Below are 72,089 nucleotides of genomic sequence, written 5' to 3'. Positions count from 1 at the left end.
TATCACCTAGCCCTGCGGATGTAGTGTATGGCTCCAGCTGTAGAGTATCCAGACATGCCAACCCTCCCGATTCAGGTGTGAGACTACTGATTTCAGTGCTAGTCTTTCGTTTCCCGATTCCTGCAAGGAAAAACCCGGGGGCATATTTCCAACAACTAGCGGTAATTTTTGTCTCTAACTTGTTTAGAGACAATAATTATCGCCGCACTTCGGCGAATTTTATCGCACATAAACCTTGCTATTAGCAAGGTTTATCGCAAATGCGATAAAAAACGGCCGCAATGCATGAATATCGCTGAAAAGTCAGCGATATTCATGCATTAGTCAGCAAATGCTCTTAGCCATGTTATCCACTTCCCATTGAACAAGCGCATGGTCTTTTAAAGATTTGTGAAGTACTCGGGGCGGCGGTGTGTGTGTGTCCTCTTTCAGGAGCGGGCGGGGGGGCACTGGCAGCAATTTGCAGGCCAGGCAGTGTTCAACACGTGCATCACCCTTTCTCTGCCTGCTATTGCGCTCCATGCTTCGGAAAGGTAAGAAAAAGAACGTGCATTTGAGTTTGAAATGTCCGATCTTGTAGCAGTACACTTGCAAAGCCCACACATGACAATAACCCGATTCAAGGCCCCATTCACCCGATTTTTAAAAAAATATAGTACTCCAAGACAGTTACATTTTAAAACTTTATTAATATTTAAATATAACGAACGCAACAAAAACTGTAAATATATTTAACCATTTTTTGAAATTAACCAGAACTATAACGATAACAACAACAACAACAATAATATAACTTTTATGCCTAAATTACGCAAACATTTAGCTAATCTGCTAAAGGGGGGAGTCGCCATTTCTTTACAATAATCAATAATGAAAAATCCACATCAATAGGGTTGCCCGTTTTGTCGATGCAGCACTATAGTGCAATATACACAGCACCTGGGGTGTCAAGAGTGAACAGGTGTTTCTTTGTTCCTTAAGATGTTATCTCCGAGAATGCTGATGCATTGGTGTCTGTACACTTCTTTGTCAATTCTGTCAAGATGATAACTGCTTTATAAACAGACGATATCTTTGTTTCATCATTAGTGTTAAGTGTGTCTGAAACTACAGTGCCCTTCTGTTTTTTTTTCTTCAGGCTCTACAGAGTTTTGTGTGTTGTTCTTTTGAGCGACAATTATTCCAGAGGTTTCAGGTTCACTTGTTTTGTTCTGCAGTGAGTTAACAGCTTTAGAGAGTTCATGTTTATTTGCTATGTCCTGCTGTTCGTGAACTGCTTCAGAGACGTCAGCCTCATTTTTTATGTTTCAGTAGATCCTGGACCTGCCCGGCCGCGCCCAAAATGGCGCCGGTGTAAATGGGACTCGTAACTGCTTGTTCTGTACTGGTTGCCCAACTTTGATATCACGAGATACATATGCAGTTTTGAAGCACATGGTGGAGGCTTGTCTGCTGTAGTGGGGCGCCCCTTTATCGTTTCAGTCGCCATTCCGCCCGCTTTTGCTACACTGTGCCTCATCCGCCATTCAGCTGTTTACCGCCCGCTCTTACGGCTACAGCGTCTCGCTCACCATGTAGTTGAGTTGCTCCCACTCTTGCGGTGCAGCGGTAGGTGGCTTCCACAGGACTCTTAAAATGGCGGCCGGCTCTTCGGATTTGGGCCTGGTCCAGTAAAATGGCCCTGGGACACCTTGGAACTCGGACGCTTGTCTGCCAGGGCTTGGGTTCCATTCTCGAAAGCGTCCCCTCAGCCTTGAAGATTGTACAAAAGTCTTGGGCGCCCTCGACTCCCGCAGGCTTCCGGTGGGGAGCGGCTGCCATGATTGCTTGCGGAATGGCCACGACGGAGCTACGAGATGGTGGTGCTCTCATGGTGACGCCAGCTTCAGTCTGAAACATCCAGAAACAAGGTGGGGCTTTCATCGTTTGGGAAAAAAAAAGTTTTAATCCAATGAAAAGTGTTATTTTTAGGTCACATGACCTAGTCTTACATAATTAGGAAAAGAAAAGTAAAATGAACCAATGAAAAGTTTTATTAACAAGTCACATGACCTGTTATGCTTACGTTACGCGCTGCGCGGCGCGCTCTGGATCGTTTCCGGGAAGCTGCGCCTTGCGCACCGGAGCACATCCGGGTGCGCTAACGCGTCGCGTCATATGACGCATTACGCGACAATGCAGGTGCAGAATATAGTCAAAATGTCTCCACCAACCAGCGGTCGGAATTCCACCGCTTTCAGCAGTCCAAAAAGTTCGGTCAAATCTTAAGAGCGGGAGCAACTCAACTACATGGTGAGCGAGACGTTGTAGTCGCAAGAGCGAGCGGTAAACAGCTGAATGGCGGAAGAGGCACAGAGTACCAAAAGCGGGCGGAATGGCAACTAAAACGGTAAAGGGGCGCCCTACGACAGCGTGTCTTCAGGTGAAACGGATTGTGGGACAAGGTCCAGAATGAAAGATTCTTCAAAAGGGAAAAAATTCCGCCGGACCCCGGGAGCCGGCCACCTATGCCGGGGGCGATCTCAGGCCTCACCAGGGCAACACGACTTGGGGAGGGGGCAGGAGCCAAGCGCCCCCCTCTCAGTCCGCGCCATCTCACCGCTCCTCGGGAGCCTCCGTCAAGCGGTTTAGGGAGGCACCGTATCACATTGTTTTCCAATGCAGTCAGGTCCACAAATGGACCCCACTACTTTGAATAGTGAAGCTGCAGCAGGTGCAAATAAGGTTTAAACAGTGTTACAAGAACTGCTTAGAACTCTGAAGTATGGCACTCAATAACCAGGACTTATGCCATTTATGTAAGGCAGTGACATGGAAGCAACTCAGGGACAAAAAGCATGAACGAACATTCACGTATGAAAATCTTATTTGGAGAAGGGGTAGAATCCAAACGCCCCCTGCCAGTTCGCGCCACTACACTGTATGTGGAAAATCTGAAGCCATCATTCTACAAACTCTCAACGCTTGTTATCAGTGCATGACTTTCATGCTCGATCGATTGAGCTAGCCGGATCGGGCAATAAAAAGTATAAAATAGTTATGTAAATAGTTATTTAATAAAATGTTTTATTCTGTTTCTTTGGTGGTGTGTTGTGTATATTTATAATATTTGCATAGGGTTTGCCGTTATTTTGGGCGGTGTGGGTGGCGGAGTCGAGCTGTTTTGCAGCCCTCATGGTGTGGAGCTCAATTCATTTCACTATTTTCGTATTTCTCATGAAGGGTTATTCCTAATGTTTGTATTTTACCGAGGTTAAAAAGAGATCGAATTAGTGGTCTACTGATTTTGCTCGATTACTTTTATTTTTTTTGCACGATTTTTCACTATCTGCAAAGACTAAACAGAGTATTGCGACTTTGTGCTTGTTTGTAAATAGAGAATGATCCAAAGAGAACCAATTGTAAAACAGTAAATGCTTGGATAATAATCAATCAAATGGAGAGACAAGCAGGTACGACGGATTACAACAGGGGTAAAGGTCTGCGTTAACTACCCTTCACTATCTGCAAGGAGAGAGTACTACTAAGAGAAAAGAGGGGAGGGGGGGGCAGCGTTCAAAGCACATCAGCGTGCATAAACACGAAAACGTTTTTACCTATCACGTACTTGACATTTGACAGCTTTTGATGTTTGCTATTAAAAAACCATTGAAATTCACAGAAAAAACCATAGGTTATACTCCATATATAGTTAGGAATTTGCATTTACAAAACCTTGAAAATTCAATGAAAAAACCATTGGTTTTAGGCCATATATAGTTAGGGATTTGCATTTACAAAACCTTATTTTACTCACACAAAACCATTGAAATTCCATATATAGTTATAAGCGCTAACTATATATCGCGCACCCGCAATCCACTGCTGATGATGTCACATATTACATCATTCATGACATGGTTAGTGACATCACTGATGACATCACTGATGACATCTCAAATGACATCACTGATGACATCACTGATAACATCTCATTTGACATGACTGATCACATCACTGATGATATCATTCATGTGATAATACCATGAACCTCTTCAGACTCTAATATAACCTTAGATACAATCAGTGTAAACAGACAGTCACTCATCCATGGAGTTACTCACACACCTAGTCAGTTATGCCAAAAATTAATCACACCTCCATTTTCTCAACTATACAGTTATACACACCTTACTTATTCAAACATATACTAACACATATTTACTTTACTCTCTTATACAATCTCTGATACATGTTCACAATGATCCATACAGCCACTCACACATTCACTAGCTCTTATGCACAGTTATTTATAGATGTCAACTCTCACATGTACTGTGTTTTACATATGTACTTAATTTGACATGTAGCACTGAGATATCCATTCACTCACTAATACACTCATGCACAGTCAACCGCCCATACAGCTGTTTCCACATGCAGTTTTGAATCTATACATATAGTGAATCAACTACTCACACATCTATGTACAGAGTCACACACCTCCCAGCCACCCATACACACACACTCAGTTTCCCATACAAATACTTGGACAACCAATCAATAACCCATACAGTTACTCATATAGCTACTGATCAACATATGCAGCAGTTTGTAGAACAACAGATATAATGATGCACAAATTAAAACAGTTTAGTCACTAACCCATGCACTCAGTGAGACACATTTAATCACTCACTCAATCAGTCAGTCATGCACCTAGTAAATCCTTCATCCAGACACTTATACATGCACTCATTCTTCAATATGTAAAACATGTTTTAACTTTACAGAAACATACAGTCACTGGATGTTGTAATCAGTGATGTCATCAGTGATGTCATTTGAGATGTCATCAGTGATGTCATCAGTGATGTCACTAACCATGTCATGAATGATGTAATATGTGACATCATCAGCAGTGGATTGCGGGTGCGCGATATATAGTTAGCGCTTATAACTATATATGGAATTTCAATGGTTTTGTGTGAGTAAAATAAGGTTTTGTAAATGCAAATCCCTAACTATATATGGCCTAAAACCAATGGTTTTTTCATTGAATATAGTTAGAATTTTTTCTCTATGGGACTTTTGAAAATTCTATGTCTAATAACTTTGGCGTTTGTGGACGGAATCGGCTGAAATTTTCAGGAAAATGGCACATTTTGATTCTGAGCAGCCCCTGAAAATTTGGGGGGGTTTCGTCAAGGGGGGGCCGAGAAAAAAGGGGGGTCCCAAAACGCGTTTTTTGCATTGAGTTTTCCATAGGGCGGTTGGACTCACTTTTAGCTCGAACGGCTGAATGGATTTGCACGAAACTTGGCAAAATTGTAGGGACTGTTAGCCCGATGTGCCTTTGCTAGGTCTCAATATATGTGCTCCAGTAGTTTTTGAGAAATTAACGTTCAAACCAAGATATATATCTGTAACAGCGCTCTGGGCAGCGATCCGGTCCGCTTACTTTTCGCTTATCGGAACTTTGCGCGCAGAAAGCTGATTGGCTCTCCGGTGTCTGTCAACATTCTAAACAGTCCGGAGCGGACGCCATCTTGTCTCTCGGTAGGATCGAGAGAGAAGAAGAGGTGGAAAACGAAAGGGGAATTTAATGAAAGGGGGCAAGGTATCCCCCTCTTGACCCCCTAGGAATGTTGTTGGGGTTATTAAAGGGTCCCGTGGGGAAAATTAAAAAAAAAATGATTTTTCACGGTAGAAGCGCTTCACGGGCCTCGAACTGGGCCGCAAACTGGTAGCGAAACGGGAATTCGCCATTTTGTGCTTCGTTAATTAAATTACTAGGTATAAGGGGGTGCGGGAGACGTATCCTAATCCCCTTACTAGTTATAAGTGGGTGCGGGAGACGTATCCTAATCTCCTATGTTTCCTGAGGGTGGCTGAGGAGGCTGATATATGTTGATACATCTCTTCCAGCGGCTGTGCGTGAGCTTTTTTTTTTTTTTTGCTGCGTGACAGTCCGGAGCGGCCGCCATCTTGTCTCTCGGTAGGATCGAGAGAGAAGAAAAGGTGAAAAACTAAGGGGGAATTTAATGAAAGGGGGCAAGGTATCCCCCTCTTCACCCCCTAGGAATGTTGTTGGGGTTATTAAAGGGTCCCGTGGGGAACATAAAAAAAAAAATGATTTTTCACGGTAGAAGCGCTTCACGGGCCGCGAACTGGGCCGCAAACTGGTAGTGAAACGGGAATTCGACATTTTGTGCTTCGTTAATTAAATTACTAGGTATAAGGGGGTGCGGGAGACGTATCCTAATCCCCTATGTTTCCTGAGGGTGGCTGAGGAGGCTGATATATGTTGATACATCTCTTCCAGCGGCTGCGCCATCTTGCCTTTTTTTCGAATGGCACAATTTTGTCGTGCACGGCAGCCATTTTAGATGCCAGGCTGGTCCCAGGATATCACCTAACCCTGCGGATGTAGTTTATGGCCCCAGCTGTAGAGAATTCAGACATGCCAATCCTCCTGATTTAGGCGTGTGACTACTGATTTCAGTGCTAGTCTCCCGCCTCCCGATTTCTGCAAGCAAAAACCCGGGGGCATATTACGAACAACTAGCGATAATTTTTGTCTCTAACTTGTTTAGAGACAAAAATTATCGCCGCACATCGGCGATTTTTATCGCAGATAAACCTTGCTATTATCGCAGAAAAGTCAGCGATATTCATGTATTATTGACCTAATGCTCTTAGCCATGTTATCCACCTCCCATTGGATAACATGGCTAAGAACTGCTCAGGGCAGGTGTTAGATTTTGGAGATATTCGCGCTTAGCGCGAATTTTTCCAAAAGTTGATAATAGAAGGTAGCGATGTTAGGGACTGTTTCCAGTCGCTAACATCTTGGCACGCCACTTTGCATGTCATTAGTGATAAATATCACTGACATGCAAAGCGGGGCCCAAGATGGTCGCTATCTCCTTTTAGCTGTCACTAACTGGTGTTAGCGACAGCTTGGTAATAGGGAGATAATTTTATCTCCGCTTTCATGGCTTTTAAAGCCAAAAAAAGCGGAGATAAACCCCCTTGATAATATGCCCCACGATTCCTTGGGGGTTTCAGCCGACAGGGCTTGCTATTGTGTTACATGGTAATTTTTCCATGAAACGTCAGAGGGTCGATGCAGGGGTTGTAGAAGAGGTGATAAACCATTTAAGCCTCATGAACAAGCGCATGGTCTTTTAAAGATTTGTGAAGTACTTGGGGCGGCGGTGTGTGTGTGCCCTCTTTCAGGAGCGGGCGGGGGGGCACTGCCAGCAACTTGCCAGGTCAGGTAGTGTTCAACACGTGCATCACCCTTTCTCTGCCTGCTATTGCGCTCCATGCTTCGGAAAGGTAAGAAAAAGAACGTGCATTTGAGTTTGAAATGTCCGATCCTGCAGCAGCACACTTCCAAAGCCCACACATGACAATAACCCGATTCAAGGCCCCATTCACCCGTTTTTCAAAAAATAGATAACACTCCAACAAATTAAGGTTATAAAACTTTATTAACTACTAACTTTAACAAACGGAACAAAAACTAAAAACATTTAAACATTTCTTAACACAAAAAGCAACAATGGTTAGAAGCGGTCTTTTGTGCGAATAGTCCCAAGGCAGCACAACGTGCAGAGTTCTGGACGGCACCCAGGTGATGTCGCCTGGGTGCCGCACTGGTTTAGGGATCCTACAATGCTGCTCCGAAAATTGGCGTGGGGCGTCCCGGGTGGGGCGGGGGGAGGCCTCGTCAGTAGCGGTCTGTTGTGCGAATAGTCCCAAGGCAGCACAACGTGCAGAGTTCTGGACGGCACCCAGGTGATGTCGCCTGGGTGCCGCACTGGTTTAGGGATCCTACAATGCAGCACAGAAAAACAGCGTGGGGCGTCCCGGGTGGTGCGGGGGGAGGCCTCGTCAGTAGCGGTCTGTGTCCAGTGTCACATGGCTGACACAACATGTACGACAGGCACCCAGGTGATGTCCAGTAAACTGCCGCACTGGTTTTGGTATCCTACAATGCTGCTCCGAAAATTGGCGTGCGGCGGCCCGGGGGGGGGGGGGGAGGCGGCGTGAACGGGCCTCCCCAGGTGGCGGCCATCTAGCTGAGTTGCGCTCGCTCTTGCGGCCACAGCGTCTCGCTCACCATGTTGTGGAGTTGCTCCCACTCTTGCAGTGCAGCGATAGGCGGCTGCCACATGGCTGTCAAAATGGCGGACGGCTCCTCGGTTTTGGGCCTGGTCCACTGAAATGGCCCTGGGACACCTTGGAACTCGGACGCTTGCCTGCTAGGGCTTGGGCTCCATTCTCGAAAAGCGTCCCCTCAGCCGTGAAGATTGTATAAAAGTCTTGGGGGCCCCCGACTCCCGCAGTCTTCCGGTGGGGAGCGGCTGCCATGATTGCTCGCGGAATGACCACGACGGAGCCACGAGATGGTGGTGCTCTCATGCTGACGCCAGCTTCAGTCTGAATGATCCAGAAACAAGGTGGGGCTTTCATCGTTTGGGAAAAAAAATGTTCTAAACCAATGAAAAGTGTTATTTTTAGGTCATATGACCAAGCCTTCCATCTTTAGGAAACCAAAAGTAAAATGAACCAATGAAAAGTTTTATAAACAAGTCACATGACCTGTTCTGCGGCATAGGGCTACAAAAAGCGTAGAAAATCCGTTGGCACGTGAGGCGGCGTCAGTAGCGGACCGATGTGCGAATAGGCCGAAGGCAGCACAACGCGTCGAGATCCGGATGGCACCGAGGTGGTGTCCAGCAAATTGCCGCACTGGTGTGGCCATCCTACAATGCTGCGCCGAAAGACGGCGTGTCCAGCTGAGTTGCGGTCACTGTTGCGGTACAGTGACTCGAACGCGCCGAGATCCGGATGGCACCGAGGTGGTGTCCAGCAAATTGCCGCACTGGTGTGGCCATCCTACAATGCTGCGCCGAAAGACGGCGTGTCCAGCTGAGTTGCGGTCACTGTTGCGGTACAGTGACTCGAACGCGCCGAGATCCGGATGGCACCGAGGTGGTGTCCAGCAAATTGCCGCACTGGTGTGGCCATCCTACAATGCTGCGCCGAAAGACGGCGTGTCCAGCTGAGTTGCGGTCACTGTTGCGGTACAGTGACTCGAACGCGCCGAGATCCGGATGGCACCGAGGTGGTGTCCAGCAAATTGCCGCACTGGTGTGGCCATCCTACAATGCTGCGCCGAAAGACGGCGTGTCCAGCTGAATTGCGGTCACTGTTGCGGTACAGTGACTCGAACGCGCCGAGATCCGGATGGCACCGAGGTGGTGTCTAGCAAATTGCCGCACTGGTGTGGCCATCCTACAATGCTGCGCCGAAAGACGGCGTGTCCAGCTGAGTTGCGGTCACTGTTGCGGTACAGTGAGTCGAACGCGCCGAGATCTGGATGGCCAAGTTTCAAGTTTCATCTGGCAGTTTTTCTCCATCCCTCCTGGATCAAAGAAGGTGAATGCTATGCTGTCCTATGGCAACATGAGCATCAACCTGATGAATACGGCATTCGAAAATCATAAATGCCCTAATGCACCCAAGAAGTAATTTTTTTTTTGCTCCAGTTGAGCCGTTTTCAATGCCTGTTTTTTGTTGTTTCCCCTCCATCAAGAACAAAACAAAAATACAAGGCGCTAAGATCCGAATGGCAAGTCCTGGATGTTGAGTGCCTCAGTTGAGAGTTCTGAGCAGTGCTTGTAAGACTATCTGAAGTTTATTATAAGAATCAGAGTAAGTTGAAGACTGTCTGAAGCTTATTTGCACCTGCTGCAGCTTCACTAGGTCCGGCGGAACTTTTTGCCTTTTCTTTTCTGCTTCTTTTCCTACAATGCGTTTCATCTGAAGACACGACCAGGTCCCTGAATGTGTGCAGGGGGACGCTATTGATTGAATGAAAATGGCGGCTTGACACAAAGCTGACTCAAGCGTTACTGTTGGTGCTATACAGACAAAAATTGGTTTTCAGTTTGTACATTCTTCAGGTTTTTTTTTTCCATTCAAGTCTGATTGAGAGTTTGTAGAAAAGTGGCTTCAGATTTACCACATATTACTCTTCAACATTCTTCCTAAATGTAACAATGTGAAACTCGAGAACGGCTGTTTCTGTTTCCTTTCAAAATGCTGCCACCAATATTTTCTGAATGGAAGACACCATCTTGTAGCATAAAGGGCCGAAAGGGGTTCTGGTCTGGCCGATGGTTGGTGGAGACATTTTGACTATATCTTGGACCTGCCCGGCCTCGCCCAAAATGGCGCCGGTATAAATGGGACTCGTAACTCTTTGCCCGCAAATGTATATCTAGAAAATGTTATTGTAAGTGGCCCTGTCGTATTTTAATTACAAAATGTACGTCCACCGATTCCGCAACTGTTAGACACCTTTGTTCTTGTCACCTAATGGCCCGCTCGTTACGTTCTTCTACAGTGTAAATGTCTCCTCATCATATACGATTTCAGTTTGCTCCGTGGCCGGCCCACGTGGTTGTAGGCCCGTATTTGTATACTGACATTTTTACAATAAAGGTTTTTAAAACAAAACACGGTAGTAGTATTTACATTGGTAAAGTTTTTACTTTTAGTGACTGTTTTCGAATCAGTAAAAGGCAAGTGAAATAAAGCAGTCCAATTACATGACGGATAAAAGGTATAATATGTAGGAACGCAGTAAAGATAAATGGTCAAGGGCAGTTGTGTTTTCCACTCCTGCAACATAAAGTGATCGATAAGAATCTGATAATCAGGCGTATCGGCGACTAAGACAGCAGGCCGAATCTCTTTTACTCAACGGCTCCGTCATGGAAGGAAGAAACGCCCTTTTTCTCGAAAAAGGAATATATTTTACTTGCAAGACAGTTGTAAATTTTCCGGGAAAGTACATTAGCCTGGAATATTATAACATATGTTTGAAAAAAAAATATTGTTCGAAAATAATAAAAAGCGTAATTTTTAGGTCATATGACCAAGCTTTTCATCATTAAATTAACAAAAGTAAAATGAACCAATGAAAAGTTTTATTAACAAGTCACATGACCTGTTATGATTACGTTACGCGCTGCGCCTCGGATCACTTCCGGGTGCGCTAACGCGGCGTGTCATAAAACGCATTACGCGACAACGTAGGTCAAGAATATAGTCAAAATGTCTCCACCAACCAGCGTTCACAACACAACCCCTTTCAGCAGTCCAAAAAGTTCTGTTAAATGACAACAGAGGGGACAGGCAACAAGAACCATCAGTCAAAGAGGGGAGGGCAAGTTCTTCTCTTCCGGGTCATGTTGGGGCGCTACCGGAACTGATCGAATTGGTAGTCTACAGTGTTTCTGGATGTTTCAGACTAAAGCTGGCGTCAGCATGAGACCACTACCATCTCGTAGCTCCGTCGTGGCCATTCCACGAGCAATCATGGCAGCCGCTCCCCACCAGAAGCCTGCGGGAGTCGGAGGCCCCCAAGACTTTTGTAGAATCTTCACGGCTGAGGGGACGCTTTTCGAGAATGGGACCCAAGCCCTAGCAGACAAGCGTCCGAGTTCCAAGGTGTCCCAGGGCCATTTTAGTGGACCAGGCCCAAAACCGAAGAGCCGGCCGCCATTTTGAGAGTCCTGTGGCAGCCGCCTATCGCTGCACCGCAAGAGCGGGCGCATCTCAACTACATGGTGAGCGAGACGCTGTAGTCGCAAGAGCGGGCGGTAAACAGCTGAATGGCGGAAGAGGCACAGTGTAGCAAAAGCGGGCGGAATGGCAACTAAAACGATAAAGGGGCGCCCCACTACAGCTTGTCTTCAGGTCAAACGGATTGTGGGACAAGGTCCAGAATTGAAGAGTCATCAAAAGGCAAAAAGTTCCGCCGGACCCCGGGAGCCGGCCGCCTATGTCGGGGGCGATCTCAGGCTACACCAGTGCTATAAGACTTGGGGAGGGTGTCGGAGCCAAGCGTCTTCTCCGAGTCCATGGCCATCACACCGCCCCTCAGGGGCCTCCGTCAAGCTGTTTAGGAAGGTAACATATCACATTGTTTTCTAATGCAGTCAGGTCCACAAACGACACTCACTTACTTTGAGAATAGTGAAGCTGCAGTAGGTGGAAATAAGCTTCAGACAGTGTTACAAGCAGTGCTCAGAACTCTTAACTATGGCACCCAACATCCAGAACTTATGCTATTTAGAATGGTAGTGACATCGAAGCATCTCAGGGACCAAAACCATTAACGTACTTTCACGTATGAAAATCTTACTTGGGGAGGGGGCAGGAGCGAAGCGCCCCCTCCCAGTCAGCGCCACCACACCGTATGTTGAAAATCTGAAGCCATCGTTCTACAAAGTCAACCAAACTTGGATTGAAAAATCTAGAAAAATGTACAAACTGAAAACCAGTTTTGGTCTGCATAGCATCAGTAGCAACGCTTGAGTCAGCTTTGTGTCAAGCCGCCATTTTGATTCAACAAAGCACAGGCATTGAAAAAGGCTCGAATTCAGAACTCTAAACTATGGCACCCAACATCCAGGAGCTTGCCATCTGGATCTTGGAGCCTTGTGCTGTTTTCGATCTATTCACACATCGGTCCACTACTGACATCATCTTATAAAACAACGTTATGTAAATAGTTTTTTAATAAAATGTTTTACCCTGTTTCTTTGCTGGTGTGTTGTCTATATTTTTAATATTTGCATAGGGTTTGTCGTTATTTTGTGCGGTATGGGTGATGGAGCCGAGCTGTCTTACAGCCCTCATGGTGTGGAGCTCAGTTCATCTCACTATTTTCGTATTTCTCATGAAGGGTTGTTCCTAATATTTCTATTTTAGCGAGGTCAAAAAGAGATCTAATTAGTGGCCTACTGATTTTGCTCGATTACTTTTATTATTTTACACGATTTTTCACTATCTGCAAAGACTAAACAGAGTATTGCGACTTTGTGCTTGTTTGTAAATAGAGAATGATCCAAAGAGAACCAATTCTAAAACAGTAAATGCTTGGACAACAATCAATCAAATGGAGAGACAAGGAGGCACGACGGATTACAACGGGGGTAAAGGCCTGCGTTAACTACCCTTCAGTATCTGCAAAGAGAGAGTACTACTAAGACAAAAGAGGGGAGGGGGGGGGGTGCAGCGTTCAAAGCACATCAGCGTGCATAAATACGAAAATGTTTTTATCTATCACGTACTTGACATTTTAAAGCTTTTCATATTTGCTATTAAAAAACCAATGAAATTCACTGAAAAAACCATAGGTTATAGTGGATATATAGTTAGAAATTTGCATTTACAAAACCTTGAAAATTCAATGAAAAAACCATAGGTTATAGGCCATATATAGTTAGGAATTAGCATTTACAAAACCTTATTTTACTCGCATAAAACCATTGAAATTCCATATATAGTTAGAAGCGCTAACTATATATCGCGCACCCGCAATCCACTGCTGATGATGTCACATATTACATCATTCATGACATGGTCAGTGACATCACTGATGACATCACTGATGACATCTCAAATGACATCACTGATGACAACTCAAATGACATCACTGATGACATCTCAAATGACATCACTGATGACAACTCAAATGACATCACTGATGACATCTCATTTGTCATCACTGATCACATCACTTATGTGATAATACAATGAACCTCTTCAGACTCTAATATAACCTTACATACACTCAGTATAAACAGACACTCACAGACTGTCACTCATCCATGGAGTTACTCACACACCTACTCAGTCATGCAAAGAATCAATCACACCTCCATTTCCTCAACTATAAAGTTATACACATCTTACTTATTCAAACATATAATAACACATATTTACTCTCTTATATAATCCCTGATACAAGCTCACAGTGATCGATACAGCCACTCACACATTCACTGGCTCTTATGTTCAGTTATTTATATATCTCAACTCTCACATGTATTGTGTTTTACATACGTACTTACTTGCTCATGTAGCAATGAGAAATCCATTCACTCACCAACACACCCATGCATAGTCAACCGCCCATATAGCTGTTTCCACATGCACTCTTGAACTCATACTCCTAGTGAATCAACTGCTTACACATCTATGCACAGAGTCACGCACCTCCCAGCCACCCACACACACACTCAGCCTCCCATTCAAATACTTGGGCAACCAATCAATAACCCATATGGCCACTCTTATAGCTACTGATCAACACATGCAGCAGCTTACACAACAACAAACATACTGATGCACAAATTAAGACAGTTTAGTCACTAACCCATGCACTCAGTGAGACACATTTAATCACTCACTCATACAGTCAGTCATGCACCTACTAAATTCTTCATCCAGACACTTATACATCCACTCATTCTTCAATATGTGAAACATATTTTAACTTTACAGAAACATACAGTCACTGGGTGTTGTCATCAGTGATGTCATCAGTGATGTCATTTGAGATGTCATCAGTGATGTCATCAGTGATGTCACTGACCATGTCATGAATGATGTAATATGTGACATCATCAGCAGTGGATTGCGGGTGCGCGATATATAGTTAGCGCTTCTAACTATATATGGAATTTCAATGGTTTTATGCGAGTAAAATAAGGTTTTGTAAATGCTAATTCCTAACTATATATGGCCTATAACCTATGGTTTTTTCATTGAATATATATATATATATATATATATATATATATTCACTGAAAAAAACATAGGTTTTACAGACGTTATAGTTAGGAATTAGCATTTAAAAAACCTTAGAAATTCACTGAATAAACCATAGGTTTCAGGGACATTATAGTTAGTTGGACTTTTGACCCATATAAAACCAGAGAAATTTGCGAGTTTTAGTTAGTTGAGCTAACTATAACTTGCGCGCCCACAATGCACAGCTGATGACGTCACATATTACATCACTCATGATATGGTCAGTGGCATCACTGATGATACCACTGATGTCATCTCAAATGACATCACTGATGACATAATCCAGTGAATGTGTGTTTCTGTAAAGTTTAAATATTTTTCATATATATCTATGCCAAGGTGTATTGAAGAATTAGTGGATTTACAAGTGCCTGAAGGGATTATTTATTGGGTGCTTGACTTACTTTATAAGAGAGTGATTAAACATGTCTTACTGAATGCATGGGTTAGTGACTAAACTGTGTGAAAGTCTGTATTAGTCTCTCAGTTGGTGTGTAAGCGGCTGCATGGGTTGGTGAGTAGCTACATGAGTGTCTACATGGGTTATTGATTTGTTGTCTGAGTATCTGTATGGGTTCCTGAGTGTCTGTGTGGGTGGGTGGGGGTGTGACTGTGCATAGATGTGTGAGTGATTCACTGGGTGTTTGGGTTCTAGAGTGCATCTGTGAAGGGCTGTATGGGTGTGTGAGTGTGTGTATGGGTGTGTTGGTGAGTGAATGAATGTCTCAGTGGTATATGTGTGAGTAACTGCATATGTTTTAAGGCAGTATATGTGAGTGTTGAAGTATATAAATGACTATACGTGAGAGTAAGTTATTTGAAGAGTGGGTGTATAACTTAACCCTGGGTGCAAGATTACGCTCCGCCCACGGAGTGTACGTAGTGTTGCCTACTTTGCATTTTGCAAAGTAGGTGTAGTAGGCAACACTACGCACGCTCCGTGGATGGAGCGAAGTTGCCCGCCACCTCGTCTTCCTCCAACCCTCTCCTAAATACCGAATTAAAGCTAAATATACTACAAAAGTAAATTAAAGGCACTTACCTGGTCCGCGGCGTCCCGGGGCTCCCTCTTCTCTTTCGTGTTGTCTTCTTTGATACCAATGCGCATGCGCGGCCGCCCGCGCATGCGAATGTCTCGCAAGAAATGCGCTTGCGCGGGCGGCCACGCATGCGCATTGGGATGGAAAACGCAGCGGCGCGAAAGAGAAGAGGGAGCCCCAGGAACCGCGGACCAAGTAAATGCCTTTAATTTACTTTTATAGTATATTTAGCTTTAATTAGGTATTTAGGAGAGGGCGGGAGGAAGGCGAGCGGCGCGTAGTGGGGCTACGCGAAGTGCATGGGTGGGCGTAGTTTCATGCCCACTTTGCATAACTTCGCGTAGCCCCACTACACATACTACGCCCACCCTTAGTATAAATTAGTGTCTGCTTGTATCAGTGATTGTATAAGACAGTAAGTATGTGTTAGTTTCTGCATACATAAGTGGTGTGTGTTTAAATAACTCAGTTGGTGTGTATAACTGTATACACGAGTAAAGGAGTATGTAATTCATGCTTTGCATGACTGACTTGGTGTGTGAGTAACTCTATGGATGAGTGGTAGAGTGTGGATGTACGTATAGGTGTATGAGTACATATTATAGTACTGTACTGATGAGTAACTGTATGTATAAGTAACTGGATGTATGTATAGACCTAGGAAATAGTTGGTGGTATGTAGTATCTGGCATTGTTGTATGTATGGTTTCAAAAATAGAAGTCTGTATTTTAGAATGGGTGTATCAAAGTTTATTAGAGCATCAGTATGTGCATCATATTATCACTTGGATGATGTCATCAATGATGACATTTGAGATGTCATTTGAGATGTCACTGACCATGTCATGAGTGATGTAATATGTGACATCATCAGCACTGCATTGCCGACGAGCGAGTTATCGTTAACTCAACTAACTATAACTGGCGAATTTCTCTGGTTTTATATGAGTCAAATGTCCAACTAACTATAACCCCCTGAAACCTATGGGTTTTTCAGTGAATTTCTAAGGTTTTTTTAAATGCTAATTCCTAACTATAACGTCTGTAAAACCTATGTTTTTTTCAGTGAATTTCAAAGGTTTTTTAAATGTTAATTTCATATTTCAATATTTATAAAACCTATATTTTTCTAATTATTTTTAATATTTTTCAAATCTATTCTCCTTTTTTTTAACTTTAACAATTATGTAATGTTTTATATCTTCCCAAAAAAATATGTATATCATTTTTTTGGGGGTAGAAAACTACAGTACCGGTAGTCTACCAAACTCGATCAGCACCTGAATCCTATCCACCACATTTAAATGATGTGCATTTCGTATCCGACGGGCACTGCGTCCCTCGTAACAACATATACATATGAGGTTGCAACAGCTGCTACTTTGGTATGTGACTGGTACGCTCTACCAAGCAGCACGTTATGTGATATACGTATGGGTTCGTGCCTGCTGCGCACTGCGAATGCAATGAGTGCACGCTGCCACGCCCTGTGTTACGTCATAGATGTACGGTGTCCCGCCGCATGCGCCATTCCCTCATTTTTTTGTCTTAAAACTATGTCTAAATAACTTTAAAGTGTATATGAGAGCAAGCGATAATGAAAAATATTTTAAGCATTTATATATTTCTAAATGTAATAAACTTATATCATAGTAAATATATTTTCTCAAAATCATGTTGGATGCGGTCTCCTTGCGTGCTGGGTGCGCGATTGCCATGTGACCATAAATAAAAGCATTTCATTAGTTCATAACATTTCCCATTGTAACAGTTGGAAAACGCCACCCATTTTGGCCAATCTCTGTATTGCATTTGATGAGACAAACCTCTTCTGCTTAGAGAGCTTTTTTCTAAACTTTTTGCAATGTACTCATATCTTACACTACGCACAACATGCAACCATCATCTTCATCAATATTCATATTTTGTAAAAGTAGCCTTCCACCTGTTATAGCCGTACACCTAAAAGTTACATAATCAAAGTTTTCTCCACTACCAGAGGTAATATGGTTCCATACGTTGTCCACAGCACATTGTAATGTAGTACGGCCCAGAAGCAGTATCGTGCATAGATAATGAACACACACCGACACAGATAGAAAGTGGAAGTGGGTAAGGGCATGTGTGCTCAACTCCTTTTCATTAACAGCATCATATATCCAGTGATGTCTGTGCTGCATGCGTGTGGGGTGAGTTTAAAGCAGCCCTGAGGGAATGGTTGCTGCTAGCATCAACTACAACATTAATAATTGGATCACACACAGAGATTCAATATTAAAAGAATCAATAATTTGTGCTGCAGTAAGGTAGGGACAGTAGATGTGAAATAATACAGAAACAAATATATTGTAAAAGAACCACAACTTGTGGTTTACTGAGACACAATCAATAGATCTGAAATAATACACAAAAAGATTATATCTTAAACGCTCCATCAGTTCTAGTGTACTCACATAGCCACAGCAAAAGTATTCTGCATGTGCACAGCCTGCGATGATGCGTGCTGCGGGCGGGCCGTACTAGGAGCAATATCTGTTGCCATCAACACTGCATCATCTGCAATAACGACTCGATCTGAATTGTGAACACTGCTGTCTGCAGTGTAAGGCAGACAGAGCGGTCAGCAAAGGTCCACAGCCATGTGGCATTGACTTGAGCTACACAGTTTGCAGTACGCAAAGCAACAAATAACATGTGCGGCGCCAGCCATGATGCGTATGAGTGGTGCAGACCAAGAGCACTGCAGCAATGTCTTTTCCTACAGGAATGCATCATCTACAATTCCGACTCAATCTCAAATGTGAACACTGCTGTCTGCAGTGTAGGCCAGGGAGAGCATCCAGCAAGGGCCCTCAGCCACATGGCATTGACTTGAGCTCTACAGTTTGCAATACACAAAGCAAAAAAAAACATGAGCAAAGCCTGCAATGATGCGTATGAGTTGTGCAGACAGAGCACACTGTAGCAATGTTTTTTCCTACAGGACTGCATCATCTACAATACCGACTCAATGTCAAATGTGAATACTGAACTCTGCAGTACAGGCCAGAGAGAGCATTCAGCAAGGGCCCACAGACACGTGGCATTGACTTGAGCTCTACAGTTTGCAAAACCCGAAGCAAAGAAAACATGTGTGGAGCCTGCAATTATGCGTTTAATTGGTGCAGACAGAGCACACTACAGCAATCTCTTCTGTTACAGGACTGCACTATCTGCAATAGCGACTTAATCTGAATTGTGAACACTGCTGTCTGCACTGTTGGCCACAGAGAGTGGTAAGCAATGACCCACATCTACATAAGGTGACTTAAGCTGCCCAGTGTGTCTTGAGTGAAGCAACAAAAAAGCGTGTGCGGAGCCTGCAATGATACGTATGCATGGTGCAGACAGTACGCATTAGAGCAATGTCTTTTCCTACAGGACTACCTCATCTACAATAGCGACTCAATCTCAATTGTGAACACTGCTGTCTCCAGTGTAAGCCAGACAGAGCGGTCAGCAAAGCCCCACAGCCATGGGGCATTGACTTGAGCTCCACAGTTTGCAGTACGCAGTACGCGAAGCAACAAAAACATGTGTAGAGCCAGCCATGATGCGTATGACTGGTGCAGACTGAGCACACTGCCTTGTCCTACAGGACTACGTCATCTACAATTCCGACTCAATCTCAAATTTAAACACTGCTGTCTGCAGTGTAAGCGAGAGAGAGCATTCAGCAAGGGCCAACAGACACCTGGCATTGACTTGAGCTGCCCAGTTTCTCATACGCACAGCAAAACAAAAGCGTGTGCGCAGCTTGCAATGATGCGTATGCGTGTTGCGGACAGAGCGCACTGGAGCAATGTCTTTTCCTACAAGACAACGTCATCTACAATAGGGACTCGATCTGAATTATGAACACTGCTGTCTGCAGTGTAGGTCAGAGAGAACAGTCAGCAAGGATCCACAGCTATGTACGGTGGACTTGAGCTACAGATTGTCATACAAGAAGCAACAAAAAGTGTGCGCGGAGCCTGCGATAATGCGTATGCGTGGAGCGGACAGAGCGCACAGCAGCAATGTCTTTTCCTACAGAACTACCTCATCTACAATACCGACTCGATCTGAATTGTGAACACTGGTGTCTGCAGTGTAAATTGAAGGCAGTACTCACACAGACATCCATGAATACTTTTTCTCACTTCCTCTTCACAAAATACAACAACATAAATTACAGAAAACTCTGCATTAAATAAATCAAAACAATTCAAATTCTGATTTCTGCTGTCCACATTGTAAACTATTCAGTGTTCCTTTGCACTTGCAAGATAAATTTGGTCATTGTACTAAACCTATAAGTCATCTAAAAAAATGTCTTCAAGCAAGTATACTAAAAGGATAATGTGTATATTTCAAAAGACGTTGTAGTTACATGACTACTGGATTCTGTAATTAACACCTTGGCTGCTAAGGCAATTCTCCTCATATGCTGACTCTTCTGTTTTCCCATTGTTCATGACGAGCTCAGCTCGTCATGAGCACAGCTCAAACGTGCCTCATGACGAGCTGAGCTCGTCATGAGCAGCGAAGGGGTTAAACAATCACCACTCAATATTAATTGTGAACACTTCTGTCTTCAGTGTAGGCCAGAGAGAGCTTTCAGCAAGGGCCAACAGCTACGTAACGTGGACTTGAGCTCCCCAGTTTGTCATAAGCATAGCAATAAAAAGCGTGTGCGGAGCCTGTAATGATACATATGCTTGGTGCAGACAGAGCGCACTGGAGCAATGTCTTTTCCTACAGGCCTGCGTCACCTACAATACCAACTCAATGTCAAATGTGTACACTGAAGTCTGCAGTATAGGCCAGAGAGAGAGCGTTCAGCGAAGGCCCACAGCCACATGGCATTGACTTGAGCTCTACAGTTTGCCATACTCAAAGCAAAAAAAAATTTGTTCAGAGCCTGCAATGATGCATATGAGTGGTGCAGATAGTACGCACTGGAGCAAGGTCTTTTCCTACAGGACCACCTCATCTACAATAACTACTCAACCTCAATTGTGAACACTGCTGTCTGCAGTGTAGGCCAGAGAGAGCAGTCAGCAAGGGCCCACAGCCACATGGCATTGACTTGAGCTCTACAGTTTGCAATACGCGAAGCAAAGAAAACATGTGCAGAGCCTGCAATGATGTGTATAAGTGGTGCAGACAGAGCACACTACAGCAAATTCTTCTCTTACAGGACTGCATCATCTGCAATAGCGACTCAATCTGAATTGTGAACACTGCTGTCTGCAGAGTTGGCCACAAAGAGTGGTCAACAAAGACCCACAGCTACATAAGGTGACTTGAGCTGCCCAGTGTTTTGTAAGCAAAGCAACAAAAAAGCATGTGCAGAGCCTGCAATGATACGCATGCAAGGTGCAGACAGTACGCACTAGAGCAATGTCTTTTCCTAATGGACTACCTCATATACAATAGCGACTCGATCTCAATTGTGAACACTGCTGTCGGCAGTGTAGGCCAGAGTGAGCAGTCGGCAAGGGTCCACAGCCCCGTGGCATTGACTTGAGCTCTACAGTTTGGAATACGCGAAGCAAAGGAAACGTGTGCGGAGCCTGCAATAATGCGTATAAGTGGTGCAGACAGTACGCACTACAGCAATCTCTTCTCTTACAGGAATGCATCATCTGCAATAGTGACTCAATCTGAATTGTGAACACTGCTGTCTGCAGTGTTGGCCACAGAGAGTGGTCAGCAAAGACCCACAGCTACATAAGGTGACTTGAGCTGCCCAGTGTGTCATAGGCGAAGCAACAGAAGAGCGTGTGTGGAGCCTGCAATGATACGCATGCAAGGTGCAGACAGTACGCACTAGAGCAATGTCTTTTCCTAATGGACTACCTCATATACAATAGCGACTCGATCTCAATTATGAACACTGCTGTCTGCAGTGTAGGCCAGAGTGAGTGGTCAGCAAGGGCCCACAGCCACGTTGCATTGACTTGAACTCTACAGTTTGCAATACGCGAAGCAAAAAAATGTGTGCAGAGCCTGCAATTATGCGAATGAGTGGTGCAGACAGAGCGCACTGGATCAATGTCTTTTCCTACAGGACAGCATCATCTACAATACTGACTCAGTGTCAAATGTGAACACTGAAGTCTGCAGTATAGGCCAGAGAGAGTGTTCAGCAAGGGCCCACAGCCACATGGCATTGACTTGAGCTCTACTGTTTGCAATACGCGAAGCAAAAAAACATGTGCAGAGCCTGCAATGATGCATATGAGACGTGCAGAAAGTACGCATGGAGCAATGTCTTTTCCCACAGGACTACTTCATCTACAATAACGACTTGATCTCAATTGTGAACACTGCTGTCTGCAGTGTAGGCCAGAGAGAGCAGTTAGCAAGGGACCACAGCCCCATGTCATTGACTTGAGCTCTAAAGTTTGGAATACGCGAAGCAAAAAAAAGTGTGCAAAGCCTGCAATGATGCCTATGAATGGTGCAAACAGAGCGCACTGGAGCAATGTTCTTTCCTACAGGACTGCATCATCTACAATACCGACTCAATGTCAAATGTGAATACTGAAGTCTGCAGTACAGACCAGAGAGAGAGTTCAGCAAGGGCCCACAGCCACGTGGCATTGACTTGGGCTCTACAGTTTGCAATACGCGAAGCGAAGAAAACATGTGCGGAGCCTGCAATGATGCGTATAAGTGGTGCAGACAGAGCACACTCCAGCAATCTCTTCTCTTACAGGACTGCATCATCTGCAATAGCGAATCAATGTCAAATGTGAACACTGAAGTCTGCAGTATAGGCCAGAGAGAGCGTTCACCAAGGGCCCACAGCCACGTGGCATTGACTTGAGCTCTACAGTTTGCAATACGCGAAGCAAAAAAAATTGTGTGCAGAAACCTGCAATGATGCATATGAGTGATGCAGACAGTAAGCACTGGAGCAATGTCTTTTCCTACAAGACTACTTCATCTACAATATCAACTCGATCTCAATTGTGAACATTGCTATCTGCAGTTTATGCCAGAGAGAGCAGTCAGTATGGCCCACAGCTACATGGCATTGACTTGAGCTCTACAGTTTGCAATACGTGAAGCAAAAAAAACGTGTGCAGAGCCTGCAATGATGCATATGAGAGGTGCAGACAGCACGCACTAGAGCAATGTCTTTTCCTACAGGACCACCTCATCTACAATAGCGACTCAATCTCAATTGTGAACACTGCTGTCTGCAGTGTAGGCCAGAGTGAGCGGTCAGCAAGGGCCCACAGCTACGTGGCATTGACTTGAGCTCTACAGTTTGCAATACGCGAAGCAAAAAAATGTGTGCAGAGCCTGCAATGATGCGTATGAGTGGTGCAGACCGAGCGCACTGGAGCAATGTCTTTTCCCACAGGACTGTCGGACAAAAATACACACTGCTTTAGTATTTCAATGTTTCCTTTTGCAGGTCTCGTTCCTAACCAGGATATCAAGACAAGTGTACTAATACATTCACAAACGAACACACTGACCACAAAGAAAAATGAAAGCAAATTTTTACTCAAATACTTTCACATGTGAAGACAAATTACTTCAATCACTGTCCCAAAACGAATATTTAAAACATATATGGCACAAAAACTTTGTGCTAAAGCATAATGCACAAAAAACAACAAGTAAAATGTGTTACTTCATATACTTTTTGGAATCAACAACTATATATATATAATAATCCTGTAGGTACATCAATTCAATCTTGGATCCTACAGGGTTTTGAACAGTTTGTTATCGCCAAAAGCGGGGATTGCGTCGACGTTTCGACCCTGGGGGGCGATGCAGTGTTTTCACGCATCAGGGGCGGGTCTTCATCAGCACTGTATATATATGTGGGACAGCCTCTTGCAGACCTAGCTCCGCATGGAGTCCTGGTCTCTTTATGAATCCTATTGTCGGTCCGTCTTAGTCAGGCCGGCTGGATGTACAATGAACCTCTGTAATGATTAATCATGTGCAGCAGTTAGCTATGGAAGCACAGAGTGTGATGCACCTCAACACACGTACGTCTGAGAAAAGCAAGTGAAGGACTGGGTTCTTTTAAAGACCCAGCGGTGCCAGGGGACAACACCTGAAACCTTCGTGGGTAACCTGTTCCGGCGTACAAGTGACAGAGACACGGGACACTTCCTTCGGCGTCAAAGATTCGAGGTTTATTACTGCAGGGAACACAGAGGTCACAGCAAGTACAACACGTGCAACTTGGGGAGACTGCTTCGAATTGCTGCAAGTGGGTCGCTCCTTTTATACATATTTCTCCCATAGGGTTACATGGTACACAAAGGTTTACAACTCGGTTCCCATAATTATCCCCGAGAGGGGTCGCGTTGGTCACTTTGATACATTCAAAGTCCGAAACATAAGTGCGGAAACATTTGGCGGTTCCCAACTGTAAAAACCCATCTTCCCACCATTAGTACATTCCAATCGGCAGTAAAATAGATCGAATAAGGAACAAGGACAGGTGCAGAGGAAGATGGAAACAGTGGGGAGATCGAAAAGGGTGTAAAACAGGAAGTATCGGGAAACACGAGCTACAGGCATCAAAGGGACGTGCCTAATGAGATGCACGGCTAAGACAATAGACCGGCATGGCAAGATGAGCCTCGAGCGGCGCCATCTGCCTTATAGTATCATCCCCCTCGTCGTAAAGACACTTTCAGAGAAAATGTGTCTTCCGCTAATGTCTTGGGAATCCCAGGGTCGCGAAGCGGACAACGTCCGTTCGCTGGCTACTTGAGGGCAAGAAACAAAATGGAGGCCGTATCTAAGATGGAACCCGTGGGTACAGATAGAAAAACCCACGAAACAGACAAACGGTTTAGGTTAATACAGCGAAACTGCGTACACCCACTAAACTCGTCATTTGCGGTTCGTGGATACCAGACTCGACCATATTCGTGCGAGTCGAAAACACCACTTACAATTGTCACGGAACCTCAGACGCTCCTTTTGCCCTCATGTAGGCAAGCACTAGTCGGAATCATACTCGATATTCATCAGACCATCTAGATGTTGCTGTAACATAGCTCTGTCCAACCGAGCTCCTTCGGTAACAGGCGGTTGTCTTATACACGTCGTAGCACAGAGGCCACATAAGGCAGGACCACACTGTACACAAAGGCAACACGTGAACAGGAATGCCACAACAACTCCGATAATCATCAGAATCTTCCAACCCCAAGTCGACATCAGGCCCCAAAACCACCCAAGCAGTGTCCAATCCCCTACGTCCACGTGTATGGACTCAGAGATCTTATGCAGCTTTGAGATGGCTTTATAAACAGTCGGAGCATTATCTGGAATGAAAATACAGCAGCTCGAATGGATCACCTTACATACCCCACCTCGATCTGCTAAAATCACGTCTAAAACCATACGGTTTTGTAACATCATAAGCCTATCCGCCTGAAGTTCTGTGGTGATATTACCAAGGGCACTGGCAGTAATATTAGCTGTCGATTCCACCACTCGAGTCAGTTGTTTCAGGTTCCTACTATTAGCCATAGGCCCCCAAAACGGGAGGAAACCCTTGAAAAAGTCTCCTGCCTCTTGACCGGCAGTGTCCTCTTCGCTAATTACGCCTCTCACAACTCTAGTCTTGTGATAATCTGCGTCTACAGTGAATGTCGGAGGCAACAGATTTGCGATAAAACATGAGCCCACAAAGTCGGAGGACAACCATGCATATGCACGATCATGGCAGATAAAGTATGTACCCTTGGCAGCCAGAAACACAGGGGACGAGACCATCGGCAGAATGTAATTCTCGGTGCAAGCACTCTCTCCAAGTCGAGCTTTAGATCTTCGGCCACGACCCATTAGACAAAAATTACCAATGTGGGGTACGACCCATATGGGAGGCGAGCTTCTAAGCTGTTTTTCACTCGTGAGCGCACTATACTCGACCTTACTCAGGACCCTATAGGCTTGTACCTCTTCCTCTGGGATGAGCGACGGCTCATAGATATCTCTATCTAAATCTTCTATCGCTATAGACAAAGGCTTATGATACGAGCCAGGGCCAAAGTAGGGAGATCGTGGCTCTCGACTGGGGTAAGAATCTAGTGCACTTCGAAACATTGTTTGAAATGCTCGAGCTGAACCCTGGGAACTATATGGCAAGACCAGATATGGAATTCCCTTATCCGTGGTATGTGGCATCAGCCCACACACCCAACAATTAGTAGTGTTAACCACTAACTGGTGCTGATGAAGGAGCTGAATAAAGGAATTATTTCGGAATTCTGCACGTCTAGCCTGCTCGTGTTCGGGTAAGATATGGAAGGAATGAGGGGATGCAGTGGAGATAAGTTTAGGGTCAGAAGTAGGAGTAGGTATGGCAGAAGGTAAGAAGTATGACATCATGTAATACACCCCACCCGCCAATAGTGCAGAAACAATCAAAAGCAATACGAACATTTGAAACATAAAACATTTGGTACGAATAAGTTGTTGCAGTTTGAATCTTTGTGCCTGAGCTTCTTCCAAGTCCATCAGCTTTGAAAACGCCATCCCCTATGACCGTCCGCAACGTTTCTTGATGCACTTCGTTCTGTGTAGTAATAGTCAATCCCTAGGAGTTCCCAGGAACCGACGGTCTTTAACCTAGCGTCAAGACCTACTAACCAGAAGGAAGTACACGCGCGGCCCTACGGCCTTTATTTACAATGTATATGCATAAATGTCTCTCAGCTGTGGAAGCAAAAATACGAGTAGAACGAAGCTCAATACATACAAAAACAATCACAATAATACGGGTGTTTAGACTGAACAGTAGCAACGTTGGGGGTAACGTAGTATGTCAGGGGGAGAATCAAAAAGTATGAATTTATTAGTCTTTAACGTTAGAACGAAGAGAATAACGATGTCTCCCAGGACGTGTCTGTTCTTCAAACAACTGGTCCAGTGGCAAAACAGAGTTCTGTGAATCAGTTGAATGTTCAGATCTTGAGTTTGGTGACAAATGTTCAACAGTATCTTCCTGCTGCACTGAGGTATCTTCAACAAGCTGCGCGTCACTGAAAGGGACAAACTTCGATATTGTTTCGGTCTCAGATGAAGCAATGCCTTTCTTCACCCACGAGTCTGCTGGTAAAGGTATAGGGACCTTTTTGGTATGGGTGCACCCAATGTTTACGTCCCTCCAATCGAACAGCAGTCCTCGTGGCCAACAAGACTTGATGGGGTCCAGTGAAGCGGGGTTCCAAACTGTGTTTCCGACGAAAGTTGCGTGTCACCACCCAGTCACCAGGTTGGAGCTGGTGACCTGGACCCTCCGTCTGCGTCGGCAGTGCTTCAAAGACCTGTTGATGAATTAACCTCAGTTTAGCAGTCAGATCATGAAGATAATCAATCAACATGGGGTACTCAAGATGAGAAAACGATTTAGGTCTAGGGACCCCCCAAACATTTGCAGGACGACCGAACACTATCTCGTAGGGGCTGAGCCCTACTCGGGAGTGTACTGTCGCCCTTGTTGACAATAAAGCTAAGGGTAAAGCGTCAGGCCACGAAAGACCAGTCGTAGCCTGAATCTTCGCTAGTTTTAGCTTAAGGGTGCCATTATACCCTTCAACCAAACCAGCTGACTGAGGATGGTTGGCGCTATGGAATTTTTGATTAATTCCAAGGCCCTTACACACACTCTTCATCACATTCCCCACAAACTCACTTCCGTTATCAGACCATACAATCCGAGGCATTCCATACCGAGGAAAGTATTCCTTCAGTAGGATTTTCGCAGTCGACAGGGCAGTGTTGTCTTTGAGAGGGTAGGCTTCATCCATCGGGAGAACGCGCAAACCACAACTAACACGTATTTCAGGTTATTGCATCGCTCCATATGGATGAAGTCTAATTGAATCACCTCAAAAGGACATAATGGGGGAGAAAAACTGCCAGGAGGTGTTGGTGTTCCCTTACCAGGATTGTACAACATACACACCATACAATTCTTAACCAATCGTTCAGCACATTTCGTGATACCGTCATTCTTCCACACAGGAGACAATAACTTACAAATGCCTTTCACACTAATATGTGCTAACCCATGTGCCATCGTCACAACAGCGAGCACATACGCATCTGGCAACATCCATCTCTTGTGTTCCGATAAATCAACCCAACAACCATTCGCATCCAACTTTCCCGTACTTTCTTTCCACTTCGTCTTTTCAGTCTCGGTGGCCTCATTCTGTATCGCTTTCACACTCTCGATAGTATCCTCACACATGTTCGTCTCTGTAGGCCACCTAACCGAACTCGTCACATACATTCGGGTGCTAAGGTTTCGGGCAGTCTCCTTAGCAGTCTCATCCGCGAATGCATTACCACGACCAATATCATCCGTCACCTTACGATGTGCACTACATTTAACAATCGCTACCTGCTTAGGCAACGTGAGTGCATCCAAAAGGTCATTCACAAGCTGTCCATGCTGAATCTTCGTACCATGCGACGTCATAAAACCTCTCTCTCTCCACAATCGTCCAAAGCTATGAGCGACGCCAAAGGCATATTGGCTGTCGGTAAACACATTCACACGTTTCCCTTTCGCTAACACACACGCTCTAGTGAGAGCAATCAGTTCTGCAGCCTGGGCAGAGTTCTGATTCAATCTCGCAGCTTCCACAACAGTATTTAAGGTTACAACAGCATATGCAGTAGTCACATCACCATTCGGTAATTTGAAACATGAACCATCCACATACAAAGTTCCATCCGGGTTTTCCAAAGGAGTGTTTTTAAGGTCCACGCAACCTTTTGTTTCCTCTTCAGTCCTCAAATAGCAGTCATGTTCTGCTATTTCATCTGACTCTGTGCTAATTGGTAACAAAGTTGCCGGGTTCAGAACATTGCAACGTTTTATCTGAATATGACTTGCCAACAGCGTCAACTCATACCCAGACAACCTTGCACTCGTCAAGTGCTGGGTTTTCGTACGATTCAAAAGAGTGTCAACTGCATGCGGAACCATCACCGTAAGCATATTATCCATGACCAATCCCGCTGATTGTCGGATGGACACCGCAGCTGCCGCTGTTGCTCTCAGGCAACTTGGCAATGCTCTAGCTACCGGGTCCAAGGTCGAGGAAAAATATGCACATGGACGTTGCTTTCCTCCAAAAGGTTGCGTTAAGACACTCAAAGCACAACCTTCCCTCTCGTGAACATATAATGTAAACGGCTTACTGTAGTCAGGAGTACCTAACACAGGAGCCGAACACAATGAGTCACGCAATTCAGAAAAACTCTTCTGACATTCTTCCGTCCATGGTAAAGGAGTTGAAACATCCTTGCACGTAAGAGCCACCAATGGTTTCGCTAACAATGAAAAATTCGGGATCCACTGTCTGCAGTATGACGTGATGCCCAGAAAGGCACGCACATCTCTTTGGGTTGTTGGCACAGTCATTCGCGCAATTGCTGCAATTCTCTCTGGGGTCAACCGCCTTCCCTCCTTTGACAATAAGTGACCTAGATATGTTACTTCTTGACAACAATATTGGAGTTTAGAAGGTGACACCTTGTGATGTAAGTCACAGAGATGCTGCAGCAACGACACCGTAGCAATTTTGCAAATGTCCTGAGTATCCACAGCCACCAATAAGTCATCGACATATTGGATTAAGGCCGCACCAGCCGGCAACATAAACGCATCCAGTTGACCCTTCAAGGCTTGACTGTAAATCGATGGACTCTCACAGTAGCCCTGAGGAGCACGCTTAAACCGGAAGCTACGACCACCAAGAGAGAAACCGAAAAGGTCTCAGCTTTCTTCGGCAATCGGAATGCTAAAGAACGCATTCTTCAGATCGATCACCGAAAACCAAGATGCAGAAGCTGGAATCAGAGTCAGTAGCGCCGTGATGTCAGACACAACAGGGAACTGAGGAATCACAATTTTATTTACCTCCCGTAAATCGATAACAAAACGATAAACAGGCGGTTTCGAAGGATCAGTACGTTTTAGAATGGGAAGTACAGGGCTGTTGCACACGTTTCCCCGAGTTTCTTCAATAACATCTTTCGCGATCAGATCATAAATGATCGCTAACAGTGCCCGTTCACCATCAAGAGATATTCGATACTGGGGAATACGTGGCAATCGCACATTAGATTTCAACTGAACAACATAAGGGGAGATATCGAGCAGGCCCACATCATTGGGACCTGTTGCCCACAAAGATGCAGGAAGAGAACTCAATTCCGGTGGAAGCTTATCGAGAGACAAATACATAGGAGAGACAATCCTCTCGCCTAACGTAAGCTTTACTCCCGCAGGAGAACAATACAAAGTCGCATACAAACGTTTTAGCAAATCCAGGCCCAAAAGATTTTCACCACAACCAGTAGTCAAAATCAACGGAGCTTCAAGCTCACGTGGCCCAATTGCAAGGGGCAAAGGGCGCGAAACTGGATTGCTAACAGGGGCGCCAGAGAATCCAACAGAAACATTTGTTAAGCCAGACAAAGGTGCGCCAGGGAGTTTCGAATGCATTATGGAACTTTTCGCTGCACCAGTGTCCAACAGAAAAGGCTCAACGACGCCCGATGTAGCAACTGCGACGTAAGGCCCTCTCTGATCAACCGGAACTGATACCACTCCCTCTCCTTGTCTATGGCTGTCCTAGTAATTACTGTCGTCAGTTCCCTGATCGACGTAATAATCATCTACATTGTACTGTGCAGATCGTCCTTGCGAGGATCCACGTTGATCAAAACAATTATTGGAATTTGATGAATTATCTGACCGATCACTCTGAACACCACGACCTCTACCACGTGGCGTCTGCTGAGAACCACCACGACCTCCTCTAGAGGAGTTACCACTATTACGATCATTTAGAACAGGACAGTTGAATTTTAAGTGACCCTCCTGTCTACAATAGGCACACTGATTGTATCCTAATGAAGACCTTAGGGAGGAGGAGTCATTTCGAGATTGCGATCTATTCAATTGTGGCTGCGATCGATTTTGCTGTGAAGCATTCTGATTCGAACGCGGAGGATAGGCCTGCTGCAACAACACTTTTGTTTTGAGTTCTTTCGTCTTTTTATCAGCGCGGTCGTTCTCCTCTTTTTCTCTGTTCTCATAATACTGTGCTGTAGCCAGTATTTGAGCAGAAGTAGAAACAGCCCACGCACTCTCAGAATTCTTTAATTTATTGCTCAAATCGGGCAATAAGTTAGAGACAAATTTATCCACAAACAACCGCTGACCACCCTCAGTGCCCATATCCTGACCACTATGATCGATGAATGCCTCCTCAAATCTCGTAAAGAAATCAGAGACACTCTCGTCCTTCTTCTGTTTACAAGCTGACAATTTATCCCAGTTCACCCTCATAGCTGGCATAAGAGTTTTCATTAGCGTAATTATTCTCTGTGGGAGAGCCGTAATGAGCTGTTCGGGCTTAGCCCCACCAATTTGTCGTGTATCTGCCGCCGTAAGGGCAGCCCAATCACCACCCAATTCGTTTGCATGATCTTCCTGACGAATCTTAGCCCATACCGGTTGCGGTACGACATTGCCAAACAGCATATCGATATCGGCAAGATTCATTATCGTAGCGTCTATGAGCTGCGATAATTCTTTATAGTACCCTGCAGGATTTTTGCGAGGATCAGGCAAAGATTGCTTCACCTGTAAAACTTCCGATCGTTTCCATGGGAGATGTATCCATACTCTCTGGAAATGTGGCAGAATCGGCAGAACTTGGGCGGCATCACCCGGCATCCACACAGGTGGGACTTCACGCATGGGAAACTGACCAGACGCATCTAACTGTCTCTCAACGTCCTCAACAAACAAGGCTTGAGGTATAGGAGCGGGACGAAAAGATAGCAACCGCTCAACAGCGCGTCGAACGTTGGTATCCACTATCAGTCCGTTCGAGAACTGAAGCTGTAGGTCAGACAAAGCGGTCAACACATCATCAGGTGCATCGGCCGATATCTGATCGCGCAAAACCTTGCACATTTCTTCGAAAACGTATCTCTGTGTCGGAATATTAAATTGACAGAACGTATCAAGTACAGCACGGGGAGGATTCCTAAGAGGATATGTCATCCAACCCATCGCCATGTTATACAGCGCGGCACGCTCCCTATTACCGGGAAGCTGGCTACGCCTTTGGGGACCGTCCGAACCAGCGGACCCAAGAACAGGTCCAAGAGAATTAAAGAAGCTAGCCGCAACAGGAGAGGTACGACTTCGAGTAGATTGAGAAGTATAGCACAAGGGACTAACAAGAGAAGGGGTAGAGACAGAAGAGGCAACAGGAGTAAGTAGAGCAGGAGCAGTAGCGGGAGCAGGAGTATGTGGAAGTATAAGCGGAGGAGCAGTAGGAACAGCAGTAGACAAAGGAGCAGGAACAGTCGGAAGAACGGGTGCAGGTTGAGGAACAGGTTGAGGAACAGGTTGAGGAATAGGTACAGGGGGGGCCACAGGAGCCGTGGTACCCTGTACGTATGGAGGTGGCGACTTCATAAGATAGGACATTAAAGGATCCTCAACTGATTCTTCCTTCTTACCCGACTCCGTAGGCAAAGCAGGATAGCATTTATCTATGGAAATACGCTGTAGCCTATCAAACACTTCCTTTTCCTTATCCTCCTTATCACGCTGAAACTGCTCTGCTTTCTTTACAATGGTAGCAACACCATCTCTCTGATTACGTTTAGTCTGCCTGATCTCTTTCTGTCGGGCTTCTTTACGCCACAACCGAAAAGCATCAAACATGGCCGGCCTTGACTTCTTCTTAAACAATTTTGCCTCGAGGTTATCTAAAATCGGGGTCTCGAAACTACCATGAGGTGGCCAACAAAGGACACCATCTTTTTTGGTGTAACGAATCCAATATTCATTAAAAGTAATAGGACCTAGTCCATGCTTACTGTAAAGCTCATAAGTGGGAGTTCCAACTGGAGGTATCGGGCACGAGTCCTCCAGTCGGGAATCCGTACCACAACGTCTGAAACATTTAAACAAAGTACAGCGACCAGGCATCTTGCACACTAGCCGTGTTTCACAAACTTCAAGGGTTACGGGATTTACCAAGTTCCAGCAAAGAGCAAAAACCCTCGGTTTTTGGCGGCTGCAGTCGTCAAATATCACAACAAAGTACCAAGAACCACAAATGCAATGGAACCATGCAACAACTAAGCAACCACAACCAAGAACTCTGGGAGCGACCCACAAATACTTAACTCAAAGATCAATGGCGTCACCAGGAAGGCCCGTCAATCGTCTCGCTATACCAAGGTCTACGCCAGGCGCCAAAACAGGTCTACAGTCAGGGCAGCAGTCCGTCGACGCCGTCAGGAGGCGGGAATCTTCGCGGGAAAAGTCTTCGGGCCACTTATTTCGACAACAGGATCGATGAAGCGGAGTGCACCTTCCCTCGGAGATTTCACACGAAGTTCCTCACGATCGTCGGGCTTGGACCGGTACCACTAATGCAGCCCCACGTTGGGCGCCAACTGAAGGACTGGGTTCTTTTAAAGACCCAGCGGTGCCAGGGGACAACACCTGAAACCTTCGTGGGTAACCTGTTCCGGCGTACAAGTGACAGAGACACGGGACACTTCCTTCGGCGTCAAAGATTCGAGGTTTATTACTGCAGGGAACCCAGAAGTCACAGCAAGTACAACACGTGCAACTTGGGGAGACTGCTTCGAATTGCTGCAAGTGGGTCGCTCCTTTTATACATATTTCTCCCATAGGGTTACATGGTACACAAAGGTTTACAACTCGGTTCCCATAATTATCCCCGAGAGGGGTCGCGTTGGTCACTTTGATACATTCAAAGTCCGAAACATAAGTGCGGAAACATTTGGCGGTTCCCAACTGTAAAAACCCATCTTCCCACCATTAGTACATTCCAATCGGCAGTAAAATAGATCGAATAAGGAACAAGGACAGGTGCAGAGGAAGATGGAAACAGTGGGGAGATCGAAAAGGGTGTAAAACAGGAAGTATCGGGAAACACGAGCTACAGGCATCAAAGGGACGTGCCTAATGAGATGCACGGCTAAGACAATAGACCGGCATGGCAAGATGAGCCTCGAGCGGTGCCATCTGCCTTATAGTATCATCCCCCTCGTCGTAAAGACACTTTCAGAGAAAATGTGTCTTCCGCTAATGTCTTGGGAATCCCAGGGTCGCGAAGCGGACAACGTCCGTTCGCTGGCTACTTGAGGGCAAGAAACAAAATGGAGGCCGTATCTAAGATGGAACCCGTGGGTACAGATAGAAAAACCCACGAAACAGACAAACGGTTTAGGTTAATACAGCGAAACTGCGTACACCCACTAAACTCGTCATTTGCGGTTCGTGGATACCAGACTCGACCATATTCGTGCGAGTCGAAAACACCACTTACAATTGTCACGGAACCTCACAAGCAGCAGGTAATATCAGACATCGTCCAATGTGGGATCAAGACACCGTTCCACTGTAGGGACCTAGAGTTGGTTGCAGCTGGTCGAAGGGAGTAACTCCATCTCCACTCTCAGATACAGTTCTAACATCATCCATTGTGGGATCAAGACACCGTTCCACTGTTGGGACCTAGAGTTGGTTGCAGCTGTCGAAGGGATTACCACCAGGGAGAAAATCCCTTTAACTTACTCCTTCTCATACCTTGGGGTCCTACTAGACCATAAACTATCGTGGGGCCCAGCAGTCTCTAAAAAGAAGGGCGAAACAACAAGGGTTAATGCGGCCATTCTTGGCTTTGCAAAAAAAATCGGCAATTGCCCTATGGCCGCACTGCTTAAACTGTATCAGGCAAAAAGTGTTGCCGTCGCCTGCTACGGGAGTGAGCTCTGGGGTTATCGTAAGATTAAAGACCTAGAGGTTACAGAAAATAACTTCCTAAAAAAGATTTTGAGGCTGCCAAGGGGTATTGGGAACTATTCTGTACATGAGGAGTTGGGGATCCCCTATTTAGGTGACAGAATAGCAGCAAATCCTGTATTGTGTTGGCTGAATTGTTGGCTTAACACCGACATCCCACTAACACATGCCCTACTGAAAGAAACTTTACAGCTAGACGGGAGGCTCAAGGTACCATGGGTGAAGTACATAAAGGATTGTTTAACTGCAATTGGTCGCCCGGACCTGTTTTATGCCCCAAACTCAATTATAACATCTGATGTTCTTTCTGTCAAGAACGCTATATCATTGTTAAGATGTACTGACAGAGAAGAGGTTGAGATACGGAAGGTTAGTGTAAGGAAACATCTACTATTAAAAACATGCCCACAAATGGAACCTTACCTGACCTGGCCCATGACTAGCTATGATCGTTTTTTGCTAATAAGGTTCCGTTTTGATCTGTATCACCTTCTACTGGCAGTACCAAGTGGGGCTCAACGGGGTGAAGTGTTGCCAGCTTGTGGCTGCGACGGAAAGTCTCCTCAAGATCTGGCACACTTTCTCTTCATCTGCCCCTATTATTCCACCCCACGGAAATTATATCTTAAACCGTGCCTTAAAAAATTGAGTTTTGTACAAATTAAACCTGCACTTTACTATTTACAACTACTGAATATTAATTGTACACCATTTGTCTGTAACTTTTTAAAAAAAGCCATCTGTTTTAGGAAAAGCATGGAAGGTTAATTACGCTGCAAATGTTTTAGATGTCTTTTTAAGAATACAGTTATTTATGTTTTTACTTTAATATTGCTCATGCCTATTGTGTCTGATGTGCCAATCTTTTTCTTCGTACTGTATACTGTGTCATTATTTGCCATATGAAATGAATTGTCTGTAATATTTTTTAAATGTGTACTTTAAACTGTACTTTTATGATTGTAAAATCTACAATCGAATAAAGATTTTTGATTTGATTTGATTTGATTACCACCATCTCCACTCTCAGATACAGTTCTAACATAGTCCATTGTGGGATCACGACACAATTCAACTGTTGGAACCTAGAGTGGCTTGCACCTCATTGGAGAGGGTACACAGAAATCATCACAAACTTGAACTTCTGACATCCTCAATCATAGAATTAAGACCCTGTTTCACTGTTTGGACCTGCTGTATCGCTGTGTATTCCAGCGATAGCAGTCAACTAAGCCCAATAACCACATGCAGCAGTTAACTACAGAAGCACAGTCTGATGCACCTCAACAGAGGGAGTTCTGTGAAAAACCAGCAACAGGTAATATCAGACATCGTCCATTGTGTGATCAACACACTGTTCCACTGTTGGGACATAGAGTATCTTACACCTAGTCGAAGGGAGTACCTTCATCTCCACTCTCAGATACAGTTCTAGCATCACCCAACACCGTTTCACTGTTGGCATCTGTTGGACTACTGCAGAGGTCTTCAAACTTTTTGATGCCGAGACCCCCTTTAAAACCTTTTTAGGGGTAAGGACCCCCTTCCGACGAAAGTTTATAGAAACTGGTACTCCTCATCAACATCTTTTGACAACCATAAATGCGCCTGTTAGACCTCATCACATACATCCATCATTAATCCACCCACACTTTCACACATCCATCCATTCTTTCATCCTTCTATCCATCCATCCATCCTTCATCCATCCACCCTTTCATCTTTCCATCCATACATCCATCCTTTACCCATCTACCCTTCCATCCATCCACCCATCATTTATCCACCCACCTTTTCACACATCCATCCATCATTCATCCATGCAACCTTTTATCCATCCATACATCCATCCACCATTTCATCCATCCACCCATCATTCATCCCCCCACCTTTTCACACATCCATCCATGCATCAATCATCCATGCAACCTTTTATCCATCCATTCATCCACTCTTTCATCCATTCATCCACCCTTTCATCCATCCATTCATCCTTCATCCGTCCATCCTTTCATCCTTACATCCAAACATCTATCGTTCATCCATCTATCCTTCATACATCCACCCTTTCATCCTTCCATTCATCCATCCTTTATCCGTCCACCCTTTCATCCACCCATCCACCCATCATTCGTCTCCCCACCTTTTCACACATCCATCATTCATCCATGCAACCTTGTCTCCATCCATACATCCATCCACCCTTCCATCCGTCCATCCATCCTTCATCAGTCCACCCTTTCATCCTTCCATCCATCCACCCATCCACCCATCCATCCACCCTTTCTTCCATTCATCCACCCTTTCATCCATCCTTCCTTCATCCATCCACCCTTTCATCCATCCATTCGCCCATCATTCATCCACCCATCTTTTCACACATCCATCCATCCATACATCCTTCATCCATCCATCCTTTATCCGTCCACCCTTTCATCCACCCATCCACCCATCATTCGTCTCCCCACCTTTTCACACATCCATCATTCATCCATGCAACCTTGTCTCCATCCATACATCCATCCACCCTTCCATCCGTCCATCCATCCTTCATCAGTCCACCCTTTCATCCTTCCATCCATCCACCCATCCACCCATTCATCCACCCTTTCTTCCATTCATCCACCCTTTCATCCATCCTTCATCCATCCATCCACCCTTTCATCCATCCATTCATCATTCATCCACCCACCTTTTTACACATCCATCCATCCTTCATCCTTACATCCATCCCTCCACCCATCATTCATTCACACACCTTTTCTGTGCATCTCTCATGGGGGGGTCAGTATCTCTCTGCGTCTTCCTCCTTCTTTCCCGATCATGGGAGGGCATCTCTGTGCCTCCCTGCTGGGGGCCGGGGACGCGTCACAGGGGCGGGGGACGTGTCACAGGACACACAGCTCCAGGCGCGCAATATCCATTGACCTCAAAGGGCTACACTACTGCCTGCTCATCCATCCCCCTCCGCCCGCCCCCCCCCACTTCCCCTCCTCCCCAGCTCGAAACGGCTTCAGGGACACACACACACAGCCACACCCGAGTACTTGACAGGTCTTTAAAAGACCTTTTAACTTGTTAATGAGGCGTTGATGTTTTTCACACCTCGTATGAATTAGGCCTCTGCCATGAACACCCTCGTTCAGCCCAAGCCAGGAACTGCGTGCTCTGGCAGAATCTGCGACCCCCTTCCAAGGACTCCATGACCCCCCTGGGGGTCGCGCCCCACAGATTGAAGACCCCTGGACTACTGTGTTATTAGTATAGAGAGCACTCCACAGTGCTGGACCTCAGGCTGGGCGCTGTGTGCCTGTGTCCCGGTACCCAGCGAAATCTCAGGAGCCTTCTGAGCTTGCAGACCTTGGCCCAGGAGCTTCCGCCGGCATGGGCCCTCTTTCACATACGGCGGTGTCGAAAGGTGAACTGTGGAGCATATATGCTTTGCAGCGGCCATTATGCTTTCTAGATACCAGCATGCTGAAAGCATCATTCACCTTCGCTCACAGGGTCAGCCTCGTGGTTGTGTAAGCTGCGCAGACCTGGCAGACACGTTCGCCAATGCGGAAGAGAACCACCCTAGAGAAACGTGCCTCTTCTTCAAACCACTACGTCAGCCTTGCGTACGCCGAGCCAGCCCACAACCCCAAATATTTGGGGGGTGGTGGGGGCACGCACGCGCTATGTTTCGTAATCTTCCCTACTGACTGTACTATCATGATAGCGTCCACTATCCACTACATTCAATACACCATCAGTGTATGTTGACATATACATGTCTGGGCTCTGCATACTCAAATCTGTCCGGCACATCCCCTCAAGACTTTGCATTATATACTTTTACAATCGATAATTACTTACCACCTTCGCACATACTTTGCTCCTTTCTCTCCCCGCATTGTGCGTTGTGTGGCAGAGATGCCATGCCATGTTTAGTTTGTGTACATGGCTAGCCAGGTTTCCCACAGTATGTAGTGTCATTGTGTCTACTGGGTGCACATGTTGTTTGTCATGTTGTATGTGATTATATAAGGTAGCGCGTTTATTCACGAGCAGTGGTTTCTCCCATTTACATATCACTGTCGTAAAGAGCATACAGAAGTTTTTCTCACAGGTGAAAAGTTCGACCACAATGACAGTCCTTGATTACTATCCAAGAATGTCCAACTACACGGCGCTTCTAAGCTTACAGCCCCCAACCTTGCGTCTTTTTTTAAAAGAACGCCAACTCCCTCAATCAGACTAACATTCACACAGCTTTCTAGCGGCAGTTATCTGTTTCTCAATAACATCCACTCCTACGAAATGTAGCTGGCACACCGCATGTCTTTACTGTTTCAAACACAGTAACTTCCTGTGGCAATGTCTATTCCCACCCACACAAACTAACTCCCAAACTTCAACTTGGCCTTCAATTCTTCGTTTGAAAACAGATTTCAAGAAACAAACCAAACTAAAAGCGCTCTTGTTCAGAACAGAAGTCTCCCTCACTTCTACAAAATAAATTTATCGACTGCAGATACCAAAAACTTCAAGTAAAATATACTCCCTTTTAAATATGAACCTCCAATTACACTTTGTGAATTGTTACACAATTTTCAACACATGTCACACTCAAGGTCTGGCACATTTTTTTAACACGGTCTCCTGCAGCCTTCTAACACGCTTTCAAACTGTTCTTCTTTTAATACCTGACTACATTCATTCGATCATCTCTGGAATAACAGGAGCAGTGCCCATAATTCTTGCTTTCTTTGCGGCCATCCTACTACTAATTCTAATTCTAAAAATGGCTACGCTCACTTTGGAAACAACTATGTCCGACAGAATACGCCTCTATGCCAAGCTACATCAATACTGTAAAAAAACTGAAAAACTTTTCGGCTACCTGCCTCTATCTATTATCGGAGCTAGCTACAACATAACATTTATCTACACTTATGCAATATGCGTACAACCATCGTTTGATTGCAAAACTTGCACATTTGACTGGTGAATGGATGTATGCCTTGCCAACATCCCAACAATCGCTCCTGATATCCAACAGGTAATGCATTATCTTGAAAACCAGGAACTTGATTGATCTGGCAGTGGAGCAATGGTGAATGCAATGCAAAAAGGAATTGCAGCGGAATGGGATTTCTGTGCAGCCGCGAAAGATCTCCTGCAACGTGCAACCTTTCACAACATAGCAGATTGCCTGCCAATTCAAATTGCCGCTCCAACATTCAAAGAACATTACTGTCTCCTTCGAGGATATGAATTGGATCGCTTCACTTTTCTCAGACAATGGCAACAATAGCCTCTTTGAACATTACGCATCTCAAGCCGCTGAAGAACTTCTGGACTGGAATCTCCAAGACTTGTAAGAATCTCACGTTTTTCTTGAATGGATTTTTTCTATCTTTTTTTACTTTTTCCTTTAAATGTTTTATAATACACTACAGTCCTACTGCTTTCATTTAACAACTTTCTAAGTATACTCAGACATTTGAACTCTGTCTTTATTATTGCCCCTTAAGTCTCCACTTTAACCAGGGATCGGTGATGTGTGGCTTATGGAAATATGCTATTTACTTCCTAAATTAGCCTAAACCTGACACCCATTTAGAAACACCGTCTATTCTTTGTGCACACACCTCTCTGCGTCCCTGTTATTCACAAAGCCCTTTCACACAAATTTACGCAAAGTCAACCTCTGCTCAGAACCCTACAATAATATTGAAAAAAGACGACTTTGTTTAGGAACTGATTGGCACAGTATGCTAATCGTAAACTACCTTTATTTTCATCATACAATTTATTCATTCATGCCTAATAGCTGTTGTGAACGTCATATAGAACTGTAACATATAATGTGCAATTCACTAATGCAGGAGCTTCGATTTGACTACAGCAGAAGCGGTTGGAGTTTGTCTTAGCTCGATACCTTAGCTCTCTACACAAGAATGTTTTTTTGTAAGCAGCTGAAGACAATAATGTATGTTTTCACTACAAAGGTACAGAATGTGCTTCTCAGAAGCTCAATGTTTGTATTCATCCTCGAAGTTCCAATGTGAGTAGAACTAGTACCAATTCTGACACACACCACATTGAATCTACTGTACAACAGATGGCTAACTATTCTACTGTTGATAATTTTCTGTTACAAAAAAACACCGCCAAGGTACCTTAAAAAGATTGATGATTACATTTTCGCAATTTATTTTTTATTTCTTTCTTTTCTTAAAGCATACATGTGGTAATCGTATCCTACCGTTATTTTCCTTTTAGAATGTAGAGTTATTCAAGTGTAATAGCTATTGCGTATGTCACATGCAACTGTAACAAGTAATATTCAATTCACTGATGCAGGAGCTTACGTTTGAATACAGCAGAAGTGGTTCAACTTTGCATCAGCGGATGTCCTAGCTCTTGCACCAGTGGGTCCAATTATGGCACCTAAATTAAGACACTTTCTATATAATTTTCAAACTCGATGCCTTTATTACACACAGCCACTTTCTTAGACACACCTCATTTCACCATTTTTCTTCTGTGGCATTGCAACATTCTGCATTATATTCTTCACAATTATTTCTTTATTCCTGCTTCCTAAAACACTTAATTCGAGTCTGTGGACCGGTAGTGGTGAGTAGTTTGCTTCCCACTCCCTGTATAGTATAAACGCACACTAACACTACTTACACAGGTATGCTACAGCGGCCAGTATCCTACAGCACCCATAGCACAACACTTTACAGCAATAAACTCACGACTTACACTCACAGTTTCATCCCCGAGTCTTCAGACCGGTACCAGTGAGTACTTTGCTTCCCACTCCCGCTATACTCTAAGCCCATACTAACACCACCTGCACACATATGCTACAACAACCAGTATGCTACACTACCCAGAGCACATCAGTTTACAGCACTCAGCTCACAGTTTAGGTGCACGGTTTCATCCCCAAGTTTAGCGATACCTCACCTCTGCACCATCTCACTCTAGACGAAACAGCACTTTCACACCGGTAAGGGTAAATACTATGGTTCTGCCAGTATGCTATAGACCACTCAGCTTACAGTTTAGGCATACGCTTTCACACCCAGGTGTACCGGCACCTCACCACCATCTCACAGTGGGCAAAACAGCATTTTCACACCGGTATGAGTAAATACTTCACTTCAGGTAGCATGCTACGGACCACTCAGCTCACAGTTTAGGCATAAGCTTTCATCCCCAAGTGTACCACCACCTCACCTCACCACCATCTCACAGTGGGCAAAACAGCACTTTCACACCGGTAGGAGTAAATACTTCACTTTGGCCAGTATGCTACAGCGCCCACAGCACATCAGTTTACAGCACTCAGCTCACAGTTTAAGCACACGCTTTCATCTCCAACTTTACCGATACCTCACCTCAACACCATCTCACTCTAGGCAAAACAGCATTTTCACCCCGGTAAAGGTAAATACTTTGCTTCTGCCAGGATGCTACAGAGCACTCAGCTCACAGTTTAGGCACACGCTTTCATCGCCGAGTTCACCGGACCCTCACCTCCGCACCATCTCACAGTGGATAAAATAGCACTTTCACACCGGTAGGGGTAAATACTTTGCTTCAGCCAGTATGCTACAGCGCCCAGAGCAAAACAGTTTACAGCACTCAGCTCACGGTTTACACGCACTCTTTCATTCCGGAGTGTACCGGCACCTCACCTCAGCACCATTTCACAGTGGGCAAAACAGCACTTTCACACCGGTAGGTGTAAATACTTCATTTCACACTCTCTCTACAGCACACCGTAACCATCCTACAGATCTCACAGCGCTCCTACCCTCCTTTTTTCAACTTTTTTCTGCCCTTTTCCCCTTACTCGCTTCAACAGAATCACAAAATGGCAGCAAACACTTCCTAGTTGCAACCGCTCGCACCGCTCGCAGCCAATCAGCAGCAAGCTCATGCTCATAACGCCTTACCCAATCAGATGGCAGAATTCCCAAATATCGATATCTGTAAATTTCAATATGCCTCAAAACTACTGAACGGATTTACACCAAATAAACAAAAGCATGCTTTCTAGACCAAGACCCCTCTCCCTGCCTAATTAGGGGTAATTCTGTTTACCCGTTCGACCTGTAGCCTTGTCTAAAGTTTCCTATGGACATTAACATGGAGAAAACACGTTTTGGACCCCCTTTTTTCTCAGCCCCCTTGACGAATCAGCCTCAAACTTTCAACATAGGAGCTGATATCAACAAAGAATTTGTTTTGAGAATTTCACAAAGATTCGTCAATAGGCGCCAAAGTTATTGGGAATAGAATGTTGCGATTTTCCTATGGTAGCTAGGTCCTAATTATACCTACCTACTGGCGACTGCCAGAAGGTTATATATATATATATTATATATATAACTATATATTGAAAGATTTCAGCTCCCACAACTTTTCTTTGATAGAAAATTGATGTTTCCTGGCTTTTGGCTGAGCTGAACATCCGCACCCACTGTTGTATTGCTCCGGTGAATTCAGCCACATTGTTGAAAAAAATATATATATATATATCTCCAGCACGAGCCTAATGGGGTGCATCATTTTAGCAGCGCAGTAGCAAGAATGTTTGCTTTACCCACTCGGGAATGAAATAATTTGCCAAAAACGATCTTCATGCAACTGCTCACTGGAGTTTTATTATGTGCAAACTACGTGAACCATCATGCTGTGTGTTACGGCAACGCCCACTGAGGCAGGTTCACCATTGATAAAGTAGAAGCACCTGGGGCATGAAATATCAAGCACCATCGGCCACTGATGAAAGGAAACTGAATCGCGTCTGGCAGAAGCTGCTGTTTGATTTATTAAGCAGGATTCTTGGTGCAACGCTGCTGTGATTCCATTAAATGAATTGCAGTACAAACGTGCTGGGAGGCTTTTTCCTTAAGGGCAAACTCTTTTTGACTTTATATTTGCGGCTGGCCCAAGCGCGGAAGAAGCCCCTCTGTTGGAACTGACCCGAGGTGATTTCCAGTGGAGATCACCGGAAAAGCGGGAAGCACAAGCCTAATGGGGTGCATCATTTTAGCAGCGAAGTAGCAAGACTGTTTGCTTTACCCACTTGGGAATGAAATAATTTGGCAAAAACGATCTTCATGCAACTGCTCACTGGAGTTTTATTATGTGCAAAGTATGTGAACCAGTATGCTGTGTGTTACGGCAACGCCCACTGGGGGAGGTTCACCATTGATAAAGTAGAAGCACTTGGGGCATGAAATATCGAGCACCATGGGCCACTGATGAAAGGAAATTGAAACCCGTCTGGCAGAAGCTGCTGTTTGATTTATTAAGCAGGATTTTTGGTGTAACGCTAATGTGATTCCATTAAATTATATATATATATATATATATATATATATATATATATATATATATATTCCACAGAAAACTCCTTCTGGACCCCAGGTGACCCGTGGAAGGTGGCGTACGTGTCGGCGGAGTGAAGCCGACTCGAATCAATTCCAAAAGGCACAAAGTCAATGAAGTACGCTCTCAGGGCAAAAACAGGCAAACACCGAAGATATCTTTAGTGCTGTTTATTCCACAACGCGTTTCGCCGTGAAGACGGCTTGATCACGTGGAAGACAAATTGCAAAGCTATTGGTTATATCTATTAACATCATAGACATAGAAATGAGACTGAACATAATTACATGTTTTGGTTAGACTCTAAATGCATTTCACGTACAGAATACAACATGTATGCCTTCAAATTGATATTTGTCACGTAGTGTGGAACATCCCCAAAATTATAAGAAACAGATGTGCCATGAAAAAATTATTTGCTTCAACAACACGATAGTAAACAAAATTGTAAACAAGATGTCATTGTGTGGATTGACTCGCGGAACGCACCACAAAGTCCTAATGCGCTGGAAACACGGCGTTTCTGAATAGGGGAGCGTAACATATCTGCTAAGTGATGTGTCACCAGAGAATGAATCACGAAGTCAGAAAGTGGTAGTGACATCGGGATAAACTCCTAAGGCCAGGGAGTAAAAGGTTGGACCTAGATCACGTCTGATTTGCGTCATCAAGTACATTAGGTATTCGCAAGTGCTCAAATAAAGTGTAAATTTCTACCATACAGTCTTTGCAAACCATGCAGTGCCTTTGTGCTCAAAAAGGTGGAGAAGGGGAGGGGTCCCGTGAGGTGAAGTGCCGGTGGAGTGGGCCCCTTCTCGCGTGTTCCTAAAAGAACAAAACAAATATGTAAATTAATACAAGTTTAAAATCAGATGAAATACATTTACTATCCCTATGTAATTATGCATAGGACTGAACACAAGCATAAGGTATGGAGGAAGAATAAGTTAATTATCAGCATGAAAGACAAACATAAACTGACATCAGCTATGGTAAATTACGAATCCTTAAGGTGTACCGCTAATTCCTCATCCTGGTTGAGGCCTCCCGGATCCTTGCACTGGAAGTCTATGATTAATCTTGACTCCCTCTGTCGCAATTTGAGAATCCTGTTACCCCCTCTAGGATTTTTGGGTACCTGTTCCAAAATTGTGTAGCTAAGGTACTTTGTATTGGAAAAGTGTTGTTCCTTAAAGTGCCTAGCCACAGGGTATTTGGGATCAAAATTAGTGATTGCTCTGGTATGTTCCAGGATCCGCTTCTTCGCCATGCATGTTGTGCTGCCTATGTACCATTTACCACACGGGCACACTATTGCATAAACGACAAAGGTAGAGCTACATGTGAGGAAGGACTTGATTTTCTTGTTTATGCCATTGTAGGTGACTTCCTTGCATGATTTGCTGTTGGCACAGGCCTTACAGTGGCCACATGGAAAAAAGCCATCTAGACCTTGTACATTGGCAGGGGGGTATGTAGTGATATCACTATGTACTAGCAAGTCCCTGATGCTTTTCCCCCGTCTGTATGTTATGCTGGGTCTTTTGGGTAATTCTTTGCCAATGATGTTGTCTGCTTTGAGTATATCCCAATTCTTTGTTATAACCTTTTTGATAGCTTGGGAGTCACTGCTATAAGTAAGGATGAGTCTCGGGCCACCTCCATCTTCCATGCTGGTATTGGGTTTGTCACAGATGGTATCAGATCTTTTTATGGCATTGGCTCTTTCCCTCGCTCTTTTGACCACCCAATTGGGATAACCTCTGGCTTTGAACCTGTCGCATATGATCTCACTCTCTGCTTTGTAAGCTTGGTCATTGTTACAGTTACGCTTCGCCCGCAAAAGCTCACCAAATGGAATACTCCATTTTAAGCTCTCGGGGTGACTGCTTAGGGCATGCAAGATACTGTTGCCAGCAGTGGCCTTGCGAAAAAGTTTGGTCTGTACAGACTCATTGACAATTTCAATTTTGACATCGAGGTATTCAATGTCAGTTTTGCTCTTAGTGCCACTGAGAACTATGCCACGCATGTTACAATTAAGTTTGTCAATAAAATCGTCTGCTTCCTTCATTGTTCCTTTCCAGACAATGAAGAGATCGTCTATGTACCTCAACCATATAGATACCTTCGTAAAATCCTGTTGGAAGATGGGGTCAGAGCGTATGTCATTTTCCCACTTTCCAAGGAACAGATTGGCAAAGCTCGGTGAAAAACATGAGCCCATAGCTGAGCCACTGACCTGTTTAAATAGTTCACCATTGAACAAAAAGATGTTATTTTTTAGGCAATACTTAATCATTTCTATAAGCATGATAGTGTGTTCCCTGTATCTCATGGATCTTCCCCTGAGGAAAAACTCACATGCTTCCACTCCCTGGTCATGATCAATTATGGTGTACAGGCTTTGGACATCTAGGGTTATCAAGATATAATCTTTTTCCCATCTAAGATTTTCTATCTTTTTCAGAAAATCTTTTGTGTCCTTAACATAGCTTTCAAGTTCCATTACAAACTCCCTCAAAAATGCATCAATATATTTGGAGATTCTCTCAGATACACTCCCTCGTGATGACACTATGGGTCTCCCTGGGGGTTTAGTGGCATTCTTGTGTATCTTAGGCAGTAGATACAGTACTGGGAGAACAGGGTAGTCACATTTTAAATAATTATATTCATCCCAAGAAAGAATGCCTCTCTCCTTCCATTCAAAAAGGAAATCCCACACACAATTTACACTTTCATGATAACATTTCCAATCAATGGGTTCATAAAAATTGTTGTCATTCAATTGCCTGTTAGCCTCTGAAATGTACATATCCCTGTCCAGCAGGACAATGTTACCTCCTTTGTCCGCAGGGCGTATGACTATTGTCTCATCAGCCATAAGGGTTTTTATGGCTTGTCTTTGTTTGTAACTCATGTTGGGTTGTTCCCTCAATTTGTACTTGTGATGTTTCTGTCTAAAGTCATTGAGGCTTTTGTTCACACACTCGTGAAAAGTATCTATGTTGTCGTGGGGTAAGATGGGAAGAAAGTTAGACTTATTTTTAAATGCAGTGTTGGCTGTAGTATTAGTACAAATGCCTAGTTCTGAAAGCAATTGTGTAGTGCTGCAAGCCTCTTCTTCCTGCATTTCATTGATGCCTAGATCCATAACAGTATTTAAGGTCTCACTGTCTCCAATGTTAAAATTGTACGTATCATTACTTTCAGGATCTTTCACAAAGGGTCCCTGATTACCTTTCAGTTTATACCATTTGTTCAGTTTAAGTTTTCTTGTAAATTTAAATAAGTCTATTCTGTTATCGGTATAGCTGGAAGGATATGAGGGACAGAATGACAAACCTAGACATAGGGTTCTTTTTTCAATCATATTCAGTTTTCTTTTAGACAAGTTAACTATGGTCATGTTTACCATTTCATCATCCATTAGTATTTCCTTTTGTTGGCACGTCCTCTGCTTGTTCCCACTGCGCCACGACCCTTGTCTTTTTTGCCATCGTTGTCTGATTCGTATTCTCCTGTTTGCTCGTTTCCCCTTCCGCGTCCTCTTCCGCGTGTTCCTCTCCCACGTCCTCGGGGTTTCGGTACCGGAGTCTCCCGCGTTGTTAGACGCCCCCTTCTCAGAGTCCGGTATTCGTCTAAAAAAGTTAGCTGCTTTTTTCCTTTCGCAGGGGTCACGGTAATCAGGGAAACATCCGATTCGCTCCCACTTGTGATATTAGCTTCTGTTGTCACATTCCTGTTGTCCCCGGCTTCCTCCATAAGACTGGTGCCGGTGGTATCATTTTTGTATAAATGATCGTACTTGTGACTAAACGTAAGTATTCTTCCGCTGTCATAATCAGCATAGTCGCGGTTGAGTTTCCTTTCTTTCCTTGCTTTGATTTCCTCTTCATGTTTAGTTAGTCTTTCTTGAATGGGTTTGAGTTTAGCGTTCAAACTTTCAGCTTCCATAGCTTTATTGAGGTCTTCCATGATTCCTTTTATCTCCTTAATGAGTTCCTCTCGGTCCAGCCACGCGTACTTTATTAAGATTTCAAGCATTCTGCGAGAGCTGTTTGCAGAGTTTGTGGACCACTCCTCTAACATTAAGGGATTTGGTTTTTCGTACGTTGGTGTAGTAAATATACGTAGTCCTCTTGGAACCATGTTTTGATCTAAGTAGTGTTGCAATGATGTAGCCTCCCACCATTTGGTGACCTCAGTTTTCTTCAACTTCTCGTATTGTTTAAGTTTTTGTTCAATGGGTTCCAAAGTCGTGGTCGGTTCATTGGCTCTAGTTGAATTGTTAGGAATTGTTTTTCTTGCAAACATAGTTTTTGCAGCTTTCATGCGTTCTTCGTCCTCCTCCATGTTGGAAAACCTTATTAAACAGCACAAGAATGATGTTGCTTTTCAGGTGTGTGCCTGTCTGCCCCCCCAAAATAATGCCGGGTTCCTTCTGCCACAGATAATTCAGTAATCAGGGAAACTGGTACTGTAAGTTTGCACGCACGTTTAAATCTGCGTAAATGTTTTTGTAGTTTGTAAGGTGTGTCGAAGTCCGTTATACCCCCCGTGAGGTCTGAGCGGCAAATGGTGGTGTCTCCCGCTGCCCCGGAGTGCGTGAGTGGCCGCAGACAACCTCCGTTGTCTCACAACTTCCCCCACCCCGAGGACGGAAAGCTACCAACCCCGCTCACCTTCAAACGGGTAACTTTCGGCGGACATGCACTTCCTTCTTTTCCAGCAGTTCCCCGTCACAATCACAAAGGCCGGTCAGGGCGGGATCCTCCGTAACAATATGTTCCACAGTATGTTCCACAGAAGGAGTTTTCTGTGGAACATATTGTTACGGAGGATCCCGCCCTGACCGGCCTTTGTGATTGTGACGGGGAACTGCTGGAAAAGAAGGAAGTGCATGTCCGCCGAAAGTTACCCGTTTGAAGGTGAGCGGGGTTGGTAGCTTTCCGTCCTCGGGGTGGGGGAAGTTGTGAGACAACGGAGGTTGTCTGCGGCCACTCACGCACTCCGGGGCAGCGGGAGACACCACCATTTGCCGCTCAGACCTCACGGGGGGTATAACGGACTTCGACACACCTTACAAACTACAAAAACATTTACGCAGATTTAAACGTGCGTGCAAACTTACAGTACCAGTTTCCCTGATTACTGAATTATCTGTGGCAGAAGGAACCCGGCATTATTTTGGGGGGGCAGACAGGCACACACCTGAAAAGCAACATCATTCTTGTGCTGTTTAATAAGGTTTTCCAACATGGAGGAGGACGAAGAACGCATGAAAGCTGCAAAAACTATGTTTGCAAGAAAAACAATTCCTAACAATTCAACTAGAGCCAATGAACCGACCACGACTTTGGAACCCATTGAACAAAAACTTAAACAATACGAGAAGTTGAAGAAAACTGAGGTCACCAAATGGTGGGAGGCTACATCATTGCAACACTACTTAGATCAAAACATGGTTCCAAGAGGACTACGTATATTTACTACACCAACGTACGAAAAACCAAATCCCTTAATGTTAGAGGAGTGGTCCACAAACTCTGCAAACAGCTCTCGCAGAATGCTTGAAATCTTAATAAAGTACGCGTGGCTGGACCGAGAGGAACTCATTAAGGAGATAAAAGGAATCATGGAAGACCTCAATAAAGCTATGGAAGCTGAAAGTTTGAACGCTAAACTCAAACCCATTCAAGAAAGACTAACTAAACATGAAGAGGAAATCAAAGCAAGGAAAGAAAGGAAACTCAACCGCGACTATGCTGATTATGACAGCGGAAGAATACTTACGTTTAGTCACAAGTACGATCATTTATACAAAAATGATACCACCGGCACCAGTTTTATGGAGGAAGCCGGGGACAACAGGAATGTGACAACAGAAGCTAATATCACAAGTGGGAGCGAATCGGATGTTTCCCTGATTACTGTGACCCCTGCGAAAGGAAAAAAGCAGCTAACTTTTTTAGACGAATACCGGACTCTGAGAAGGGGGCGTCTAACAACGCGGGAGACTCCGGTACCGAAACCCCGAGGACGTGGGAGAGGAACACGCGGAAGAGGACGCGGAAGGGGAAACGAGCAAACAGGAGAATACGAATCAGACAACGATGGCAAAAAAGACAAGGGTCGTGGCGCAGTGGGAACAAGCAGAGGACGTGCCAACAAAAGGAAATACTAATGGATGATGAAATGGTAAACATGACCATAGTTAACTTGTCTAAAAGAAAACTGAATATGATTGAAAAAAGAACCCTATGTCTAGGTTTGTCATTCTGTCCCTCATATCCTTCCAGCTATACCGATAACAGAATAGACTTATTTAAATTTACAAGAAAACTTAAACTGAACAAATGGTATAAACTGAAAGGTAATCAGGGACCCTTTGTGAAAGATCCTGAAAGTAATGATACGTACAATTTTAACATTGGAGACAGTGAGACCTTAAATACTGTTATGGATCTAGGCATCAATGAAATGCAGGAAGAAGAGGCTTGCAGCACTACACAATTGCTTTCAGAACTAGGCATTTGTACTACAGCCAACACTGCATTTAAAAATAAGTCTAACTTTCTTCCCATCTTACCCCACAACAACATAGATACTTTTCACGAGTGTGCGAACAAAAGCCTCAATGACTTTAGACAGAAACATCACAAGTACAAATTGAGGGAACAACCCAACATGAGTTACAAACATAGACAAGCCATAAAAACCCTTATGGCTGATGAGACAATAGTCATACGCCCTGCGGACAAAGGAGGTAACATTGTCCTGCTGGACAGGGATATGTACATTTCAGAGGCTAACAGGCAATTGAATGACAACAATTTTTATGAACCCATTGATTGGAAATGTTATCATGAAAGTGTAAATTGTGTGTGGGATTTCCTTTTTGAATGGAAGGAGAGAGGCATTCTTTCTTGGGATGAATATAATTATTTAAAATGTGACTACCCTGTTCTCCCAGTGCTGTATCTACTGCCTAAGATACACAAGAATGCCACTAAACCCCCAGGGAGACCCATAGTGTCATCACGAGGGAGTGTATCTGAGAGAATCTCCAAATATATTGATGCATTTTTGAGGGAGTTTGTAATGGAACTTGAAAGCTATGTTAAGGACACAAAAGATTTTCTGAAAAAGATAGAAAATCTTAGATGGGAAAAAGATTATATCTTGATAACCCTAGATGTCCAAAGCCTGTACACCATAATTGATCATGACCAGGGAGTGGAAGCATGTGAGTTTTTCCTCAGGGGAAGATCCATGAGATACAGGGAACACACTATCATGCTTATAGAAATGATTAAGTATTGCCTAAAAAATAACATCTTTTTGTTCAATGGTGAACTATTTAAACAGGTCAGTGGCTCAGCTATGGGCTCATGTTTTTCACCGAGCTTTGCCAATCTGTTCCTTGGAAAGTGGGAAAATGACATACGCTCTGACCCCATCTTCCAACAGGATTTTACGAAGGTATCTATATGGTTGAGGTACATAGACGATCTCTTCATTGTCTGGAAAGGAACAATGAAGGAAGCAGACGATTTTATTGACAAACTTAATTGTAACATGCGTGGCATAGTTCTCAGTGGCACTAAGAGCAAAACTGACATTGAATACCTCGATGTCAAAATTGAAATTGTCAATGAGTCTGTACAGACCAAACTTTTTCGCAAGGCCACTGCTGGCAACAGTATCTTGCATGCCCTAAGCAGTCACCCCGAGAGCTTAAAATGGAGTATTCCATTTGGTGAGCTTTTGCGGGCGAAGCGTAACTGTAACAATGACCAAGCTTACAAAGCAGAGAGTGAGATCATATGCGACAGGTTCAAAGCCAGAGGTTATCCCAATTGGGTGGTCAAAAGAGCGAGGGAAAGAGCCAATGCCATAAAAAGATCTGATACCATCTGTGACAAACCCAATACCAGCATGGAAGATGGAGGTGGCCCGAGACTCATCCTTACTTATAGCAGTGACTCCCAAGCTATCAAAAAGGTTATAACAAAGAATTGGGATATACTCAAAGCAGACAACATCATTGGCAAAGAATTACCCAAAAGACCCAGCATAACATACAGACGGGGGAAAAGCATCAGGGACTTGCTAGTACATAGTGATATCACTACATACCCCCCTGCCAATGTACAAGGTCTAGATGGCTTTTTTCCATGTGGCCACTGTAAGGCCTGTGCCAACAGCAAATCATGCAAGGAAGTCACCTACAATGGCATAAACAAGAAAATCAAGTCCTTCCTCACATGTAGCTCTACCTTTGTCGTTTATGCAATAGTGTGCCCGTGTGGTAAATGGTACATAGGCAGCACAACATGCATGGCGAAGAAGCGGATCCTGGAACATACCAGAGCAATCACTAATTTTGATCCCAAATACCCTGTGGCTAGGCACTTTAAGGAACAACACTTTTCCAATACAAAGTACCTTAGCTACACAATTTTGGAACAGGTACCCAAAAATCCTAGAGGGGGTAACAGGATTCTCAAATTGCGACAGAGGGAGTCAAGATTAATCATAGACTTCCAGTGCAAGGATCCGGGAGGCCTCAACCAGGATGAGGAATTAGCGGTACACCTTAAGGATTCGTAATTTACCATAGCTGATGTCAGTTTATGTTTGTCTTTCATGCTGATAATTAACTTATTCTTCCTCCATACCTTATGCTTGTGTTCAGTCCTATGCATAATTACATAGGGATAGTAAATGTATTTCATCTGATTTTAAACTTGTATTAATTTACATATTTGTTTTGTTCTTTTAGGAACACACGAGAAGGGGCCCACTCCACCGGCACTTCACCTCACGGGACCCCTCCCCTTCTCCACCTTTTTGAGCACAAAGGCACTGCATGGTTTGCAAAGACTGTATGGTAGAAATTTACACTTTATTTGAGCACTTGCGAATACCTAATGTACTTGATGACGCGAATCAGACGTGATCTAGGTCCAACCTTTTACTCCCTGGCCTTAGGAGTTTATCCCGATGTCACTACCACTTTCTGACTTCGTGATTCATTCTCTGGTGACACATCACTTAGCAGATATGTTACGCTCCCCTATTCAGAAACGCCGTGTTTCCAGCGCATTAGGACTTTGTGGTGCGTTCCGCGAGTCAATCCACACAATGACATCTTGTTTACAATTTTGTTTACTATCGTGTTGTTGAAGCAAATAATTTTTTCATGGCACATCTGTTTCTTATAATTTTGGGGATGTTCCACACTACGTGACAAATATCAATTTGAAGGCATACATGTTGTATTCTGTACGTGAAATGCATTTAGAGTCTAACCAAAACATGTAATTATGTTCAGTCTCATTTCTATGTCTATGATGTTAATAGATATAACCAATAGCTTTGCAATTTGTCTTCCACGTGATCAAGCCGTCTTCACGGCGAAACGCGTTGTGGAATAAACAGCACTAAAGATATCTTCGGTGTTTGCCTGTTTTTGCCCTGAGAGCGTACTTCATTGACTTTGTGCCTTTTGGAATATATATATATATATATATATATATATATATATATATATATATATATATATATATATATATATATATATATATATATATCTCTCTCAAACTCCCAACTGCTCTGGACGCAGTCAAAACAGGCGCAGACCTCCAAAAGTAAACACTCCAGTTGAAAGACGAGCCAGCCACAAGCAGTATATTTCAGCAGTGCATTTAATAAGCAGTAAGTGCAGAGCAAGTGCCCTCCATGACGCGTTTCGCCCCGCGAACGGGGCTTGCTCACATGACGCGTCAGGAGTAGGCGGTGATTTAAATTGTGGATAAAAGCCCAAGCGCCAAAAGAAACAGGTCACGAGGGTAAAATAACAACGTGAATAAGCAAACAAATTAATGTGATAAAGTGTCCACAAACAATATCCAATAATGGTGAATATTGCAAACAATTAGAGCATAGTGCTCAAAACGGCCAAATATAACAATTTATAACAGAAGGAAAAAATTCATAGTAAATACATTGAACCTTCTGAAAAAAAGATGACAGTATAGCATCTCAAAAAACAAAGAAAAAGAAAGAATTATATGCAAGTGCACATTAAAGTTTCCCTTGGAAAAGAATGGCCTAAATTTGAGGTGGACATCACAGATTGCTTAATATATACAAAATACAAGTTATTAGACCAGAAAAAGTTTCAGATGTTAAATACATGTAATCGAACTAGCAGCAGAGGACTCATACTATGGATTTTGCCAAAAACAATTCAGATATCATAGGTAAATAAACCAGCTGTAAATTCATCATACTATATCTGAAATAATCATCATTATATAGACTTTGAAACATCATGAATCAACAATGCCTCCTCCTATTCCCAGAATTCATGAGTCAGAAGAGAGGCATCAAAAAAACCAATGGACATATAGCAAAAGAAACACACACTTGAACAAGACAAAAAGTTCATTAAAGATGACACATCTGGAAAAAACCACTAATATCATAGGTAATGGTGTAATTCATCAAAAGCGTTGAGACCATTAGGGGATCTGGTGTCGAGCAAAATGATGAAAAAAGCCTCATTTTGACGGAGGAGTCTTTCTCGATCACCACCTCTGCCAGGATTAGCCACTGAGCACAACAGGGTGTATTTGAGATCTTTTAATTTTTTGTCGTGCACAGATTTGAAATGGCGTGCGACAGGGTAGTTCATGTCTGAGTTGACTATGGCCCGTATGTGTTGCAGAATACGTTGGTGTGCTTGCAACTTTGTACTCCCAATATATGACAATGAACAAGTGCAGGTCAGTTTGTATATTACAAAGTCACTGCGACATGTCAAATGTTCCCTGATTGGTATGGCACGATCACTAAATGCAGAGGTGTAATGGGTGCCATTGACTGCAAAAGTGCAGGCACGGCACGAAGTGCATCTGTAAAAGCCAGGTTTGTTAAGCCAAGTAGTTTTAGATTGGATTTCTGGCTGTGTGCGGTCAAGGGAATCTTTCATAGAGGGAGCTCTCCTAAAGGTGATAGCTGGAGATTTGGGCAAGCAAGGGGCTAGAATAATATCCGTCAATACAATCGGCCATTCAGATCTGATGATTTTGCTAATTCTGGAGCTTTGTGCGCAAAAAGTGGTGATGAATCTGGCTGTGGTACCACCAGTAACATCAATGTCTGGTTTGGTTTTGGGGGTCAGCAGTGTCTCTCGTGTACGTGTTGATACTGTATTGAGAGCTCTATCCAGTACCGCTCTTTTGTAGCCCCTTCGTAGGAATCTATCTCTAGATTCTATTAGACATTGTTGAGTTACAACAGGGTCGCTACAGATTCTTTTAATTCTAATGAATTCCCCCAAAGGTATGCTATTGATCGTGTGAGAGGGGTGAGCACTGTGGGCATGCAAGATGGAATTGCCCGCACTACTCTTCCTGAAAAGTTTAGACTGTATTGTGTTGTTGTCAATGTAAATCAACACATCCAAAATTTCAGCAGAAGTGGCTGAAATAGTGGCAGTGAATTTGAGATTTCTGTCATTCACATTGATTTCCTTGACGAAATCATCTGCCAGAGTTTGAGACCCCTTCCAGACGATAAAAATATCGTCTATAAATCTCCATTAAGCTAATAAGTGAGGGAGCCAATGAGCGTGAGTGACGCCAAGCACATGCTCCTCCCACCAGCCAACATGCAAGCATGAATAGCTGGGGGAGAAGCACAAACCCATTGCCACCCCGCGTTCTTGATGGTAAAATTCCTTGCCAAACTGGAAATAGTTATTAAAGAGGCATATACGAATCATATCTAACAACATTCGATTGTGATCACGCATAGTTGCCTCCCGGGAATCAAGAAAAAACTGAACAGCTTCCAGACCCTGGAGATGGTTGATACTGGTGTAAAGTGCTTCAATATCCATCACCAGGAAACACAAATCAGGACCCCAAGTGATGCAATTAATCTTCCCCAAAAAATCAGTGGTGTCTTTAAGAAAGGAAGGGGGGGAAATCATATGAGGCTGAAGAAAAAAGTCAACATATTTTGAAATATTCTCATTCATGCTACCAAGTGCTGAAATGATAGGACGACCTGGGACTGGGCTAGTGCATTTGTGGATTTTGGGTAACAAATAAAACAAAGGAATGATAGGGTGCAGAACATTCAAAAACTTAGATTCCTCTTTAGTTAATAAACCACATTTTAGCCAGGCATTGATATCTTTTCTGGTTTTGTCATGGCTATTCAGCATGATGAATTTGGTGGTTTTAGAATAACAAAGGGGATCATTAAGTTGGTGGGTTGCCTCTGTAACGTAATCACTCTTAGCCCAGAGAACAGTGTTCCCCCCTTTGTCCGCACTTTTCACAACTATCTGATTGTTACCTTGAATCTTTTTAACAAGCTTAGTATATTGTAAGTTGTTAAAGTCACATTGTTTTTTCTTTCCCAGTAACGTCCTACTTATATATATATATTCATACATTCAATGATATTCATCAGTGATGTCATCAGGGAAATCACTTGAGATGTCTTCAGTGATCTTGTAAACAAGTAGGAGAGAAAGGGTGGTTGACCTTAAAGGTCTAGTAGGAACTCCTGGTCCCCTTAGATTTAATACTTAAACAAAATGGAGGAGTAACCACTAAGGGTACGTAATACCTATACATTAGTATGGTATTGAGGTGCAAGCTCTGCAACCCAATCTGGGACAATCCTTTGTCCTTAGAAGACCCCTCACTCACCAACCTAGTTGGTGACATGCTTCATCATCAGGGTCCCACCCGGATAGCCGAATGCCATCCAGGTCTGCTGCGACACCTGATTACAGTGGAGCTGGTTATTTTGATTATATGTGATAAGGGTAGATCAAAGTGTGGTTAAAAGTTGTCACAACGCTACCCACTCAGATACTTTATTCTGGAGTGATTGGACAACCAATAAAAATAATGTAATTATTCCTATTCCGTAGCGCGCGCTGCATCGCATCTCACGATGCATAGCGCGCTAAGAAATTCCTTTTATTTATTACATTTTTTACTTACCTCCAATTATCAATATTCCGGTTTTTAGCACCCACCCCACACTGCCCCTCCCAGCCCCGCCTTTCTGCCCCAACAGTACTTCCTCCACGGGCTGTGGCTGTACTGCCCCACTGAGAAGAACTTGCACTGCACTGCCCCGCTATAAACACCCGGATGTGACTCAATTCAAATCACGCACTAGACAAGAGCAATATGCTGCCTAAAAAAAAATTAACAACATTCTAGAATAAGCAAACACTCATAGGGAATATAAGATTAAGTAAAGCATGTGAAATGTAAGCAGGAAACAACATGGTTACCTTTTTCTTTTTACACTCATGATTAAAAAATTAGTGAGTGCTTTTGCCTGAAAAGTTAAGGCCATGACTACAGGGCATAGAAGGGACCCGTTTCAATGCCCATTGCTTATATCCTTACAAAACATAAGCAGTATGGTTTAAAAAGACCACGTTTGTGAACACAAAGCCGCTGTACATATTTTGTTTTCCAATTCACCCATCAATCAGGTATTTCAGTACCTCCGGAAATAGTGCACTTTCCCACCCAGGATAAGCAATGTTGAGAGATGAAAACAAAAAAGTAGCGCTTCAATGGCATACACTGTAAAGTGGCGCTAATGAGTTTAAGTGTGAATAAATCAATCTGGCCACCTTGCAACCACCCTGTCTTGCTTTAGTTTGTTAGTTAGTTAGTTATTTTTCATATTCTGAATGTTTTATTCTCTCCACCCGAGGCTGCACACTTAGAAATTGAGTACATGAAGAATGCTTGGAGCTTCGGACGTAGCCATCACCTGGGCATTACATGCTTCAGACTCCTTGCCTGTCTCCTGGCCATGGGATTGGCTGGATGATTAAGCTTGCGCCGGATCAATGCCTTTGCCTTTTTCCTCTGGGTCCTGGTGACAGGGCTGCACCTGACTGAGCACTACCTGCAAGCCAATACTCTTTGCTGGATAGACACCTTCAAATTGGGCGCCATGTCTGATTGCTGTTTGGTCAGTTTTGCTGCAGCTGTTGCCACCCAGAAGCCCACAGGACAGCGGAAGGGCTGGCGACAAAGGTTTCTCTCTGGTGATTCCTTGACCCCATTTCAAAGTACTGGTCCAGTGGATTGTTCTGATCCATTGCAGTTTCTGATGACTCCTCCTAGCATGCTCCAGATGATGAACCAGAACATTTACCACACCTCACGGCAATCCTCCCTTACCTGTCTTCGTGGATGCCTGAATAGGGCGCTTTCCCTTGGCACCATCCCATCTCTGGCCAGAGCAGATTCAGGTTACCTGTTCAGTGGAAGTTGACCTTCACTTCAAATCTTGCAGTCTAGGGAGTCCCCTGGATCTGATTATTTCTCGCTCCTGTCCGGCAGCTGCCCCTCGTCTCCTATTCCCTCACCATCTCCTTCCATTGCATGATCATTCACTTCCAGCTCTGGTTCCTTTCTCTTTCGTCGCCCATAATCAGTCCAGGTCACCTCAACCTGAAAGGGCAGAAATTATGTTTGTTACCTTCCCATTACGAAGCACCACAGACTCGACTGGCTTGGACGAGACTCTCCTCCCCGTCAGCAGCAGATTTTCATCTGAGCTCCTCTCATTCCCTATTCAGTGTGGTGGGCATGTAAAAACATTTGTCAATGGGCAGAGCGTGTGCAGTGAGATATCCAGAAGGTAAGAAGACCGTTATTCTCATTCCTCCAACTGCCAAGAGGACACCACGATCAAGGGATGCCTTGAAGAGTCTGAAGATTGGCGAGGATATTTTGGGAACACCTTCATTTGTGTGATGCTTGCAGTGATCCTGGCTGTAAATGCCACATTCACGTCTGCCTACCTCTACCTGGCCCTGTGCTGAGGGACTCCAGCCAGCTGGCCTTCTCGGACTATCTGCCATAACTTGCTGTCCTGCAGCATATACATACGCTGCCTCAGTTCTGGCCTGGAGCCACAGCACCACTAGGACCTCTTTGCAGGGTGTTAAAAAACATTAGGAGAGAGTCACTGGAGCACCATTTTCTTGAACTTTGCAGATTTGGCAATGTGCAACATACTGGACCTCTCATTGCTCCCTTCCATGTGTCTCTTCTGTATAGATAGGGTAAGGAAAAGTGAAATAAATCTTTTCGCTGGGTATCTAAAAAACAAAAAAATAGAAACGTGTTTTTCCTTTTTGGATCCATTTCATAGGGAAGCAAATAAACAAAAGAAGGAAAGAGAAGGTAATGCCTGGCTGTTCTTAATGTAATGACTGTCACTGACTCACGCAGGGGTCGGTTCTACACGACCAAATCGGCCCTAACTACTGAACTGGCCCCCTGTCACAAAACCAGCCCCATCCCCTCCAGCCTACCGGGGGATTGCCCTGTGCCAGGACTTACCAGTCTGGCCCTGGGTTCACTAACAACCCAAGTAACCCAGAGCCATTAACTGAGCTGCGTCTTGCAATAATTTTTCATTGTGTACCGGGTATATAGCAATTCATTTGGTAAAATATAAAGAGTGAAAAATAGGTACAAAAGAAACCTATATATTTCCAAAATGGTAACAAAATATAGAGTGTAGAAACAGTAGTTATTTGCACATCTCCAAAATTGGGGGTACTTATACAAGCATGTGAAGTAGAGTTTTTTTCAAAATGACTTCATTCTTACAAATTGTCTTACATTTGGAAGGAAGAAATGCAAAGAAATTCAATTGGTAATAACACCTGTTCTCCTATTCTGCGTTCCCCATAGTCTTCTGATAAAAATGGTACCTCACTTGAGTGGGTAGGCCTAGTGCCTGCGACAGGAAACTGCCCAAAACGCAACGTGGACACATCACATTTTTCCAGTGAAAACGTACCCTTTTTTTGCAATGCGCCTAGCTGTGGATTTTGGAACCTAGCTCAGCTGGCACCTAGGGAAACCTAGCAAACCTATACATTTTTTAAAACTATACAACCCGGGCAAACAAGTTTGGGGTGACATGTGTGACTCTCATCAGGTTCTGTTTCTCAGAATCCTTGGCAAACCTCAAACTTCGTCAAAAAAACGAAGGGGCATATTACTAACGAGTAGCGATATTTATCGCTAACTAGGCTTTGCAACGATTTTTTTATCGCTAAACATCGCCGGAAATTATCGCTGAGATAACTTGCTATAAGCAATGTTTATCTCAGAAGTGATAAAAATCCTCACGCTAACTGCCAAATGAGAGATTATCGCTGAAAAACCAACGATAATCTCTCGAAGTTTGGCATTAGCTTGATGATAGGGGCTCGCAAACTTAGCCACGATATCCACCTTCCATAGGATATCATGGCTAAGTCAGGAAAATAACAGGTGTAAAAAAAGCAGCGCTAACCGTGGTTACAAATGGGGGTGGGGTCGCACAGTACTCACACACCGGCGGTGTCGCCCCTAAGGACTCTGATCAATGTAGTAACGTGTTCGCAATGCATCATCTTTCGATCTTCCATTATCTTCGCTGTCTTCGTCATCCCTGGACACGGTTTCGGGGTATCACCCCTCGTCAGCAGGGATAGGCAATGTTCTGGGGTTGCCGATGGCTGCCAATATCTGCCAGGTATAGTACCACACAGGCGCGTAGGTGCGGGATTCCAGGCTCGTCAGCCCACTGCTCAAGGGAGCTTTAAAGTTACAAATGGGGGTGAGGTCGCACACTACTCACACACCGGCGGTGTCGCCCCTAAGGACTCTGGTCAATGTAGTAACATGTTTGCGATGCATCATTTTTCGATCTTCCGCTATCTTCGCTGTCTTCGCCATCCCTGGACATGTGTTTCGGGGTATCACCCCTCGTCAGCAGGGATAGGCAGTGTTCTGGGGTTGCCGATGGCTGCCAATATCTGCCAGGTATAGTACCACACAGGTGCGTAGGTGCGGGATCCCAGGCTCGTCAGCCCGCTGCTCAAGGGAGCTTTAAAGTTACAGATGGGGGTGGGGTAGCACAATACTCACACACCGGCAGTGTCGGCCCTAAGGACTCTGGTCAATGTAGTAACGTGCATCATCTTTCGATCTTCCGCTATCTTCGCTGTCTTCGCCATCCCTGGACACGTGTTTCGGGGTATCACCCCTCATTACCAGGGAAAGGCAGTGTTCTGGGGTTGCCGATGGCTGCCAATATCTGCCAGGTATAGTACCACACAGGCGCGTAGGTGCGGGATCCCAGGCTCGTCAGCCCGCTGCTCAAGGGAGTTTAAAGTTACAAATGGGGGTAGGGTCGCACACTACTCACACACCGGCGGTGTCGCCCCTAAGGACTCTGGTCAATGTAGTAACGTGTTTGCGATGCATCATCTTTCGATCTTCCGCTATCTTCGCTGTCTTTGCCATCCCTGGACACGTGTTTCGGGGTATCACCCCTCGTCAGCAGGGATAGGCAGTGTTCTGGGGTTGCCGATGGCTGCCAATATCTGCCAGGTATAGTACCACACAGGCGCGTAGGTGCGGGATCCCAGGCTCGTCAGCCCGCTGCTCAAGGGAGCTTTAAAGTTACAAATGGGGGTGGGGTCGCACACTACTCACACACCGGCGGTGTCGCCCCTAAGGACTCTGGTCAATGTAGTAACGTGTTCGCGATGCATCATCTTTCGATCTTCCGCTATCTTCGCTGTCTTTGCCATCCCTGGACACGCATTTCGGGGTATCACCCCTCTTTAGCAGGGATAGGCAGTGTTCTGGGGTTACCGATGGCTGCCAATATCTGCCAGGTATAGTACCACACAGGCGCGTAGGTGTGGGATCCCAGGCTCGTCAGCCCGCTGCTCAAGGGAGCTTTAAAGTTACAAATGGGGGTGGGGTCGCACACTACTCACACACCGGTGGTGTCGCCCCTAAGGACTCTGGTCAATGTAGTAACGTGTTTGCGATGCATCATCTTCCGATCTTCCGCTGTCTTCGCCATCCCTGGACACGTGTTTCGGGGTATCACCCCTCATCAGCAGGGACAGGCAGTGTTCTGGGGTCGCCGATGGCTGCCAATATCTGCCAGGTATAGTACCACACAGGCGCGTAGGTGCGGGATCCCAGGCTCGTCAGCCCGCTGCTCAAGGGAGCTTTAAAGTTACAAATGGGGGTGGGGTCGCACACAACTCACACACCGGCGGTGTCGCCCCTAAGGACTCTGGTCAATGTAGTAACGTGTTCGCGATGCATCATCTTTCGATCTTCCGGTATCTTCGCTGTCTTCGCCATCCCTGGACACGTGTTTCGGGGTATTACCCCTCGTCAGCAGGGATAGGCAGTGTTCTGGGGTTGCCGATGGCTGCCAATATCTGCCAGGTATAGTACCACACAGGCGCGTAGATGTGGGATTCCAGGCTCGTCAGCCCACTGCTCAAGGGAGCTTTAAAGTTACAAATGGGGGTGAGGTCGCACACTACTCACACACCGGCGGTGTCGCCCCTAAGGACTCTGGTCAATGTAGTAACATGTTTGCGATGCATCATTTTTCGATCTTCCGCTATCTTCGCTGTCTTCGCCATCCCTGGACATGTGTTTCGGGGTATCACCCCTCGTCAGCAGGGATAGGCAGTGTTCTGGGGTTGCCGATGGCTGCCAATATCTGCCAGGTATAGTACCACACAGGTGCGTAGGTCCGGGATCCCAGGCTCGTCAGCCCGCTGCTCAAGGGAGCTTTAAAGTTACAAATGGGGGTGGGGTAGCACAATACTCACACACCGGCAGTGTCGGCCCTAAGGACTCTGGTCAATGTAGTAACGTGCATCATCTTTCGATCTTCCGCTATCTTCGCTGTCTTCGCCATCCCTGGACACGTGGTTCGGGGTATCACCCCTCATTACCAGGGAAAGGCAGTGTTCTGGGGTTGCCGATGGCTGCCAATATCTGCCAGGTATAGTACCACACAGGCGCGTAGGTGCGGGATCCCAGGCTCGTCAGCCCGCTGCTCAAGGGAGCTTTAAAGTTACAAATGGGGGTGGGGTCGCACACTACTCACACACCGGCGGTGTCGCCCCTAAGGACTCTGGTCAATGTAGTAACGTGTTCGCGATGCATCATCTTTCGATCTTCCGCTATCTTCGCTGTCTTCGCCATCCCTGGACACGCATTTCAGGGTATCACCCCTCTTTAGCAGGGATAGGCAGTGTTCTGGGGTTACCGATGGCTGCCAATATCTGCCAGGTATAGTACCACACAGGCGCGTAGGTGTGGGATGCCAGGCTCGTCAGCCCGCTGCTCAAGGGAGCTTTAAAGTTACAAATGGGGGTGGGGTCGCACACTACTCACACACCGGTGGTGTCGCCCCTAAGGACTCTGGTCAATGTAGTAACGTGTTTGCGATGCATCATCTTCCGATCTTCCGCTGTCTTCGCCATCCCTGGACACGTGTTTCGGGTTATCACCCCTCATCAGCAGGGACAGGCAGTGTTCTGGGGTCGCCGATGGCTGCCAATATCTGCCAGGTATAGTACCACACAGGCGCGTAGGTGCGGGATCCCAGGCTCGTCAGCCCGCTGCTCAAGGGAGCTTTAAAGTTACAAATGGGGGTGGGGTCGCACACAACTCACACACCGGCGGTGTCGCCCCTAAGGACTCTGGTCAATGTAGTAACGTGTTCGCGATGCATCATCTTTCGATCTTCCGGCATCTTCGCTGTCTTCGCCATCCCTGGACACGTGTTTCGGGGTATTACCCCTCGTCAGCAGGGATAGGCAGTGTTCTGGGGTTGCCGATGGCTGCCAATATCTGCCAGGTATAGTACCACACAGGCGCGTAGGTGCGGGATCCCAGGCTCGTCAGCCCGCTGCTCAAGGGAGCTTTAAAGTTACAAATGGGGGTGGGGTCACACACTACTCACACACCGGCGGTGTCGCCCCTAAGGACTCTGGTCAATGTAGTAATGTGTTCGCGACGCATCATCTTTCGATCTTCCGCTATCTTCGCTGTCTTCGCCATCCCTGGACACATGTTTCGGGGTATCACCCCTCGTCAGCAGGGATAGGCAGTGTTCTGGGGTTGCCGATGGCTGCCAATATCTGCCAGGTATAGTACCACACAAGCGCGTAGGTGCGGGATCCCAGGCTCGTCAGCCCGCTGCTCAAGGGAGCTTTAAAGTAAAAAATGGGGGTGGGGTCGCACACTACTCACACACCGGCGGTGTCGCCCCCTAAGGACTCTGGTCAATGTAGTAACGTGTTCGCGATGCATCATCTTTTGATCTTCCGCTATGTTCGCTGTTTTCGCCATCCCTGGACACGTGTTTTGGGGTATCACCCTTCGTCAGCAGGGATAGGCAGTGTTCTGGGGTTGCCGATGGCTGCCAATATCTGCCAGGTATAGTACCACACAGGCGCGTAGGTGCGGGATCCCAGGCTCGTCAGCCCGCTGCTCAAGGGAGCTTTAAAGTTACAAATGGGGGTGGGGTCGCACACTACTCACACACCGGCGGTGTTGCCCCTAAGGCTGACGAGCCTGGGATCCCGCACCTACGCGCCTGGACACGTGTCCAGGGATGGCGAAGACAGCGAGGATAGCCGAAGATCGAAAGATGATGCATCGCGAACATGTTACTACATTGACCAGAATCCTTAGGGGCGACACCGCCGGTGTGTGAGTAGCGTGCGACTCCACCCCATTTGCTAACCGTGGTTAGCGCTGCTTTTTTTGTCTCTAACAGGGTTAGCGTGAAGCTTGATAAGAGGAGAAATGTCGCTTAGCGACATTTCTCCTATTATTTTGCTCTGGAATGCCCACTTTGCATCTCATTAGAGATGCAAAGGGAAGCGTAGTGAAAAAGGGTGCTAACATGCAGAATTTCCGTGTTGAGCACCCTGTTGCTGATAGGGAGATAATTTTATCTCCGCTTTCTTGGCTTTTAAAGCCAAAAAAGCATAGATAAATCCCTTGATAATATGCCCCTAAATTTTTCTTACATTTCTGTGATGAAAAGTTCTAGATTCTGTGAGGAGGCTCAAAGTTACATCCGCCCAGCATTCACCAGAGTCTCCCAATAGAAATTGTACCTCACTTGTGTGGGTAGGCCTATTACCCATGACAGTAAACCGACCAAAATGCAATGTGGACACATGACATTTGTTAGGTGAAAACTTAACCTTTTTTCGCAATCTGCCTATCTGTGTATTTTGGACCCTAGCTCTGCCAGTACATCTGGAAACCTAGCAAACCTATACATGATTAAAAGCTAGACATCGAGTGGAATTCAGGATGGGGTGCCTTGTGTGGCTCTCACGAGGTTCTGTTACATAAACTCCCTTGAAAACTTTAAACTTTGTTTAAAAAACACATTTTCCTCACATTTCTGCGACAGAAAGTTATAGAATCTCTGGGGGGCCACAAACTTCCAGCCACCCAGTGTTCCCCAAATTCTTCTGATAAAAATGGTACCTTACTTGTGTGGGTAGGCCTAGTGCCTGAGACAGGAAACGGACCACAATATAATGAGGACACATCACATTTTTCCAGTGAAAACTGACTCTTTTTTTGCAATGTGCCTGGTTGTGCATTTTGGACCATAGCTCTGCCCCCACCTTAGGGAACCTAGCAAACCTAAACTAGAAATCCAGGGAAATCTAGGATGTGGTGACTTGTGTGGGTCTCACCGGGTTATGTTACCCAGAATCCCTTGCAAACCTCAAACTTAGTAAGAAATAAAAATAATTTCCTCACATTTCTGTGATGGAAAGTTCTGGAATCTGCATGTATCCACAAACATACCCAGTGTTCCTCAAACTCGCCCGATAAAAATAGTAACTTACTTGTGTGGGTAGGCCTAGTGCCTGCGACGGGTAACGTCCCAAAATGCAACATGGACACATCACATTTTTCTAGTGAAAACTGACCCTTTTTTTGCAATGTGCCTAGCTGTGATTTTAGACCCTAGCTCCGCCGGGACCTAAGGAAACCTAGCAAACCTATAAATTTATGTAAAGTAAATACCCAAAGAAATTCAGAATGTGGTGACTTGTGTGGCTCTCACTAGGTTCTGTTACCCAGAATCCCTTGCAAACCTCAAACTTTGTCCAAACCCCCCCCCATTTTTCTCACATTTCTGTGATAGAAAGTTATGGAATCTATGGGTAGCCACAAACGTCCAGTCATCCAGCATTCCCCAATGTCTCCCGATACAAGTGGCACCGCACTTGTGTGGGTAGGCCTATTACCCGTAACAGGAATCAGCCAAAACACACCATGGACACATCACATTTTCCAGTGAAAACTGACCTTTTCTTTGCAATGTGCCTTGTTGTGGATTATGAACCCTAGCTCTGCCACCACCTAAGGAAACCTAGCAAACCCAGAATCTTTTTTTAATTAGACATCTACGGGAATGCAGGATGGGGTGATTTGTGTGGCTCTCACCCTGTTCTGCTACCCAGAATCCCTCGCAAACCTCAAACTTTGTAAAAAGAAAATACATTTTCCTCACATTTCTGCAATAGAAAGTTCTGGAATCTGTTGCATGTCACAAAACTCCAGCCACCCAGCATTCCCCAAACTCTCCCGATAAAAACAGTACCTCATTTGTGTGGGTAGGCCTAGCACCTGCGACAGGATACACCTGAAATGCAACGTGGACACATCACATTTTTCTAGTGAAAACTGACCCTTTTTTTTGCAATGTGCCTAGCTGTGAACTTTGGACCCTAGCTCTGCCGGCACCTAAGGAAAACTAGCAAACCTATACATTTTTCAAAAACTAAACATCCAGGAAAATCAAGGATGAGGTGACTTGTGTGGTTCTCACCATGTTCTGTTACCCAGAGTCCCTTGTACATCTCAAACTTTGTAAAAAAAAAAAAAAAAAATCTTACATTTCTGTGATGGAGAGTTCTGGAATCTATGGGGAGCCACAAACTTCCACCCACCCAGAATTCCCCAAAGTCTTCCGTCAAAAATGGTAGCTCACCTGTGTGGGTAGGCCTTAAACCTGCGATAGGATTCGACCCAAAATACGAAGTGAAAACAGACCCTTTTTTCACAATGTGCCTAGCTGTGCATTTTGGACCCTAGCTTTTCTGGCACCTAAGGAAACCTAGCAAACCAACACATTTTTTTAAAGTTAGATATCCAGGGGAAACTAGGATGGGGTTTGTGTGGCTCTCACCAGGTTCTGTTACCCAGAATCCCTTGCAAACCTCAAACTTTGCAAAAAAAAAAAATGTTCATCACAGCTCTGTGACAGAAAGTTCTGGAATCTGTGTGAATCCACACACTTCCACCCACCCAGGATTCCCCAAAGTCTTTGATAAAAATGGTACCTCACTTGTGTGTGGCAGGCCTGATTTTTTACTACGTTTGAGGTTTGCAAGGGATTCTGGGTAACAGAACCTGGGAGAGGCACACACATTGCAAGAAAATAAAAATCAGTGCCTAGTGGGCTTTCTGCTGTCCTGGGGGGGGCATATCGGGGGCTATTACCCGATATGCCCCTAAAGGGGGCAGAAAGACTGTGGCTATTTTTTTTTGGGGGGGGGGGTGAGGTATTCGAAAGCCCATTCTAGGCAGCACCCACCCCTGAATTTTGACAAAACATTTTCCCTAGTGCCTAGTGGGCTTTCTACCCCCCCTGGGGGGGCAGATAATGGGCTATTGCCCCATCTGCCTCTCAGGGGCAAAAATACTGTGGCAATTCTTTAGTGGTAGGGGCATTGGCATGCTCATTCTGGGCAGCCTCCACCCCTACATATAAAAATAAGTATAATCCCTGGTGCCTAGTGGCTTTGTGCCCCCGTGGCTATAGCCCCATCAGACTACCACAGGGGCAGAAAGACTGTGTCAATTTGTTTTGGGGTGGGAGCATTGGCAGGCCCATGTTGGCCAGCCCCCGCCCTTAGGTATGAAAAAAAAAAACATCCCTGGTGCCCAGTGGGATTTTTGCCTCCTGGGAGCAGATCAGGGGATATTGCCCCCATATGCCTTCTGGGCGGCAGAAAGACATTTGCCTTTTTGGGGGAAGAAGGGTGGGGTCATTGGCATGCCCATTCTAGGCAGCCCCCACCTGACCTACAAAAATAATCCCTGGCATCTAGGGTGCTTCCTGCCCCCCCGGTACAAAAGGGGGTGGTAATGGACGGAGCATCTGAATCAATCAAACACTCACACCCAGTCAAAAGATCTGGGTTTAATCCATCACAGTTCTTTAGCCCACTCTGCCACCCCAGTTCAGACATGGCTATATGCAAATCAGTCTGACCCTGTGCCTCATGGGAACAGTCCAGCCCGAACTGCCAAAGCCATGCCTTCCCTGGACCGGAAACAAGCTTCCGAGGACCAGCTTCTGGCATTCCAGCCGTCTTCAGCCTTGGGGCAGATGGGGGCCTACTGCCCCATCTGCCCCACAGTAATCAGTATTTTTTTTTTTGCACAGTTATTTAAAACCAATGCAATACAATACAAATATGAATTGGCATAAAACACAATAAAAAAAATGACATATATTTTAAAACCAGTATAGCGTGGGTATTGCTTTTTTGTTCGTCCTAATTATAAAAACGTGTTGGCCTTTCATTTATCACACAGGTATTTAGACAGTAAATATTGTTTCTGTTTTAGAACAAGATAAAATCAGGTCAGTTCAAAAATCAAGTCCGGGCATTTTTTTCTCCACTGCCTTTAAAAATTTTACAAGGCTGCAGCTCAGCTGAGGGTCCTGAGATGAAAAACAGGTAAGAACTGCGCTCCTTCGTGTGCGTGTCCCATGTCGGATAAAATGGCGTCTCAAAAGTAGTTTCCGCTCCTCTAGCATTTTCTCACAGGAGCATAGCAGATAGAGCGTATCTTCTTGCATCTATACGAGGGAGAGTGTTATTTTAGAACGTATAGGGTAATCCATGATACATTGGTACTCTGAACATACTTTGCTTCAAGGACATAGACTGTTCCAATATCTGATTCACTTAATGCTATTTACATATATACACTTTAGATCAACTACATTTTTAGATTTTCTTCCTTCTTTCTTAAGAAAGAGATTCAATGATCTTTTATATGTTACATTGATATTATGAACATACTTTTTTTTAAGGACATAAAGTGATTCACTATCTGGTGAACTAACTGTTCTATACATATATACAATTTACATCAGCTTCATTTTTAAGTTTATCTTCCTTCTTTCTAAAGAGAGAGATTCCAGTGAATGTAAGAGATAGCAAAGAAGAAAAGAAGAAAAAAGAAAAAAACAGGCGTTGGTGCCTAAAAAGTGCTCCATTAAAGTTATTGCATTTGCCTATACTATTCTTACCCATTGTTAAATTAATAAAGACATATCAGCTTTGAAACAAAGGTTAGGTTAGAGATCTCTTTGTATTAACTACTTACATATAAATATGGAGGCACACTATTTTCGTGGTTTTATTCGAGATAGATAATTCAATTAGGGGGTATCATTCCCATTGCCTTACTGGGTTAAGGAAAGAAAGAAACGCATTGTATAATCAGCCTTGGCAGGAAAGGAGTAGACAATTTATAGAGACAGAATTTTTATCAGTATAATATTTCGATCGATGATTCATAATATAAATATCTGTTACTCTCATCTATTTAGTCAGTATGGTGCCTTAGCCTATTCATGCAATGTATATCCACTTACTCTACTACATCTTGTTTATATATATCTTAATGAGCCTACTGTATTATTACTAGCGCTAGTTGTAAATGAGAGTGGCTGTTATTAAGCATACAAATGTATACAAAAAAGACTGACATAGGAGGACATAATTTTTAAAATATTACTTTTTGTACCTTAGTGTCATGTTATTCTTATTTATGCGCTTCTTAGAGGTCTTGCTGGCAAGTTGGAGTTGATAAATTAGAGCAAGGCGCTACAATGAATAAAGAATATATATATAATATTCGCAGTAAGGGGAGAAAAAAAATGACATATAGGCATACTAAATATGACTGAGTTGCTACCCTATAGTGATTACCTTGTTTTTGATTGGCTGAGACTTGATGTTGTACGATGTATATAGAGAGTCAAAATGGCACTTTGTTGGAGCCTACGACGACTATTGTATCCAATAAGATATAGTCTTGACAGCTGTCGAGATGAAATAATCTCCTATTAATTAGAGATCGGACTGTTTGGCGTTAGTAACAATTAGACATGCTATAGGTCGCATGTACTCTATTGCAATTAAGGTAAGCTAAATCTATTTACCTGTAGTAAATGCAGATAATTCTTAAAAAATAGCTGAGGGGCTCAAAACACAGCCAAATCTTCAAACTGTTAATAAGTAAAGATAAGAACAAGGGAAAGAGAAAGCGTTTTATTAAGATTGCACTTCGAATCAAGTAAAACAATGTAGTTTATTAAACTAGATCACGAAGCATACCTTAACGTCAACCGACGCCGTGTTGTAATCAGGATGTTAGATATTGTTAATATAGGGACTGGAAGCGCTGGCAGTCCTTGGGTTTAAGGTAAATGAGAGGGAAAGGAAGAAGGAAAAAAGTGTAAGTTTATAATCTTCACTTATGTTGAAGTGTAGCAATGCTGTAGGTAGACTAGCTCACGGAACGTACCTTATCATCAGCAAGCGCCATAATGTAATGGGGGTCTGGATCGTGTCCGTCGTCGTGGCCAAACCGAAGGAAAGGATGCCCAGTTTTTATGTTGCTTATATATCCCCTGTGTTATTAAGTGGAGCCAGGTGTAACTGATAACGAAGAGGGCGTATAGCCAAACAGGGGATAGTTCCGTACTCAAGGGGCGTCACAAATTGCCATAGGGGCCAATGAGAACGCGCCAGTAGTTCAATAATGGAACTACTGAAGACGCGAGATATTCGATATCGCGAGATGATTCCCGTCCCGAGTTACGTCCAAGGAACAATGAGCACATGTCCGTAGTTCAATGATAGAACTACATAAAGACAAGAAATAAGAGTTCTCGCGAGACCGTTCCCATGGAGATGATGCAACGCGTTATACTTTTATAGACCAATCGGCACAATCGAGTAGTTCTAAACTTAGAACTGCGTTAATGGGGTGAAACAATAACGTAGCGAACAGTATAGGGAATGCTTAGAGAAATGAAAAATGCTAAATGTAGTATTGTATGTAGATAGTAATTATTCTTTTTAGATTAACTGCGGTATGCTAAATTAAGCAGGGCGTGCAAAGAGGTATGCAGTGATAATAGCCATGATGATACAGTAATGGCTAGGTGATATGGGGCAACCTGAAAATTCAAGACTAGCTAGGTAAGCTCTACTGTAGAGCTAAGGAAGCAGAGAATATTATATTATTTCTCGAATCTATAGACCTCCATCTTTACCAATGTGATTATTCCTGATCTATGAGTCAACATACAAGTTATTCTTTTAGATTATTGCCTGCTCCCAAGGGATCTCTAAATTGAGACCGTTAATGGTTTTATCCAGAGAGAAAATCCAGTATACTTCTCTCTTTTTTCGAAAGCATAGTCCTGCTCTGGGGTTCACATTTTCCAGGATATACCACCTTATATCCTCCGGGGAGTGACCATATTCTAAGAAGTGTGCCACCAGTGGGGCATTGATTTTCTTTGTACGTACTGCAGATTTGTGTTCTGTTATTCTTTTGTTGATTGCTCTAGAGGTTTCGCCTACATATCCTTTCTGACATGGGCATAGTATTAAATATACTACGTTTTGTGTTTTACAGTTTGTCATTGTTTTGCTAGAGATAGTTATATTATTGAATATAAGGTCTTTCCCTTCTATAGCTTGTGGACAAATCTTGCAGTTACCGCATTTGAAGTTGCCTGTAACTGGGTTTTCACTGGTTATACTTCTTTGTACAAATATCTTTTTCTCTGGCATTCTTGATCGTACAATTAGGTCTTTTATGTTCTTATTCCTTTTGTAGGCAAAAACTGGTTTCGGTATGTGATCTTGTTTGGACTTATTCACATTGAGAAGATGCCAGTTGGAACAGATAATTTGTCGTAACTTGTCATTCAACAGGGAGTGTCTGGTAACAAACGCTAATTTATCATTTTGTTTCATACCTTTTTCCTATAGGATGGATTGACGATCAAAGAATCGTGCTCTTTTAAATGATTCC

This window comes from Lissotriton vulgaris, chromosome 4_1 (genome assembly GCF_964263255.1).
Source record: "Lissotriton vulgaris chromosome 4_1, aLisVul1.2, whole genome shotgun sequence".
NCBI lineage: Eukaryota > Metazoa > Chordata > Amphibia > Caudata > Salamandridae > Lissotriton > Lissotriton vulgaris.
The sequence above is the reverse complement of the archived record's forward strand: the minus strand, read 5'-3'. Positions refer to the sequence as shown.